General features: G+C 40.9%; 4 protein-coding genes and 1 pseudogene across 9 annotated transcripts in view; 2 read left to right on the top strand and 3 right to left on the bottom strand.

Annotated features, from left to right (window-relative positions):
* LOC110162053 (interleukin-10 receptor subunit beta-like) overlaps positions 1–14,420 on the bottom strand; it is a 22,531-nt gene extending 8,111 nt beyond the window's left edge. For 2 of the 3 annotated variants that reach the window (XM_020926920.2, XM_055159647.1), the window contains exons 1-5: positions 14,068–14,420; positions 9,528–9,651; positions 8,212–8,402; positions 7,968–8,122; positions 6,075–6,228 (exon numbers count right to left, since the gene is read on the bottom strand). In XM_020926920.2, the coding sequence (XP_020782579.1) occupies positions 6,075–6,228; positions 7,968–8,122; positions 8,212–8,402; positions 9,528–9,651; positions 14,068–14,116 (673 nt within the window). In that variant the 5' untranslated portion in view covers positions 14,117–14,420. The remainder of the gene's footprint in view (positions 1–6,074; positions 6,229–7,967; positions 8,123–8,211; positions 8,403–9,527; positions 9,652–14,067) is intronic. The other variant, XM_055159601.1, reaches the window with a different exon arrangement.
* An 11,194-nt stretch (positions 14,421–25,614) lies between these two features.
* Positions 25,615–25,732, top strand: LOC129409013 (5S ribosomal RNA; annotated as a pseudogene).
* Positions 25,733–28,025: 2,293 nt separating this feature from the next.
* Positions 28,026–55,642, bottom strand: LOC110162068 (interferon alpha/beta receptor 2-like). Of its 2 annotated transcripts, none has more exons than XM_020926936.2 (6): positions 55,510–55,642; positions 44,690–44,816; positions 38,380–38,555; positions 37,834–37,982; positions 34,956–35,109; positions 28,026–28,651 (listed from the first exon to the last, which is right to left on the bottom strand). In XM_020926936.2, the coding sequence occupies exons 1-6, from the start codon at positions 55,541–55,543 to the stop codon at positions 28,554–28,556; spliced, it is 738 nt and encodes a 245-aa protein (XP_020782595.1). In that variant the 5' UTR covers positions 55,544–55,642; the 3' UTR covers positions 28,026–28,553. The 2 variants fall into 2 exon arrangements, with proteins under 2 accessions (XP_020782595.1, XP_055008899.1); XM_055152924.1 differs by lacking the exon at positions 55,510–55,642 and adding an exon at positions 49,135–49,265.
* Positions 49,411–52,601, top strand: LOC129408678 (uncharacterized). Its single transcript, XM_055152907.1, has 2 exons — positions 49,411–49,498; positions 49,884–52,601. Exon 2 carries the CDS (start codon positions 51,102–51,104, stop codon positions 52,596–52,598), a length of 1,497 nt encoding a protein of 498 aa, XP_055008882.1. The 5' UTR covers positions 49,411–49,498; positions 49,884–51,101; the 3' UTR covers positions 52,599–52,601.
* Positions 55,643–57,465: 1,823 nt separating the features above from the next.
* On the bottom strand, positions 57,466–69,829 carry crfb2 (cytokine receptor family member b2). 3 transcript variants are annotated; one of them, XM_020926916.2, is made up of 8 exons: positions 69,495–69,829; positions 67,905–68,014; positions 66,917–67,055; positions 64,885–65,060; positions 61,809–61,954; positions 61,567–61,723; positions 61,359–61,471; positions 57,466–59,128 (listed from the first exon to the last, which is right to left on the bottom strand). In XM_020926916.2, the coding sequence occupies exons 2-8, from the start codon at positions 67,948–67,950 to the stop codon at positions 58,661–58,663; spliced, it is 1,245 nt and encodes a 414-aa protein (XP_020782575.1). In that variant the 5' UTR covers positions 67,951–68,014; positions 69,495–69,829; the 3' UTR covers positions 57,466–58,660. The 3 variants fall into 3 exon arrangements, with proteins under 3 accessions (XP_020782575.1, XP_020782574.1, XP_020782573.1); XM_020926915.2 differs by having other exon boundaries at positions 67,905–68,011; XM_020926914.2 differs by having other exon boundaries at positions 67,905–67,987.
* Positions 69,830–72,089: the final 2,260 nt, after the last annotated feature.

Below are 72,089 nucleotides of genomic sequence, written 5' to 3'. Positions count from 1 at the left end.
GCATGATCTCATCAATGTTGGACCTGCGTCACAAGCACCTGTGCTTTGTTTCACCAACACAGACAGTGGTTGCTAATGCAAAGCTGGTTAACCTGGGAGAGGCAGTGTAGACCAGAGAGGTGGCTATCCCATAGGTTGGGAAGACGAGGCTGCGTCTGACAGCGAAAACAGTGGACTTGCGGCTCCACAGTCCCACGACATGGCTATGGCACACCTCCTTGGAGATTACTATACCACACATTGTAAAAATGGCATTGATGCAGAATTTCAGAACTTTCTGAGAGAAACTCCCCCACCTCTGGATTGTACCTGAAAGCTGTACCAAATGGTGAAGTTTCTTGAGTGGCATCACATGTGCATATTAAACATTGAATTTATATATTTGTTTGACTATTACACATTGAGTTGTTTAACCACTGAAATCTTATGTATGTTTAAAGGTACCACTATGTGAAACATGTATGCTTTTAAGGTAATCTTTTGCAGATATAGGTTGTGTTCTTTTAAGGAATTTCATTGCAGAACAGCAGCAGTGGTTCGGCCTGGTACGAATCCAAACAAACTGGTGATTTACATTTGGCTGCTGTCAACCCCCCTGAACCTAAAGGAATGCAGAGAAACTCCAAGGAAGATTCAAGGCATTACCTGTCCAACATATTATTTGCATATTCATATGAATGTCTATAAAAATCTGGGTTAAGGTATTCAGAGGCAGTCAGATTGCATGATTTAAGACCTCTGTAGCTCAGAGCTCTGTATTAGAATTGTATTGAATAGGGAATAAATTCTTTTAGATTGTAATCGATCGATTCCAGTGGTTATTTTTGAGAACACGCTTAATGGTTTTTTTGAAGATACCTAACATACCCCAACAGACTGGTGGAAAGAGAACAGAATAAGGTTCCCAAGGCTAGCTATGTTAGCGCAAAGGTACCTGTGCATCCCAGCAACATCAGTCCCATTAGAGTGGGTGTTTTCAGTGGCTGGACTGACAGTGACTAGAATGCGGTCACATCTGACACCAGAGCATGTTAACATGCTTTTTCTTTTTTTTCACATCTGCAGAACCGTACCGAGCCACATCCCGATGAACTCATCACACGGCACTGTTTGTTTACATTAATATGGTTGGAGCTGTTTTTCCGACATGTGAAGTCATTTTTCTGATCATTCCGACACCACATGAACACATCCTGAGAATCGCCACAACAAAACTAACTCCAGACTTTGATGCACTGGCTAAAAAGGGACACCAACAACACTGTTCCCACTGAAATCAAAAGCAAGTTTCTCTGCTGTTATGTAAAAAAAAATGCATTTACATGTTACATGTCATTTCTGTTAAAGGTTGTATAGAGGATTTTCCAAGGAACGAGAAATCCAGCGACTGTTTGTCCTTTTTCAAATGTTGCGCATGCGTGAAACCACCCCCCCTCCCCTACAGCTCCCTACGTAGAAACGCCTCCTCCCGCCTCCTCTTTACGCCAGAAACAGGTTTGTTTACAGCCGGTGCGCTGCACATAACTTGTAAACAACTAACTACAGTGTTGGTTAGGCAAGGTGGAGAAGTGAGGAGCGGGGGGAGCGGGTGTGCGGACATTTCGTGCGCGGACGAGAAGAGCGGAGCAGGGAGAAGAGCCGAGCAGGGAGAGAGGAGAGGAGAGGAGAGAGGGAGAGAGGAGAGGAGAGGGGAGTGGTGCGCGGAGATTCCGTGCCCGGAGAAGTGAGGAGCAGGGGGAAGAGCGGAACGGGCAGCGGGGACAGGAGCAGGAAAGGGGTGCAGAGAAGGTTGCGTGGAGATTCCGTGCGAATTAACTAGCTACAACACGCAGCAGCAAGCGGACTCTTTCTTTGCCTTGAAAATTACGTTTTCAGACATAGGATATCGCTTTCGTGTCCTGAAAAATGTTTGACTAGCTCTTGGAAATAAAGTACGTTTTCATAATAAGCAGAAGTGACCTGTCCAGGAGTAATTTGGCGACCAATGCGTCAGTCTTTAGACCCTTCGTCTGCTTCAGTCGCGCCATCGCTGGAATGAATCTTCAAGAATCACCTTAGTTTGGCTTCGCTGCTTTTCCCCTTGTCTTCTTCTTTCAGCGACCTCAAAAACTGACTTTCTTTTGCGGCTAACTGCTCCTGGATTCTTGTCTGCCATTGCAACAAACTTTGTGCTAACTGCGAGGAAGATATAGGTCAAAAAAAGCCGCTAAGAACTGTTGCGTTGGTGGAGTAAACAGCGTCTGTGCGGCTTGCGTGACAGGCGTACGTAAACCACGTACCGGCGGCGCGCAGGCAGGTCAGTTACGCTAGAAACGTAGGGAGATTGATTGACAGCCTGTCAGCTAACAGATAACGAGGCAGTGTCGTTATCTATTGGCAAATGTTTAGCTGGCCCCACCACGTCCAGAGTTGATTAATTTTTATTCTCTTTTTTTTGGTCATCATAATTACAAGGCTACTGCACCTTTATAATGCTATCATTGACAACTTGAAACAAAAAAAAATCCTCCATACAACCTTTAAGGTGTACACTAGGGTGACCATATTTCCATTTGTGAAAACCTGGACACCTTACCGGGTGTGGGAGGTGGGGCCTTGAGATTGCGCTACAGTTGTTCCTCGCTATATCGCGGTTCACCTTTCACGGTCTCATCGTTTCGTAGATTTTTTTTGTGTCAATTTTGCATGTTTTTTTGTTTGTTTGTTTTTTACACGCGGGTGAGTCAGGACTAAACCAGGTCTAAACCAGGACTAATCTTGGACTTAAGAGAGAGAATGCCGAGCAGTTTGTCTGCAAAGCATGATCGGGCAATTGCCGCGTTTACCTCCGTGAGGTGCGATGCTCTCCATCAGTCCTTTCTCCTGCGGTCACCTCCGAGCCCCTCCCGACAGTGAGTCCTGTTTCAGCTCTGTTTTAGTCCTGGTTCAGTCCTGTTTTAGTCCTAGTTTAGTCCTAGTTTAGTCCTAGTTCAATCCTCCTCTTCAGGACTGGAATCAGGAAGCAGAAGGCACTGATTACCTGTCGCCAAAGACCAGAGCACACGAGAATGCACTGTGAAGCTTAGCGTGTTGCGAGAGTGAAGCAGTGCTGGGCTCGCAGTCAGACAGAGGCACTAAAAGGATCAATAATGATTTAGGAAGTTAGGTAATAAAGCTAAAGGATCGGAATTTTACCTGGTCATGGAGGACAGAGTGGCTTACACAGGGATCCAGAAATGCGTGGGTCCCTTATAACTTATAAAAGTTTATAAAGAGGTGGCTGCAGAACCGCTTCTCCTTGTGCACGCACTTAAAGATGCGGCCCTATACTCACTCTTTACCCTGGCATCTCCACCGCGTTCTCACTGCAGGGAGGTCAGGCGTATGCGGCCCCCTCTCATGCCAAAAGAGCAGCGTGCGCAAAGCTCTGCATACTCTAATGGCACAAGAGGCGGTCTCATAGTTTTAGTTCAATCCTGGTTTAGTCTTGGTTCAGTCCTGGTTCAGTCCTGGTTCAGTCCTGGTTCAGTCCTGGTTCAGTCCTGGTTCAGTCCTGGTTCAGTCCTGGTTCATCAGTGTCAGAATCGCGGCATCAATGTGTCGGAATGGAGGCATGTCGGGGTGGAGGTTTGTCGGAGTGACGGTATGTCGGAATAGGGGTTTCCGCCCCTTTGCAAAGTAAGCAATCTCGACCAATGAGATGATGGGTGAGATGCGAGTGTGTTGTCAGCTCATCAGTCACAGAACAGGAGACGCTGAGAATGCGTTTACCATTCCATTGATTACACACAATTTTTTATTCTCACGGTAATACGGGACAAAGTGCGTCCCTTTTCAGCTCAATACAGGACATGTACTTTTGTTTCTGAATACGATTCAGTTTTTCAAGGGACAGTTGTCAACCCTAGCCTGGCTCCACTGCACGCGTCAGTGTTTACACACATAACTAGAGCCCGACCGATATGGATTTTGCTGTGGCCGATATGAAACCGATATAATGGGAGTTGGCGCTGCCAATAGCCGATATAATCGCCAATATAATTAGTGATGTAAAAATTCACTGTAAATGTTGAATTGTTTAAAAACTTAGGTTTGGCTCTGGTGGATTTTAAATTGGGTTTATTTAGGCAACATTTATTGTTATTCTGCCTCTTTACATCATATTTACAGACAGTAGGTTGGCTTAATGGCATTTTTGCATCACATTCTAGACACTAGTGATGGGTATTCCAGTTCTTTTTAGAGAACCGGCTCTTTTGGCTCGGCTCACTAAAAGCTGCTGGTTCTTTTGGCTCTTCAGATTGTTTTGTTGCAAGCAGGACTAAAGCACATCTAAAGCAGGACTGAATCAGGACTGAACCAGGTCTAAACCAGGACTGAAAAAGGACTAAACCGGGACTTATTTATTTTATGCTAAACTACAGTCAAATATGCTTGTTTTTTTTTTATCCTACGTACACGCAAATTTCTCAAAGTTTCGTTTTTAGTCGCTGCCGCTGTCAAACCACGAATCTGCACGCGGCGTGAAGAGAAAAAAAGTGAGAGAAAAAGAAAACACGGCCGTAAATACGTGTGTGCCGCGGTAATTAATTATAGGCGCAAATGTCATAATTCACACGTCTATTCACAGCTCATTTACATATCAGTGCAGGTCCAGTAGCAAATATACGGCCAATATAGTCACTTTAGAACAGACCAATAGAAAACAGTCTGTTTATGTGCGGGAGCTACAGCAGCTAACCCATAACAAATGACAAAAACTAGCTTCAGAGTCGACATATTTCCAACACTCACCGCTCATACAGGCTCCTCCTCACATCACAAATCTGCACTAATAAATGTCCTTTTAATCTAGACTCAAACCGATTGTCAGTAAAAAGAATATAATCTCAGTGTTTGTTTACACCTGCAGACACAGATCCAAACACATGTGAGTGACGCGACTCTGTGGTGTGTTCAGGGACAGTACAGACACACACAGACAAATGACTCCGTAGATAAATACATATTAGGACATTTATCTGTCTGTAAATTGGATTAAATGAACAGAATGTAGAGAGTCTAAACTTTATAACGAGGTATAACATGCCATCGTGAAATATCGGCCCCTATCAGCAAGCGTATCGGCCGATAGCCAATATGCCTAAAGTTGCCCATATCAGCCGATAATATCGGCCAACCGATATATCGGTCGGGCTCTACACATAACCTCGTGAAACCACAGCCGCGTGTCAACGCAATGGAGGCTCCACCGGCAGCTGCAGCAGGACATACATACGCAGCACTGGCTCTGTGTTTGTCAATGGGAAAGACGATCAAACGTGACTGGACGCATTTAGCCACTTGTATCAGGTCCACAGTGAAACTAACAGCTGTACATGTACAGGCTGTTTTTATGCTCGCATAGGGCGAAATACACATGCAGTGGATCCAGGCCAATAATCTCTGAAAAGTTAAACATGAACCGCCTCCAATGCGACACGCACAGAACAGACTCACTGTCAGCCGCAACATCCTCTGTCGCAGAAAAAACATATTCCACTGAAAAAACATATATTCCATTGAGTCGGGTCCTTTATTCAGACAAAAGCTGAACCATGTCAGCAGCACAAGAAGCGAGCTGTTTTTATTAGCGCATACAGTTCATGCAATTAGCCATGCGGTTTTAACTTTCGTTTCTGTAAACGTAAAGAAATGTGCGCCTAAAGCCAAAATGCTGCCAAATCGCAGAAGTACTAGTATTTTTGGGGGGGACAAACTCACTTGCAGTCGGACTTGTCAGCTTGTCTTAGTCTCTTATGAGCGTCACGTGACAGCGGAACGAAACTAATCGAATGTCATCTCTCCAAGAAACATTATAGACACTACTAGTTTTAAATCGTTAAATTGAAAATACAACCATACATTAATTTGTGCTGAGCAAAAAAAATGTAGATATCAATAAAATATAATATTATATTAGGTACTTATGCGCTGCAGATTTTTTAAAATGACGGTAATGAAACTGATACATTTGCTATTTTTTGATACCGAGGTATACTGTAATACTGTATTACCGCACAACCCTAATGTGCATATAATAAGTACACACTTACCATCAGCAGTGCTCTCACACACCGGCTCACTGGTCTCACCAGTATTGTGGTTTCTCGACAGATCTACATAGATTTGGACTTGGATACAATACTCAGTCCATGGTTCCAACTCACTGAGAACGACTCGGCTCTGCTGCACCTGCATGTGTTTGGCCTGTACACAAAGGAAAGACTCACAAGTCCTGCTTTGTCCTGGCATTGAATACATCCTGTAAATAGTCAAAAGTCAAGTTCATGTCCTTAGTGTTCAGGTCTGAGTCAAAGTTCAAGTCACTTGGGCTGAGTCTGAGTAGGTCTCCCAGTCTAGTCCATTTAAGAGGAGTTCACTTATTACTTTACCAACTGTGCTCACTCAGTGCGCAATCATTACTTTTTCAGAATAATTTCTATTGAAATTGTCAATGAGTTACCGTAATTTCCAAACTATAAGCCGCTATTTTTTTCTCACACTTTGAACCAGGTCTTACACAACAATGTGGCTAATATATAGATGGATTATTTGTTTAGCAACACAGCAGATGCTCATGCAACCTGAGTGCAGAAAGTGCCACTGTCTGTACAGTTAACATAAAGTTGCAACATTAGCTAGCGATGTTGTCAGCATTAAAACAGTTTGCCATGTGATAAAATAAGTTATGATGCTAAATTCACATTAGTGAGTGGAACACGTCTTACCCGTATGCGTTAAATGCAGATGAGTGCGTAAATAATAATAAGAAACATCTCAAACTTCAGTAGCTGGACATTCACTTACACCTGATCGATACACTTATCCCCGCCCTCCAGGAGAGCCTGAAATCTGCTGAAATCTATGAGACAGTAACATGATGTTTGATTGTATTTTGAATAGGGCTGGGCAAAAATAAACATTTTTAATGGCGATTAATAGCATGAGTTCGAGCGATTAATTGCATGTTATATGCAAAACCAATTAATGAATTAAAAAGTAGAGTATAGCGGGCTCTGGCCGCGGCTCTGGCCGCTCTTTTATTTCCAATAAAAGAGCGGCCAGAGCCGCGGCCGGAGCCCGCGGCCGGAGCCCGCGCCGGACCGCGCCGGCCCGGCCGGAACCCGCGGCCGGAGCCAGAGCCGCGACGGGAGTCGGAGCCTGCGGCCGGAGCCGCGACGGGAGTCGGAGCCTGCAGCCGAACCCGCGGCCGGGCCCGCGGATCGCGGAGGTTCGGGCACGTTGCATTTCACGTGGTCAGAAAAAAGTTTAAAAAGTGTAAAGAAAAGACGTCAAACTTAAAGAAACGCTGTGAAACCAAGCCAGTGAGAAACAGACGTTTACAATAAAATAAATAAATAAATAATAAAAACTGCGTTAACGCCGTTAAAATAATTGTCGGCGTTAATGACTTAATTAGTTAACGCAAAGTTAACGCGTTAACATGCCCGGCCCTAGTTTTGAACAGTTATTTTGCGCTTCATGCACACACTCTCCTCATGGAAAACACAAAATGCAGATGATGCAGCTTTTAAGTTAAAGGCGAGTGATCAGGCTGCGGCAGAAGCTCAGTATCAATGAGCCGATGGTGAGACTTTGGCAACGGCAGTGTGACGAACTGACTCAATGCAAAAAGTGGCTTGCACCTGCGACTTATAGACAAGTGCAGCCTATATATGTACAATTGTTTTTTTCTTTTAAAATAGTCAATACTCAATAGTCCGGAAATTACGGTAGTTTCTTGCAGACAGAGTCTTGAGCAAACAAAAGTTTATAAATAGAAATACCTACATTAATTATAAAACAATCTATTCCATAGCTTTCCATAGCTTTCTTTACCAAAAATCTTACTCCAGATCTTAATCAGGCACTGATTTATGTTTTTTATGTGGGAGCTGAGAACATTCTGCCTGTCGTGTACAAACACACAGAGTTCACTGGCGTACCTGGTATGAGCGTCCTCTGGGCCAGTAGCTAATGTTGTACTTTGGTAGGCCAAAGACATGTTCCATGGTGGAAACTCTGAACTGTGGGTCTCTCACGCTCACCTCCAAATCTGCTCCATGAGAGACGACAGCCACCGTTGGGGGGCCGATCACAGCTGAGAGTCAAACACATCCATGTCAACTAGACGCACAAAGTCTTACTATACATACACATACTGTATACACATATATACATATGACTGACTGTCTTTGTCCATGGTGAGATTCTGGCTGTGAACCCAGTCTGACACCTCATTTCCAGACAGTGCTCGAACTGATGCATTGTATCGGCCAAACTCCAGGATATTGAGTCCAAGGCCTGGTGCTGAAAGCTCACAGAAAAGGGCTGAAGTGTTGACACAGGCAGGTCTGAACTGGACACTGTCAAAACTGCCCCTGGAAGAGACAGAGCCATAGTCATGATTTTAATTTTTTAAATTTATGGACATATTATGCTTTGTCTTTTGATTAAGACATTTGGTATTACAATACGACATATCAGTAGTTAGTTTAGAAAGGTTTGGAAATATATGGTTTGTTGCTGTTGTACATGTTTGCTGATGTACCATTTGATCTGTGTCTTGGCCAGACTCCAGTGAAAAGAGAATTAGAAATAATACTGGGACTTCACTTGTTAAAAGGTTAAATAAAAAAAATTAAAATTGTTCAAAAACAGTTAGAAACAATAGAAACTGGTCCACTGATGTTCTGCCCTCTGTCCCACATCTTCTTCTCCCCATGAAATTTTATACAAAAGAAGTATTTATGGAAGGTTTTGACTGAGATTTTTATATTTCTAACTGGCCAGGGTCTTATAATATATTGGCAAAAATCACTGGGTATTAGACAGTCCTCATATATGTATTTCAAAGTAGTTTAATTCATTGTGTTTTAAGGTTGCATGGCAATATATTCTTTTATATATTATATAATATAACATATATATTTAATTTATTATTCTGTTTTAATAAAAATACCACAGAACTGGAGCAAGGTATCCCATTGTTAAAATGTTTACATTTAATTCCTAGATTTTGGGGGGGTTATCATTGACATCACATGCGCACATCGCTCCCCATTCGCTCCACGTAGCGAAAGCAATAGGCCCTACGCCCTGTCGGGGCTCGGGCCTAATTATGGACATGGGCATTTTTCATGGTTGGCCAGCAGGGGGCACAAAGAAGATTTAAAGGCACACTATGTAATTTTTCTATTTGCCGGCATGGCGTGTGCAGGCATGGCGTTTGCAGGGTGCGCCGTTTGCAGGGTGCGCTGTTTGCAGGGTGCGCCGTTTGCGGCATTATAAATGCATATATAGAAACATATTGCACTTTTAGGCATTGGCCATGAAAAATAATCAATTTCGAATGATCTCTACTACTACTATCAATTATTGAGGTTTTGGACATAGTACTGCTGCTAACTAACTAACCTGCAAGCGACATGACAGTGTGTGTGTGAGTACAAACACCATACTACAAAAATGCTTGTTCCTGATGTGGAGCACAGGGTCACACTCACTGGAGCTTTGTGGAGTACAAAATCTGACTGGAGATATTGTCTGGGGGTTCCCACCTCAGATACAAGTCCATATTGTGAGACGTCAGTCGGACATTCCTGGGAGGGAGGAGCCCTGAAGCCAGTGCTAGAATCACAAGAGAAAAAGGAACACATGTTAAAATCTAGACTGATACTATGAGATCAAATGAATGAGTTTAATTTTGAGTAGTTTTGACTATGTGTGACTACTATCTTGATTGCAGATAAGATGTTATTTAGTCTTCACGCCACATGCAGACTCGTGGTAGTTTGACAGCGGGCACGAAACGAAACATTTTTCTTGGGCTCGAGAGAGGGAGAGAGACCAAGTCCTGACACTCAGTCCTGATTCAGTTCTGGTTTAGTCCTGTTTTACACATGGTTTAGATCTGTTTTAGTCCTGGTTTAGTCCTTTTTCAGTTTTTTTTCAGTTCTGGTTTAGTCCTGCTTTAGACCTGCTTTAGACCTGGTTCAGTTCTGGTTTAGACCTGCTTGCAACAAAACAACCTGAAGAGCCGCTTTGGAGCCGAAAGAGCCAGCAGCTTTTAGTGAGCCAAGCCAAAAGAGCCAGTTCTCTAAAAAGAACTGGAATACCCATCACTAGTAGCTAGAATGTGATGCAAAAATGCCATTAGTCGGACCTACTGTCTGTAAATATGACGTAAAGAGGCAGAATAACAATAAATGTTGCCTAAATAAACCCAATTTAAAATCCACTAGAGCCAAACCTAAGTTTTTTAAACAATTCAAGATTTACAGTGAATTTTTACATCACTAAATATATCAGCAGCTCCAACTCCTATTTTATCGGTATCATATCGGCCACGAAAAAAAAATAAAATAAAATAAATTATAATAATAATCCCTATCGGTCGGGCCCTATTACTGGACAGCTTGTTACCATGGAGACTGACAACTTTAATGTCATACCGTTAGAGATGTGCAAAAATATTAAAATATCGATATATCATATTGTTTAATGTGATGATACTGTATCGATATTGGGGGCTACTGTATCGATATACTATTACTGCTATTTATTATACTAAAGTTTTACTAAATTATTTTGTTAGAGCGCTACAATTTTGTTGCTTGTTCAGAGGAAGGAAACTTGTTTATGCGACACATTTGACATTTTCATTGTTTTTATGATTAAAATGTTTGTGTTTCATATTCACTTCGCACAAGAAGTGGTTTAACAAAGACTTTTAGAATCCCAGCTATGATTTAGCCTTTATTTTCTATTGAAATGTATTGAATCGATTTGAAATATATTGTATCAAAACATATCGAATCAAAAGTGCACTGTATCGAGATATGAATTGTATTGGCAACTTCTTAACGATACCCAGCCCTACATACGGTCCTGGCAAAAATGGATCCAACAACAGGAATGTACAGTGCACCTTAAGGACCACTTTACTTTTAAGAGGACATGATAAAAGAATACATTTTCTTTGAGATTTATTGACAGATTTATTTACACAGTGAAATGGTTTGTTCATTTTTTTATTCAGACAGTCTAATCAGACTATGGCGTTTTTCTGTTGTCATACCACCAAGCAGACACACTCAAACAGAAATCAGAAGTTCTTCCTATAAGGCTATTTGTAATGTCCAAAGCCATTTCTTATCAGGTCACCATCATCAGTTCAGTGAAAAAAAAAAAAAAAAAAAACAGAAGGTAAAAACAATCCTAAATGTGTAATTTGTGCCTGGTAAATGGCTCACCACCTGCTTGTTTCCATAGCTGGAATGTTACACAGTATGGAACCACACAACCATCCAACCATGCTACCATGCCTAGTCACAGGTCAGATCTATGGAAAGGCAACCCCACTCTTTTTTGGCAATAAACCCATCTGTTATTACATTAATGGAAAACAAATGTGTGTAATGGCATAGAGTTGAACATCTTAAGAAAAGCAGTTACATTTCCAAAACATACTGTGACATTTGCAAAACAGCTCACATACAATCCTAAACAGAGTTATGGTTTTCCTAAACAAAATTAAAGCAAAATGCAGTTTTACATTCGAAGCTGATCAACTGTTTCCCAAAAGCAAATACTACTATAAAACTCAAACTCTGATCATATATTTTCAGTGCCCTTTCAGTGTAGATCTGAAGCATCACTTATTGGCGCAGTTCAGTCTAACACTAGAGTTCACACTTTATATGAACCAGGGACTGGAAGTGCTTTTTTTTTCTGTCTTTAACTGAGTCGATATAGTTAAATATTTTTGAAAAACCAATAAATGAAATTACTAAATTACATATATAGGTGTACATATTACTGGATTTACTGTTTTTTTTAAGCAAACACTTGCTGCATACTTGCTGAATAAAACTGAGAAATCAAGCAAATACATCAAAACCATTTTTACAATATGTAATGAGTTTTACACAAACATTACAGCCTATGTATCTATTCATTTAGTCTGTACTCACTATCAGTTTGATTCATGTAAAATGCTCAAATAACTGTATTTTGCTGTTATGTTTGGAGTTTGTATATTGAAAGTCACAGAGTTTAGGCCCAAGTACTGAAAACAAACAAAGAATTCAGTGATCATGTATGTTTCTGAATGACAGCTATGTCAAGTGTTCTGAGAAACAGGCTGCAAACTGTGTGAACAGATGAGAAATATTCTAAATGATTTGACCAACTAAACCCTTGTTCAGATAGCTACATATGTGAATCAAATTATCGGTGTAAATTTAAAAAATTATCCCAAAATGACTGAAAAAAATACCCTAAAAAGTAACTTGTAGGCAGTGTTGGGGAGTAACAGATTACATGTACCAGAGTTACATAATCAGAGTACAAATTATGAGTAACTGTATTCAGTTACAGTTACTGTTGTTTCAGTGAGTGGTAATTAGATTACAGTTACTTGAAATGAATGGATTACATGGCGGGATTTTCCTGTTTTTACATTTGGGGCTATATCCCCCCCCCCGTAACTGCACTCATTGCCGGACTCTAAACCAGGTCTAAACCAGGTCTAAACCAGGTCTAAAACCAGGTCTAAAACCAGGTCTAAATCTGGACTAAAACCAGGTCTAAATCAGGACTAAAACCAGGTCTAAATCAGGACTAAAACCAGGTCTAAATCAGGACTAAAACCAGGTCTAAATCAGGACTAAAACCAGGTCTAAATCAGGTCTAAAACCAGGTCTAAATCAGGTCTAAAACCAGGTCTAAAACCAGGTCTAAAACCAGGTCTAAAACCAGGTCTAAAACCAGGTCTAAATCTAAAACCAGGTCTAAAACCAGGTCTAAAACCAGGTCTAAAACCAGGTCTAAAACAGGACTAAAACCAGGTCTAAAACCAGGACTAAAACCAGGTCTAAATCAGGACTAAAACCAGGTCTAAAACCAGGACTAAAACCAGGTCTAAAACCAGGACTAAAACCAGGATTAAAACCAGGTCTAAAACCAGGTCTAAAACCAGGTCTAAAACCAGGTCTAAATCAGGACTAAAACCAGGTCTAAAACCAGGACTAAAACCATGACTAAAACCAGGTCTTAAACCAGGTCTTAAACCAGGTCTTAAACCAGGTCTTAAACCAGGTCTAAACCAGGACTAAACCAGGACTAAAACCAGGACTAAAACCAGGACTAAAACCAGGTCTAAAACCAGATCTAAAACCAGATCTAAATCAGGACTAAAACCAGGTCTAAATCAGGACTAAAACCAGGTCTAAAACCAGGTCTAAAACCAGGACTAAAACCAGGACTAAAACCAGGTCTAAAACCAGGTCTAAAACCAGGTCTAAAACCAGGTCTAAATCAGGACTAAAAACAGGTCTAAAACAGGTCTAAAACCAGGTCTAAATCAGGTCTAAATCAGGTCTAAAACCAGATCTAAATCAGGTCTAAAACCAGGTCTAAAACCAGGTCTAAAACCAGGTCTAAATCAGGTCTAAATCAGGTCTAAAACCAGATCTAAACCAGGTCTAAAACCAGGTCTAAAACCAGGTCTAAATCAGGACTAAAACCAGGTCTAAAACAGGTCTAAATACAGGTCTAAACCAGGTCTAAAACAGGATTTAACAGGACTAAAACATTTTCTATCAATAATATTTTTAATTTGATTTAGTAAAGTCTGGGCTTTTTATTTTCTTTTAGCAAACAAAACATCTTATGTAAAGATTTCCTCGTCTTTGCTTATCTACAGAAAATCAAGTAATCCAAAGTATTAAGATTACATTACTCACTTCAAGTAACTTAATCTGTAGGGGAATACATTTTAAAAGTAACCTTCCCAACACTGCTTGTAGGTCAGTAAGATTTGAGAGAAAAAGTGGCACTTAAAATTGCAATTTAAAAAAGAGCTACAATCATAACAGGTAGTAGCCATCAAGAACTGAGCACCGGAGCAAAAGTAAAACGTCTGGGCTAGTAAACACTAATGCAATGATAATAATTGCCTTCAGAAAAGAAGAATATATAGTTCAGGTTTCAAGTTGTACATTATCCACGTGGCCCATGAGACCGAATGCGTTCAGAACTCACCTGTTACGCATATGCTTACTATGAAGCAGCAGCAGCACAGTAGAGACATGTTCTAGAGCGCCCGGACGTGTCAGATCACAAGCCGAGAATAAGCGCTTCTTCCTGGTTGCACTGAGGGGAATTCCGCGCAACACTTCTTCTTCAAGAGGAAGAGCGAACCCAGTGAGCGAGGAGCGAACGCGGCAGAGTTTGGGCATAGAAACATCTGGATCAAACAGCCTGATAGCCACAAAAAGCGTCACTGGATCCACGTCGAGGAAGGACACCGAGCGAACGTTAGGTTTTGAAGACTTCTGGCTCTCCTGCCATCTCACCAGCTATCGCACTTGTCCGATGCAGCAGCGCGCGTAACTCCGCCCTTGTTCCTTTTGTGTCGCCCTGTTCCATGTGACCACGTAACTAGGTGGGAAACCAAAGGTTACCTACAGAATTTAGCAGCTAGTCTTTTTTCCAAATGCAGCTATGGGTGTTTTAAATATTTCGCCTGAGAGTTTTCCCAGCACATTCAATAACGCAACTGCACTGATATAAGTCTATCATTGAAGGTATTGTACTGAATTATTTTTTTAATTAACCTTCAAGTCACTTTTTACATTTAGTTTAAAGTAAACATCAGACACAGTGAAAGTGAAAATGTTTATTTTGTCTGATGGGATTACTTTCAGTTGTTGTAATTGACGCAGATTATTTACTTTGACCAAATAGACATTTTACTCAGACCCAACACATTAAAACCAAGCAGCAGAATAGGTAACAAGTGCTTTTTATTGCTCAGCAGATTACTTCATTGTCAATATAACTTTGTCAGTTACTTGTAAATACAGTATGGGCAACATATCCACAAAAATTGACAAAATATCTTAGACTTGTAGGTAGTTATAAAAGAGGGTAATTGATTGGAATATTCCATAGTATGGCATTAAATGTATCCACCTTGTCATACTTTGAAATACATGTATTCTTTTTGTGAGTGATCTAGCCTAGATCTGGCCTTTGCTTGATCTAGGCTAGCTCAAGCAAAGGCCATGCTTGTTTTTATGGAAATGGACAGGTCTAATACCATATTGTAGCACATTCCAGATAATGGCAGGCGTGTGTCCCTGGCTTCTCTGTCTGCCTCTCCATTCCTCACCGCTACAGGTCTGTGTGTGCTTTGCTGTTGATGCTCGGGGAGCCCGGGGCCCGCGCACGCGCATGTGTGTAATGGGTTTAATGTTTGACTATTCACATTATGATGAAATATTTCCTGAAGTTCCTTTGATTGTTTAATAAACCATCTTTTCTCAGGAGAGATGTCTTTGTTTCTTTATAAACTGACTTAATTACTTTCCCTGTATAAATGTAATCCCTGGTAGGGTGACCATATTTGCGTTTGTCAAAACCAGGACACCTTACGGGGGTCGGGCCTCATCATAGACATTGAGCTACTCACCTGGCAAAGCTTTTTAATGTTTTTTGGTGTCCTGGTGAGCTTTGAGGTCCGTGGCACCGCCCCTGGACACCGAAACATATGTGCCTGTTATGCATACTGTGCGCATGGCCTCCCACTTGTCTCGACCCGGACGAAAAGCGGGGAATTTCTTCTACAAATGTGCATTTACGCTTCAGCATGTTGCAGACTGACCGACTGTTTGCGTCTGCTCGGTCCTTCTGAATGCACAGAGACCTACAAGAGCCGCTTAATTTAATGGCCCTGTGAAAGATAATGAATACCCAGACATTTCCATCGCTTTATATATAAAAAAAAAAAAACCCGGACGGCCAGGACAGTACGTGAAAAACGGACATGTCTGGAGAAAAACGGACCTTTGGTCACCCTAATCCCTGGTCAATATAAAAAATCCTTAATAATAAAAATAATATTTAATAATGCACATCTCATCACTGCACTGTTTTTTTTTTTTTTTACTTCAAGGTCATTTAGTCTATTTTAGATGTATCCCACAAATATAGTTGTTTTGTTTTGCAAAAGTTAAACATAAATTTTCATTTTTAACCATAAGATTTGGAAGCATATTATTAGAATTGTTATGTTGCTCCCTTTATGTCACTATGCAAACACTTTTACATAACAGACAGAGCTACGCAGACACATGTTGACAGATTGATTGACTGATCGTAACACATTTAGGTTCATACATAACAAGAATAACTTGGTCACAAAATCCACCAGTTTGATCACCTGTGCGTAATCTGTGTGGAGCATTAGCATTAGCAGCAGCAGCGTGTCTCAGTTGCTGGGTGAGCGGAGCCGCTCCGTGAGATTCACCTGTCCCATTTCGGAAACAGTCTTGCAGTTCTAGGGCTGCAGCCTTCGCGGCCGATGAAGGACCCAGCCTTCGCAGCCTTCGGAGGCTGCAGCCCTCAAATTGGGACACGGCTATAGTGTAGGAATTGTGTTAAAAAATGAGCTAGGAGGAGAATGCGGCTAAAGGCCCAGCTCTGCTCACAGCCACGCGGCGCGGCGGGTGATCCTTAACTAAACAGCGTGTTTAGGTTAAGTAAGGTTACTAAGGTTCATGTTACGCTATTTCAAAGGCATTAGCAGGTTCACTGCTAGTTCTACTGTTAAATGTTCCTAAAGCTTTGTTTTTCATTTGGCATTTTGCAAGTTAATATCTATAAAGTTAACTTTATACCTTTTATTGAAAACCCAGGCTTTATATTAATTACTAAGTCGTTTTGTTCATGGGTATGATAGGTTACTTGGACACCACCGCATTATCCTGCACTAAGCACACAAAAGAAAACACTAACACCTTTTTACAAATACATTTATTATTGTTATTATTTTTACATTTTTGTTCATTTCATTCTACTTATTTGTTTTATGTCTATATCCTTGTTATCTCTAATGTTAGGGGGCTACAAAATAGTGTTAAACGTAAGGCACTGTTTTTGTTTGATAAAGATACTAAAGTAAATTGCCTTTTTTGCAAGAAACTCATTCTGTCTCAAACGATGAAAAGTTCTGGGAAAATCAATGGGGTGATTCAGTATATTTTGCACATGGAACCTCACACTCAGCAGGAGTTATGATTTTGTTTAATAGATTTTTGGGCACTGTAATTAACCACAAAAAAGACACAGAAGGTCACTGGTTAATGGTAGCAGCAGAGATATGCAATAAAAGAGTTTGTGTATATGGCTATAACAACAACTGTGCAAATAGAAATTTATATTCCTCACTTTGCAACTCTGTTAAAGAGTGGAAAATAACCTACGACTCAGATAATGTGATTATGGGAGGCCACTTTAATATAGCACCCGACTCTTGGCTTGACCAAACGCCTCATAGATAAGCTCAGCCCATTTATGATGACTCAATAAATAACTTATTTACAGAACTAGAACTGATTGACTTACTGGAGACTAAAACATCCTGGTAAGACTCAGTACACATGGTTTAACGCAGCAGGAAATGGTCAATGTTCAAGATTAGACTACTGGCTAGTTTCAAGCAGTCTCTGTTTCTGACGTCTAACGTTTCTGCTTGTGATATTTTAGCATCCCCATTTACATAGTCTGGTAAACCTAACCTTGGTGTTGTCTAAACCTCAACAATTATCTGTCAATACTTGGAAATTCAATAATCTTCTTAAAAACAGAATTTAATGATCAAATTAAAACATCTTTAAAAGAAACAGCAAACATGAATTCAACAAATATATCAGAATGGGAATGGTTCAAATTGAATGCCAAACTAATAGCTATTGACACAGGGAAAAAAATGAATGCAGCTAGGAAGCAAAAGCTGAAAGAAATAATTGATCAAATTAACCTGTTAACACAAGAAACCCCATCTAATGAAAATTAAATGAAACTAGTCTTTACAAACTCAGTTAGATGAAATCTATGCATTGACAGCACATGGGGCTTATGTGAGATTCAGAGCTGCATGGATCGAACAAGGAGAGAAGAGTTCATCTGATTTTTTTTGGTCTCGAAAAGCATAGACAATCCAGGAAAAAGATTAATAAACTTGAAGTAAACGGCACCGAAATTGAAAATGAAGATACATTTTCAAAAGAAATATGCACATTCTATGAAAACTTATACAAAACAGATTTTAAACAAAATGATTGTGATGCTATGTTTGAAGAAATCAAAAATAATATTATAGTGCTGAGCGACAATGATAGAAGCAGCCTTGAGGAGGAAATAACACTAACAGAAATGGATTCTGCAGTGAAACAAATGAAAAATGGAAAATCTCCAGGTATAGATGGTTTGACTGTTGAATTTTTCAAAATTTTGGGGATGACATAAAACAGTTATTACATGAAACCTTTTTAGATTGCATTCAGTAGGGACAACTATCTCCTACTATGAAAACAGGTTTAATTACTTTAATACCCAAACCTGATAAAAATACACTAATATTAGGTAATTGGAGGCCAATCACATTGTCATGTACAGACTATAAAATATTGGCTTTAATTTTTGCTAAATGACTTAAACAAATTATCAACAAACTAATTGGAGAATATCAATCTGCTTTCATCAAAGGCAGATTTATCCATAACCATATTAGGCCTACTGCTGACATGTTAAACTATCAGTTCCATATCCAATCAGAAAGCTTTATCCTATTCCTTGATTTCTTCAAAGCATTCAATACTGTGCAGCACATATTTATATTTGCAACTCTCAAAAAAATTGGCTTTGGAGAACACTTTTGCAAAATCATTGAAATGTTCTACTCCAATATAAATAGCTATATTTCCCTCAACCTGGGTACAACACCTCAAATCAAGATAACCCGTGGAATACGGAAAGGATATGCTATCTCTCCTCAGCTGTTTATAATTTGTTAATCAAATGTTATCTTATCTAATTCTAAACCATCCTCAAATTAAAGGAATTACCTTATTTGAATATGAATACAAAATAAGACAATTTGCAGATGATACTGCAATCTGCTTAAAAAACAAATCTGTATTAAACAAAACTTTTGAGGTAATTTAATTGTTTTCTAAGGCATCTGGTTTAACCCTGAATCCACTGTTGGGCAAGTTACTTTAAAACTGTAATGTGTTATTTATTACTTATTACTGTCATTTCAAAGTAATTCGTTACATTACAATATTACTGCATTTAAAATGTAAGGCATTACATTACTATTGCATTACTTTAAGTTACTCTCACCAAAATAACTGCGACAAAGCTGAACTTTTGAGCTGTATATGGACTGAACCAGGACTAAACAAGGTCTAAACCAGGACTAAACCAGAGCTGAACCAGGACTAAACCAGGACTATAACAGGACTAACCTCAGACTGATTCCAGGACTGAAGAGGAGGACTAAACCAGAACTGAACTTGGACTAAAACAGGACTCCCTGTCAGGATGGGCTCGAAGGTGACCGCAGGAGAAAGGACCGGCTTTGCTCCGCACCTCATGGAAGTAAGAGCGGCTGTCGCCCGATCGCGCTTTATGGACCCTGCTGCTCGGGCTCGCGGTCCTAATTTCAGCAACTATTTGCGGGTACAAGACCCGGTGCAAGATTCTGCTACATCGCATAACTTCTACCTTTCTTCAACGTGTCCAGATGTCCAACTTTTTGTGTGATGGTTTGCATCGTCCTCTGTCTTTTGGGTGTGAGCGCAGGAGCCTTTGTCAGTGCAGAACGTTTCGTCGACGTTGTGGATTTTGTCGGAGAGAAAACTTGCAGACATACAGCACTTCAGAATCACACTGCTACAGATTGAACATTTATTTAAATTTGGCAGCTGAACACATTCTGTACTGTACTGTACAGTAGACAGGAGTCCCTCAGCCGATCAGGACGCAGCGGGAGGAACGCAATACGTGTTCATACACTAAAAACAAAAGGAAAGCAAAATTGCACAAAACAAAACAAAAAACAAACAAACAAACAAAAAACAAACAAACAGCGAAACAGCGAGACCGCGAAAAGTGAACCGCGTTAGAGCGAGGGACGACTGTAAACCAGGTCTAAACCAGAAGTGACTCAGGTCTAAACCAGGTCTAAACAGCGGGTTGGTCCTTTCGCCCGCGGTTAACTGAAGGTCTATCCGGCCGCGTCTCTGGCGTTTCACCGCTGCTGATTTCATGGTGATTTTAGCGAATTTCTATGAAGAAAAACCCACCACTTCAATCCAGGTTAAAAAAGCATTGTAACGCGCGTTACTCACATTTGTACCGAGTAAAATATTACAATTTTTTCCCCTGTAATGTCTTACATTACTGCGTTACAGCAAAAATCAACGCATTACTGTAATACATTACTTTTATAATGCGTTACTCCCAACACTGCCTGAATCTGAGAAAATGTGAATTATGCCCACTTTTTGAATGTACTGAGATCAGTCTTGAGTCTATTCCAGTAAAAACTGAAATTAAATACCTAGGTCTAACCTTAACAAAGGACCAAAACAGAATGGAACAATGCAACCTAGAATCCAAAATATACAGAAGGATTTCTAAAATTATTTATCCGTGTCAGTCTCTCTCTCTCCCCTCAAATGGTCAAGAATCAATAGTATATTATTCAATTTTGTTTGGAAAAACAAAACACATTATCTAATGAAAGACTACAACGAAGGTGGGTTAAAAGCATTAGAATTTGAAAGCTTTCTTGGTACCCTTAAACTAAAATGGTTAAAAGCATTTCTTTCTCAGCCTGACTCAATGTGGTTCCAGATACCTAAAAGCTTGTTCTCTAAAGTGGGAGGGATAGACTTTTTAATGAAATGTGATTTTGAAATCTCTACATTACCAGTGAAACTCTCAAACCTCCACAAACAGGTTTTATCATACTGGAAGATGATATTTACTCACAATTTTACTCCACACAGCTCCACCTTGTGGAATAATAGGACCATCACAATAAATAGAAAGAGTGTTTTTTATAAAAGAATGGTTTGTTAAAAATGTTTTCTTTGTAGCAGATCTAATGGACAATTTGGCAATTTTATGCAGTATGAAACATTTAGCACAAAATATAATATTGTCTGCTCCCCAGAATGCTCCTGAAATTATGTAAAGCTGTTCCTTTACCTCTCAAAAATATGATACAAAGAATTACGATGTACTCTAATGTTCTGATTCAACTACCAGAGTTAAAAATTAATGAAATATCTGTTAATAATAAGAAATGTACTAATAGGGTGATTGGAAAGGAAATAAAAGGCAAATTGTTTTCAGATTTTGCAACTCCATCTAAGATTAAAATAGTTGATCATTGAATTAAAGTGGAAAACAAACATTATAAATTCTTGAAATGGCCGATCCAGCCCAAAATAAAAGAGATGCAGTTCAAAATTTTAAACAACATATATCCTTTTGCTGAAACATTGAGGAAAAGATTCAACTTTGAAGTGGAGCCATGTGTATTTTGCACACATTACCCTGAAACTACAGAGATCTCTTTTTCAGTTGCTCAGTGACCCAAAGGTTTTGGCTGGATATTTTTTAGTGGATGCAATTTGACCATTCTAACTTACCATTTAGTTATGTCCAAACTCTAATTTATATAGACAATTCTTCTAATATTATGTCCCAAGCTTTGAATATAACCATACTTATGGGTAAATATCATCTACACAAATGTAAATGGAAAAATTGTAAACCTTCTGTGCCTTGTTTTAAAAATGATTTGATGAATCATTTATAATCTTTAAAAATTATAAGTCAAACTAATGAGTGCCTGTCTCTCCTGTATAATATAATGGACTGATGACGACACAACCCCAGCCCCCTTTTGGACAAGGAATTTTAACCTCTTATGAACAAGAACTTTAACCATTTTATGGACAATGAACTATTTCCCCAGTTGGAGAATGATCATATCTTTATGTCTTCATTATATGTTTACTTAATTACATATGAACTTAGATAAACCGTGCAATACGAAATGTATTCTATGTGCCTATTTAGTATTATTATTATATTTATTCCATTCCATTCCATTTTCTTCCGCTTATCCGGGGCCGGGTCGCGGAGGCAGCAGTCTAAGCAGGGACTCCCAGACCTCCCTTTCCACGCACACTTCCTCCAGCTCTTCTGGGGGAACCCCAAGGCGTTCCCAGGCCAGCCGAGAAACATAGTCCCTCCAGCGTGTCCTGGGTCTTCCCCGGGGCCTCCTCCCGGTGGGACATGCCCAGAACACCTCCCGAGGGAGGCGCCCAGGAGGCATCCGAAAAAGATGCCCGAGCCACCTCAACTGGCTCCTCTCAACGTGAAGGAGCAGCGGCTCTACTCCGAGCTCCTCCCGTGTGACTGAGCTCCTCACCCTATCTCTAAGGGAGCGCCCAGCCACCCTGCGGAGGAAACTCATTTCGGCTGCTTGTATCCGCGATCTTGTCCTTTCGGTCATTACCCAGAGCTCATGACCATAGGTGAGAGTAGGAACGAAGACTGACCGGTAAATCGAGAGCTTTGCCTTTCGGCTCAGCTCCCTCTTCACCACAACGGTCCGATACAGCGACCGCATCACTGCTGAAGCTGCACTGATCCGCCTGTCAATATCACGCTCCATCCTCCCCTCACTCGTGAACAAGACCCCGAGATACTTGAACTCCTCCACTTGGGGCAGGGCCTCTCCACCCACCCGGAGAGGGCAAGCCACCTTTTTCCGGTCGAGAACCATGGCCTCGGATTTGGAGGAGCTGATCTTCATCCCAGCCGCTTCACACTTGGCTGCAAACCGCCCCAGTGCACATTGCAGGTCCTGGTTCGATGAAGCCAACAGGACAACATCATCTGCAAACAGCAGAGATGAGATCCTGTGGTCCCCAAACCGGACCCCCTCCGGCCCCTGACTGCACCTAGAAATTCTGTCCATAAAACACAATGAACAGAACCGGTGACAAAGGGCAGCCCTGGCGGAGTCCAACATGCACCGGGAACAGGTCTGACTTACTGCCGGCAATGCGAACACAGCTCCTGCTCCGGTCATACAGGGACTGGACAGCCCTTAGCAAAGGGCCCCGAACCCCATACTCCCAGAGCACCCCCCACAGGACACCACGAGGGACACGGTCGAATGCCTTCTCCAAGTCCACAAAGCACATGTGGCCTGGTTGGGCAAACTCCCATGAACCCTCGAGCACCCTATGGAGAGTGTAGAGCTGGTCCAGTGTTCCACGGCCAGGACGAAAACCACACTGCTCCTCCTGAATCCGAGGTTCGACTATCGGGCTGATTCTTCTCTCCAGTACCCTGGAATAGACCTTACCGGGAAGGCTGAGGAGTGTGATTCCCCTGTAATTGGAACACACCCTCCGGTCCCCCTTCTTATACAGAGGGACCACCAGCCCGGTTTGCCAGTGCAGAGGTACTGTCCCCGACCACCACGCAATGTTGAAGAGGCGTGTCAGCCAAGACAGCCCCACAACATCCAGAGACTTAAGATACTTAGGACGGATCTCATCCACCCCCGGAGCCTTGCCACCAAGGAGCTTTCCAACCACCTCAGTGACTTCAGCCAGGGTGATGGACGAGTCCGCCTCTGGGTCCCCAGTCTCTGCTTCCTCCTCGGAAGACGTGACGGTGGGATTGAGGAGATCCTCAAAGTATTCTTTCCACCGTCCGACTACATCCCCAGTCGAGGTCAAATTATTATATTTATTTTTTATTATTCTCTACTTCACTCTGTCAATGGCATTAGAGGTTATCAGTTTTTTGTTATTGCCCAACTTGTGTCTTGTGTATATCTGTGTATCTGTTACTTATTAATAAAAAAATAAATAAAAATAAAAAAAAAAACACGTGAAGCACATAAAATATATTTACATACACACTCAAAATATAAGAACCTGATACCTGTTTATGACAAGAACAGCCAATGTGTTGTCACACCAACTGATCCACAAGGAAAATTACTTGAACACGTCACATTATATTCCAAAAACAAAGAGTGAAAAATATAAAAATTATAAAAATAAATTCTAAATTAGTAGCAATAAAAATAGCAAGAGACTGGTGTCAAATAGGACATAATAAATGTTTGCCTGACAGTGCCGTCCCTCCAGTTCCTTGTATATTACATCCTAATGGCATTGTCAGGCAAAATAAATGTATATGTACAAGAAAAGTATAAAAAACAGAAACATACCGATATCAATACCAGTCAATTTTTATTTTTTATAGATTCTCTAGATTAGAACCCTGCATTTGGTTCCATATCTGACCAAAATATTTGAGTCTAAATTTTATGCAAATTAATTCATATTTAGAGGAGCTGAAGACACTTGACAATTGCCCTGTAGGACCTAAACTGTAACAGAACCAAAGTAATAAGGCCTATTCAAATAATTTGTCATTTTATTCTGCAAACACAAACTGAAACTTGCATAAAAATGAAAGTCCATAAATATTGCTTAGAAAGTCCATAAAAAAGTGACATAAAGTCCAGCTCCACTGTGGCTTTGTTGGCTTTGTCACTAAAGATGCTCATGTGTCTTTGACTACAGTAGATCCTGTTTCTGATCTTCATTCTTTGTTCTGCAGTTCAAATCTTGAATAAGCTTCACCTCCTTTCAGCAACATCATGGACACTTTCCTGGAATGCACAGTTTTAGCAGCTTCTGTAAGTCTGCATCATCAGCCCAGTCTGCTGCAGGAAACTGTTCAAAATGTTTTTGGAAGATCAAGAGCTTTGAAAAAACGCTTTGTGCTGGTGGAGACAAAATCACTAATTTGCTGTGTTATGACACCATCAGGTCATGGCCCAGTTCGGTTGTGCAGGTGTGAGTGTGGCCATAGAACTCTCGGCAATCATGTTTGAGCACGGGACAGTTCTAAAGTCCTAGTGTGAGTGCACCCTTAAAAAAAAGAAAGTAACACAAGAGTTACTTTTCCATGCTAATTAGTTATTTTCATAGTGGAGTAACTCAGAGTAACTTTTTGGGAGGAGTAACTAGTAATTATAACTAATAACTTTTTCAAAGTAACATTGCTGAAAATGCAAAATGAGTCAATTTCCAGGAAACCTCATGCAGCTTGACATCTCCCTCCCTCCCTAAATGATCTTTTGGATGCTAAAACCTAATGCAGGTTCTAATCGAGGTTATCTGAAACTTTATTTTTTACCATGTTTTGATGGACCACCCTAATAAATACAGTGTATGACAGTTATATACACAAGGTCATAAGGAAAATAGTGCAAAAATGATATGATAATTGACAGGACATAGGGTTATCTGTTACATAAGGCAGGGTTGTTGCTGTATCTCACTGTTTGAGTGGACCGAACCTTAAAGAAGTCAGTAAATGGTGGAGAAAATCACAAACGAGAAATAGAAAATGACAGGTGGAGAAAATTCTAAATCTCTTCAGCAGCTGGACCCACAATTCCTATTGTTTTGAACCGACAGCTGACAGGAGAAATAGTGCCTTCTCTGACATTTCCCCTCCCATTCTTCATGCCATATATTAGTATGATGCTGTTTACAGACACTATAGCATTCCTGCTTTGCCAATGACTGAACCAGATTTATACACTCTTTCTGAAGTGAGTTTTAGCCAGGACATCAGATTCTTCATTCCCCAAAATCCCAGCATGTTCCAGGATCCAGACAAACATGTGGCCATACCGGCTTGTAAAAAGCCTGATCCCGTCAGATCTCAGAAGCTAAGCAGGCTGGACCTGGGTAGTACTTGGATGGGAGACCACTAGGAATTCCAGGTGCCACAGTGAGGCGCCAGGGACAAAAAAACTGTCATTGTGTCCTTAGGCAAGACACTTCACCCACTTTGCCTAGTATGAAAGTGGTGTGAGCATGAGTGATGGTGGTGTCACTTCTGTCAGTCTGCCCCAGGGCAGCTATGGCTACAGTAGTAGTTTACCACCACTGAGTGTGGAGTGATTGAATGGTAAAGTGCTTTGGGTATCTTGAAAGGCGCTATATAAATGCAATCAATCAAACAAAACACTTGACCCCATATTATCAGTTTGATTAAGACAGCACAGAATCACAAAGATTAAATCAGGATGGGTCTTAGATGTCCTATGTTGATAAGCAGACAATGCAGCAGCAGAATCAGAACACAATAGATAATATACAGGAGAAGTTCTCAAATCCACCGCAACATCCACAATATAGCTGAAAGATCATTTGACACTTTGCTTAACCAACGGCTCAGTGACAGACATTCCAAAACCACCTTAGACCCGTCAGTAAAAATATGAACAGCTTTACTCTGATAGCTCAAAAATGTCTTAAAGCAGACACAAGTGGCTCAGGTAGGTTCCACAAAGGCAGGAGGAGGTCACACCAGACCCACCATCACATTTTTCTGCAGCCCCAAATTTGCACTTCCACATTTGCACTGTGAGCAAAAAATAGGCTTTCTCCAGGCTCTTTTCAAACTCTCAGTGATTGAATAGAGACCTAGATGCTAAATTGCTATGTTATCTTGCCACCCTAGCCCATTAATAACTTGTCCTGTCTAAGCCTCAGAGGACATTCACCCATTTCAACCTGTAAAGCTGGGATGGAGGTTGACCTAAAGGCATTACAGAAGTGCTTTTGACTGAACACCATCCAGTCTTTAACACAGATTGAGAAGTGGACCCAAAAACTACAGACCTGTAGTGAAGAACAGGTTTGACTTTGGCTCTATAGATCCGGTTGGAAAGTGAACATCCCTGCACACCAGTCACTCCCTGACAGGCTCCTCATAACGTTTATCACCTTTGTGTGTGTGTGTGTGTGCGTGCGGTGTGCGTGTGTGGATGTGTGTGTGGTGTGTGTGTGTGGTGTGTGCATGTGTGTGTGTGTGCGTGGTGTGTGCATGTGTGTGTGTGTGCGTGGTGTGTGTGTGTGTGTGTGCGTGGTGTGCGCGCGCGTGTGTATGTGTGTGTGTGTGTGCGTGCGTGGTGCGCGTGCGTGTGTGTGGTGTGTGGGTGTGCGTGGTGTGTGTGTGTGTGTGTGCGTGGTGTGCGCGTGCGTGTGCGTGTGTGTGGTGTGTGGGTGTGCGTGTGTGTGTGCGTGGTGTGCGCGTGCGTGTGTGTGTGCGTGTGGTGCGCGTGCGTGTGTCTGTGCGTGGTGTGTGCGTGCGTGGTGTGTGTGTGTGTGTGCTGGGGTAAGGAATGGGGAGTTTTGTTGTTTTATGTTTGCTTTAGTTTTTTTGTTTGTTTTTTATGTAAAATGTTAAATTCTATTGTCTTTTATTAAAAATAAATAAATAAATAAAAAATGGCGCCATCTTGGGTTCAGCTGCAGATTTGATTCTAGTTCTATGGGCACGCTGTGAGGACTCTTGAAACAGGGCTCACAGATGAGCTTGTGGGGTTACAACATAGAACTATAATAAAATCATTTAAATTAGCCACAAGCCTGACAGTTTAACTTTATTCAGAACCTATATCAATTATTTGGAGGATTACAGATGGAATTAAAAGTGTGATATGCATGTGTCATGCAACAAAACAGCAAGAGCTTGAATCAGGTCCTGCCAGCTACTACCCGTTCCCCAGTGTCCAGCACTCTCACACTTGGATGCTTGGATGTATCCCACTGATTCAAAGCATAAAATGACTCTCAAACCTAACGAAAAGTTTCACTTTCATTTCATAGCACCCCAGTATACTTTAAGAGAAAATCAAAATAGTTTTTGCTGCAGATGTAACTTCATCTTGAAGCACATCTCCAGCTTCAAGTATTAAAGAAGCATATTCTGTATCCAAAACAATAGTCGTGTCATTAGATTCAGAAGCATTATCCTACTTTGCTTTCATCACAATTGCATCACATCCCAACAATATCTTAGAAAGCATTAAGTTTAAAATTGAAGTGGAGGACAAGACAGTATTCTGTGGTGGATTATTTTAGCTGTCACACATTTTGACCTGGTTTGTGGTTAATATCTTTGTAAGTACTATATGAAACAAAAATGTCTTTGTCATAACATTTGTAAATAACAATAAAAAAATGATAATAATGATTAATGTAAAGTTATGAAAAAGGAAGAGTGACAAAGAAGGGCTATAGTTTTGGCTTATGATTATTTTATTAAACAAAGCTGTATAGAAATGCAAAATAACAGGTTCTGGCTAAAAACATTTTTTCTTAAAAAAACAAAAAACAAAGACATATTTCCCCAGACAATGCTGTAAGATTCTGTGCAATGCTACACCCACAAGTCCATGTCATTCATGCTCCCACATGACAAATCTCTATAAATATACAATAACATGATACAAAACTGTACACACCTGCAGATGCAGGGGGATGTGTACTGATTTTATGTGATAGTCCTCGGAAAGGGGAGTGACTTAATGCTATGCCAGGGAGCATCAAAAACTAAAATGAAACTTGCAAAATCCTTGCAAAATATACAAATGTAGCATTGTAAAACAATAAAATATGATCTAAATACATTATGTTAAATATATTAGCACATAAGTAAAATACCTCCTCCTTAATGTAGTACTTTCCACATTACACTTGTAAAATGAAGAGTCCGAGGAGATGAAGCCTGTTGAGAGTTCAGGTGAGCGGCGGTGCCAAAGTGCCCTAGAGTCTGGAGAAAAACCGATGAGCAGCCAATCCCAGAGAAGAGACGAGCAGCACAGACAACAGTACAGCCACAATGCTCACTGGAGCTACAGGAGCTGCAAAACCAATGTGAGGAGGAGGGCTGTAAGCACAGGGATACACACTTTCCAAATAATGCAACAATTCTAATACTTAAAACAATCCGTGTATCATTCGTTTTTCAATATAAAACCAAAAATAAGAAAACGAAAAAACAACAGTTTTCTTCGTTATTTGTCTCCAAAACCAAAATGAAAAAACGGATAACGATTCGTTCTTTCAGTTTTCGATTTTGGTTTAAATGAAGAATGGAAAAAACGGATAACGGCCGTTTCCCGTTTACGTAACTTCCGTGACTGCGATACCGAACTTTTGCACCGGGTACAGACTGAACTAGGACTGAACCAGGTCTAAACCAGGACTAAACCAGAACTGAACCAGGTCCAAACCAGGACTAAACCAGGTCTAAACCAGGACTAAACCAGAACTGAACCAGGTCTAAACCAGGACTAAACCAGAACTGAACCAGGTCTAAACCAGGACTAAACCAGGTCTAAACCAGGTCTAAACCAGGACTAAACCAGGACTAAACCAGAACTGAACCAGGACTGAACCAGGTCTAAACCAGGAATAAACCAAGACTAAACCAGGACTGAACCAGAATTGAACCAGGTCTAAACCAGGACTGAACCAGGACTGAACCAGGTCTAAACCAGGAATAAACCAAGACTAAACCAGCGTAATGAAGTTGGCTCAACGTTTGACGTTCGTTTGATATTCGGGGTTTAACTTTCCCACAGTAAGACCCAAACATGCATTTTGCCTAAATAACTTGAACTAGGTTAAACAAAGTGCAACCTGATAATGTCTTATATAACAAAACAACAGCATAAATAGTACCTATCGATTATAGGCAAAAAAATCTACTCAAGCTGCTCCAACCTTCGTTCTGTGGTTACCGTCTATGTTAGGGACCGTCAACAAATCGTCACCACATTGTTGGAGGGAGTCACTTTGACATTAGTGGAGCCGGTGTACACAATAACTACTTGAACAAAAAATTCACCAAAAATCAACAAAAACACTTTTTCTAAATCTGTGGGGTGTAGTAGATCCCAAATAAATGTGTCTATTTACTACAGGTCACAATTGGCCCCTAGGTCACATTACTGTGAAGAGGGACACAAAAAATACTTGAAAAAATTCACCAAAAATGAAGCAAAACACTTTTTCCAAATCTGTGGGGCGTAGTAGTTCTCAAATAAATGTGTCTACTTACTACAGGTCAGAAATGGACCCTATGTTGCACTACTGTGAAGAGAGACACAATAATTACATGAAAAAATTCACCAAAAATCAACCAAAACACTTTTTCCAAATCTGTGGGGCGTAGTAGATCCCAGATAAATGTGTTTATTTACTACAGGTCACAATTGGCCCCTAGGTCACATTACTGTGAAGAGGGACACAAAAAATACTTGAAAAAATTCACCAAAAATCAACCAAAACACTTTTTCCAAATCTGTGGGGCGTAGTAGATCCCAAATAAATGTGTCTATTTACTACAGGTCACAATTGGCCCCTAGGTCACATTACTGTGAAGCGGGACACAATAATTACACACATTATTACAGTAATGCAACATAGGGTCCAATTGTGACCTGTAGTAAATAAACACATGTATTTGGGAACTACTACGCCCCACAGATTTGGAAAAAGTGTTTTGGTTGATTTTTGGTGAATTTTTTCATGTAATTATTGTGTCTCTCTTCACAGTAATGTGACCTAGGGTCCAGTTGTGACCTGTAATAAGTAGACACATTTATTTGGGATCTACTACGCCCCACAGATTTGGAAAAAGTGTTTTGGTTGATTTTTGGTGAATTTTTTCAAGTATTTTTTGTGTCTCTCTTCACAGTTATGTGACCTAGGGTCCAATTGTGACCTGTAGTAAATAAACACATTTATTTGGGAACTACTACGCCCCACAGATTTGGAAAAAGTGTTTTGGTTGAGTTTTGGTGATTTTTTTCAAGTATTTTTTGTGTCTCTCTTCACAGTAATGTGACCTAGGGGCCAATTGTGACCTGTAGTAAATAAACACATTTATTTGGGATCTACTACGCCCCACAGATTTAGAAAAAGTGTTTTGGTTGATTTTTGGTGAATTTTTTCATGTATTTAATGTGTAACCTTGCTCCAATAATGTAAAGTGACTCCCTCCAATACTGTGGTGACTATTTGTTGACGGTCCCTAACGAATATCAAGCGAACGTCAAACGTTGAGCCAACTTCAATACGCTGACTAAACCAGGACTGAACCAGAATTGAACCAGGTCTAAACCAGGATTGAACCAGGACTGAACCAGGTCTAAACCAGAACTGAACCAGGACTAAACCAGGACTAAACCAAGACTAAACCAGGACCAAACCAGGACTAATCCTGGACTAGAACTTGGAATCTAGGACCGCCCCTGAGAGAACCCCGAGTGCGATCGGGCGTCAGCTGCGTTTAGTTCGGTGGAGCGCGGACTTCTGCGTCGGTCCTTTCGCTCAGGATCACGGTCTACGCGGGCGCACCTCCGGCGTTTCACCGCTGCTGATATCGCGGTGATTTTAGCAAATTTGTATGAAGAAAAACGAAAAACCCACCATTTCAATCCAGGTTAAAAAAGCATTGTGACGCGCGTTACTGACATATGTACCAAGTAACATAATACGCGCGCGGAGCAGCACGTCCTGTGCGTGTAGATTTCAGAAAATAGGATCCATTCTGTTTTTTGACGCTCTACACGAGCGTAGGTGCGTATCCCCGTCAAAATACACAGAGAGCATGTATCTATTGTTGTATTTGCGCATTTACCATCAGCACATTGTGCTCCCTGGGCAGTTGTGTATCATGTGAAAGAGCCCAGATCCACATAGACTGTTAATTAGTGCTTTGAAATTTACTTTTGAAATCCTTGCGTTTGCCGTGGTCAGCCTGTACAAAAGGTAAATACAAGCAGCTAAACGCGCCCAGTCAAGTTTGATTGACTTCCCATTGAGAGACACAAGAGCCCGTACGTTCCGCTAAAGCTGCCGGTGGAGTCGCCTTCACGTTGACACGCGGCTGTGGTTTCGCGGGGTGAAGTGCGAGCAGATCGTCACTCGTCAGGTGAAAACAAATTCCGACGTTTAACTGAACCCCAACAGTGACGTACGTCGTTCATCACACATAATTTGAACAAATTCACGTTCAAGTTCTTGATTTACAAAAGTGTTGCGTTCAGTTCAAAGTTCACTGAAAAATGAACGTGTTCAATGAACGCGTTCTTTTGAACTCGTTCATGCACAACACTGGTTAGCACATAGCTGATTAGCCCTGAGAAAGCGTGCAAACTTTTAATATTCATTTCTTTCTCTTGTGGGAGTTATTGTGACACATGGTTCCAACAGGTGTGACCTCCGTAGACACAAATCTCAAAAGTAAGACCTTCACATTAAAGGGAATTTTACCAATAAGACATATTTGAAAAGTAAATTTTTTTGGCTGCTGCTTTGGCTACAGTGATTATCTCTACTGGGAGTATGAGGCCATTCCTTAACCCTACAGAAGATGCACAGACTGCCCAACTTCTCCTGGTGTCACCACTCATGCCCTGTGCTTTTCACAGATGAGAGCAGGTTCACCCTGAGCTCCTGCGATAGATGTGAAAGAGTCTGGAGAAGACAAGGAGAACACTCTGCTGCCTGCACCATGGTTCAGCATGAGCGGTTTGGTGGTGGGTCAGTGATAGTCTGGGGAGGCAGATCCATGGAGGGACACACAGACTGGCTTGCAAACGGCAGTCTGACTGCCATTAGATATAGGGATGGAATCCTTGAACCCATAGTCAGACTCTACACTGGTGCAGTAGATGCAGGGTTCCTCTTGATGTACAACAATGCCCGGCCTCATGTGGCAAGAGTCTGCAGACAGAACCTGGAGGATGAAGGGATTGATACAACCAAACGGCCCTCAAGATCACCTGACTTAAATCCGATAGAACATCTCTGGGAGATTATGTCTGGGTCCTTCAGACGTCATCAGGTTGCTCCTCAGACTCTACAGGAGCTCAGTGATGCCCTTACACAGATCTGGGAGGACATCCCCCAAGACATTATCCGTCATCTCTTTAGGAGCAAGCCACGATGTTGTCAAACATGCAGACAAGCATGTGGGGGGATACATAAAATATTGAGCATTTTGAATTGCAGAAATTAAATTATAGCAAAATGGATTAGCCTGCCTCATCATTATTTTACTTTGGTGTTCATAGTAGGGTGACCATATTTCCGTTTGTGAAAATCTGGTCACCTTACCGGGGGGTGGTGCCTCAACATTGAGCTACACTCACCTCACAAACTGTGCACATGGCTCCCACTTGTCCCGCCCGGGACAAAAAACGGGGAATTTCTTGTCCAAGTCATCGTTAAATGCGCATTTACGCTTCGGCACGTTGGCAGACTGACCGACTGTTTGTGTCTGCTCACTCCTTCTGAGTCACAGAGCTACGAGAGCCGCTCAATTTAATGGCCCAATGAAAGGTAATGAAAACACAGACATTTCAATCACTTTATGAAAGAAAACCTGGACGCCCAGGACAGGACACAAAAAACTGACATGTCTGGGGAAAAACGGACGTTTGGTCACCCTAGTTCAGGGTGTCTATAAAATTAAGCCTTCTGTGGCTGAAAATGTTATTTCCATGTAAAGACCTTTTGTGCCTAAGACATTGCTCTGTCTATATTTGTATAGATATCCAGCATTTTAAATTTTTATTTTTTATTGAGATCTGATGCTTTCTCAAAAGCTGTTTTCAGGCCGGTCAGGATGGTGCCGGTTCCCGCACCAGTTCCACTGAGAACCAAAGTGTTCACCTGTGAACGACCCGCGTTCATACCATTTCCGTGAACCCATGACGCATCATCGACAGAGGGTGTGGATTTACCACCAAATAAAAAAAGGCCATACGAAAACGGATGTCACAGAGAGGAAAATAACAATCATGGATCGCATCATCAACAACAGCAAATGTTTGTACTTACACAAGTCATTATTTATGTGCGCCAAGCTCTGCTACAACATCCATGTGCTGTGGAGAAGGCGGCAGCAACGCACAATCCAAAGATGTAATCTTATCAGGCAAACACGGATACATGCAAGACGATAAGTAATAGTATTTGTAGAGTCATACAGGATAGTTTCAATTGCTCTTTTTTGTTTATTTTATCACGTGTGACCCAGATGAACGTGCTGACGTCTTCTGTGTCGCCACGGTTCTCTTAGAAAAAACAAGTTTTATTTGGTTCCTGTTGGGAATCAAATTTTTGGTCCCCAAATGCTCTGATTTCCAGTGTGAACATGAGTCAGTTCAAGATTAGGTGCGGGAACTGGCACCGGCATGGTTCTCTGTCGGCCTGAAAATGCCTAAAGTACTTTTTTATCTTACCTTTAGGATTTTACTTTTTACTCTAAACTGTTTTTATGTTATGCCATTTTATTTTGCCATTCTTATGTTTTCAAAATAAAAATTATGTAAAAGAAGATAAGTCCCGGGGACGCAACCAACCAAACTACACCAACAGCCTATCACCAATCAGTCACACACCACATTCATACATCTGCAAGGTGGGTGAAGTGTTGGGTACAGAATGGCAGTCTGCATGTCGGAGTGGTCAACCTTTTACTTTTAGGTTCATCAATAAAACTATGTGACAAGAGGACTATGTAACTGCTTTTCTGTGTAGACAATATTGCACCAAAAACTGCACTCAAGTTAGAGAGCCATTATATCAAACTAATGTAAAGTATAAGCACTAGGTAAAAGGAAAACATATTCTTGGAAACTACTTCTTATTTAATTAAGAGTAATTGTAAGAGTGGACATTATATAAGTTTTACAATTTGAAATGAATGCAATGGAACGGACAAAACATGAAACAGTGCTTATCTGAAACAAATCATATCTGAATGAAAAGTATAATTGAATACTGTAATAAGAATTATATGTATAATATATTAATAACATAAAGCTTTTGTCACTTGTAGACAGTTACAGGGAGCACAATCAAAACTGACTTAAGAGTACTGTTAAACTACTCACAAGGACTAAAGGTTTACTCCAAGAAGCTGTTTTTCAGTTCCCTGTGATGTTTTTTTTTAATCCTTTTTCCTCTTAAGCAACAATATTTGTTTTAATATGGACAGACCCTGGTTGGCTAAAAACCTGTCAGTCACCTGTCAGTGGATTTGATGAAGGATAGATGGAATGAACTATTGTGCAAATAAAATCCTCGGCTTTTGGAATAAGCTCGAGTGATGCACACGGAGCTGCGCCTGCACTGTGGGGGTCTGACCTGTGAGGGGCGGGCTGCTCTCCGCACACAGCCGTTTGCTGGGAGTGGAGTTTTCGTTGAACATAGTGTGCAGGGTCACAGTGACACAGTACTCCACACCACGCTGTAGATGCTCCACACGGATCTCCTCCCTGTAGGGCATGCGCAGGTCAAACTGAAAAGCACAAACACATTTTTTTCAAGCACACTTTTTTCAGTCATTTAGCTTATTTTTTCATACTTCAAGTTTTACGTTTTAAGATTTAAGTCTAATCATTTGATTCAAACATGTATTTGAACAGCAGCACCAGTAGACATACCATTTAAAAGATTTTTCATCAGTTCACACAGTTCTCAGGCTCCCAGGAAACATATGTGATCACTGTTCACCTTGTTTGTTGTTGGGTTTTTTTAGTACTTTTAGGAAAAAAGAGGGGGGAAAAAGAGGAAAAAACATCACAGGGAACTGAAAAACAGCTTCTTGGAATAAACCTTTAGTCCTTGTGAGTAGTTTAACAGTACTCTTAATTCAGTTTTGATTGTGCTCCCTGTAACTGTCTACAAGTGACAAAAGCTTTATGTTATGAATATATTATACACATAATTATGTTATTACAGTTTTCGATTATACTTTTCATTCAGATATGATTTAGTTTTCTAATGCTCTGCTCATGTCCCTTGAAAATACCAAGCACTCTTTCATGTTTTGTCCTTTCCATTGCATTAATTTCAAATGATAAATCTCTTAATTAATTCATCTTAATTAATTAAGAAGTAGTTTACAAGAATACGTTTTCCTTTTACTTAGTACTTATATTTTATATCATTTGAAATAATGGCTCACTAACTTCAGTACAGTTTTTGGTTACTTTGTTACAGCATGTATTTCAAATATTTCTCTATAGAAAATTGACATTTGAAAAACAGCTCACACAAAATCCAAAACAGAATTCACGTTTTCCTAAACACTTTTTGTTTTGTTTTGTTAAAATTAGAGCCCATTTTGAAAATAAGTCTTTGAGGTGCACCTGGTTAGGGAAATACATGTGTGGTGGACAGCACAGGTCGATCTTACATTTTCAACTACTGGCACCAACTTCCTGTGCCTGCAGAAGTCGGGCTTAAATAGGCCAAGCCACAAAGTCTCAGTCCAGACACGCTGGTGTCAGGGAAGAAGACTGTACAGTTTTTTCAATCACTTTGGCACTTTTATCTATTTAAAACTGACATTCACAAAACAGCTCACTCAAAATCCTAAACAGATTTTTTGTTTAGTGTTATGTCAAGGTATGAAATAACACTCTAGGTCTGAAAAAAAGAACCTAATAACATAGATTTTTTGTTATCTTAAACTTAATTTATTTTGTGCAAAATCCACAGTTTTTTCATTCAAAACCACTGTTGGGCAAGTTACTTTAAAACTGTAATGTGTTATTTATTACTTATTACTGTCATTTCAAAGTAATTTGTTACATTACAATATTACTGTATTTAAAATGTAAGGCATTACATTACTATTGCATTACTTTAAGTTACTCTCACCAAAATAACTGCGAAAAAGCTGAACTTTTGAGCTGTATATGGACTGAACCAGGACTAAACAAGGTCTAAACCAGGACTAAACCAGAGCTGAACCAGGACTAAACCAGGACTATAACAGGACTAACCTCAGACTGATTCCAGGACTGAAGAGGAGGACTAAACCAGAACTGAACTAGGACTAAAACAGGACTCACTGTCAGGACGGGCTCGAAGCAGACAGCAGGACAAAGGAGCGGCTCTGCTCCGCACCTCATGGAGGTAAAAGCGGCTGTCACCCGATCGCGCTTTATGGACCCTGCTGCTCAGGCTCGCGGTCCTAATTTCAGCAACTATTTGCGGGTACAAGACCCGGTGCAAGATTCTGCTACAGCGCGTAACTTCTACCTTCCTTCAACGTGTCCAGAAGTCCAACTTTTTGTGCAATGGTTTGCATTGTCCTCTGTCTTTTGGGTGTGAGCGCAGGAGCCTTTGTCAGTGCAGAACGTTTCGTCGACGTTGTGGATTTTGTCGGAGAGAAAACTTGCAGACATACAGCACTTCAGAATCACACTGCTACAGATTGAACATTTATTTAAATTTGGCAGAACTGACAGATATTTCCCCCATTTTATTGAGATTTTTAAAGGTAGGACAAGTCTTTTGTTTACTGTTTTAACATTTTGTTTTCCATGTTATTTATTAGCTGCAGTTAACTCTTAAACTCCATTGCACCTTAAATAAACATGTTTTTTTTAATAGTTGCTGTCCCTGGGGGGTGTTCCTTCAAACTCGCTTAACAAGTCCAGGCTTATCCTATAAGGCCGGCTGAGTGCCTGGCTCACTCACAGCAAGAAGGGTCCAGGTTCGATCCCTGGGTTGCCTGGGCCTTTCTGTATGGAGTTTGCATGTTTCTCCCCGTGTCTGGATGAGTTTCCTCTGGGTGCTCTGGTTTCCCCCATCAACCCAAAACATGCTACAGGTCTCCAAGAACAAGGTCAGTTAAATACAATCAATTCAATCAATGGACTACAAGTGGAAATTAGCACTGATGCTGCAACCTGATGTACAATGCATCTCTCGTGTTACTGTAGGTAAATAAGGTAAATAAATAAAGATGTGATGTTTTTTAATGATCTGACTAAACAAGAGAGGAGCCACAGTGCACATGGACAAGAGTTTGAAAGCATTAAATCATATTGTGTTTAAGCTCCATTGTTGTTGTTGCTCCTTTTAGTACCTTCTGTCCTCTTAAATAGAGTTGGTTTAAAAGCAGAACTAGTCTGCCTAAGAGCAAGTCTTTCACTAAAAATAAAGAAAATAAAAAAGTAACAAACAGCCTGTTTAGTAAAGCTTCTGTGCATTATTCTGAATGCCTTACCCGAGCTCCATCCCTGCTCCTCTGCACCTGCACACGGAGCTCTGCCAACAGGCTCAGGGGCTGCTCCGTTTTCAGACGTGGAGGGGAGACCCGGAGCAGCAGGCAGTTCCCACAGCCTGACAGCATCAGCAATGGAGGGCCCAAAATGGCTGCAACAGAATTCAGCTGGCATGAATGTCCCATGGCCATGGGTATGTATGTGATTCACATATGGTTTTATCCATAAATAGGAGTTGATATGACAGGAGTAGAAAAAGGATTTTGGGGGGGAAGTGATGGACAGGATTGCAATGGAGCACATCAGAGGGAGAGTTTGTGCCTAATGTTTGACAGAATGAGATGAAGCAGAGGAGCTGAGTGCAAAGAAAGAAAGACTGCTGAGACAGTTGTAGCCATAGCTTCGCTCTCTGCTATTAGCCCCTATGACCACCACATTCAGTCAGACAGAAGTAAATAAGAGCAGTCACTTAGAGCAGAGGATACAGAGGAGAGGGTCAGATGGAGCGGAGGAGAGAGATGTTCATTCTCAGTGTGATGAAAGCTTACTATCTGACAGCGGCTGGAAGTGGGCACTCTCAGTCCAGTCAGATGTCTGGTCAGAGGTGAAGGCCCGGACTTTGGCCTGGTACATGTCTAAGGGGTCTTTAAAAACCTTGCTCAGATCACAGAGCTCAGCAGGCTTCATCCTGGTACACCGGGCCACATCTCTCCATTTGCCCGTTCTGCTGGAAGAAGAGCATTAAGCCGTACACACACAAAGCTTCAAATCGTTCTTCTCGTGGCATTTGCTTGAAGCCAGACCATAGGGTTAGGGTTAAATAACAATTTAATGCATCAAATAAGCTTATAATATGCATCAGATAAGGTGTTAACAGGTTAATAGGCGTAAACATGAACACTTTGGCTTGCCATAGCCTCCTACGTCAGTGCGGCCAGACAGTACACAGTACACTGCCATGTTTGCTGCCAAGTGGAGAGCAGAGGGGGCACAGCTAGGTGGAGAAGTCAGCGGTTGGGGAGGCAGGTGAAGCAGTGCCTCTCCTGTCCTTCTGGGAATAAAGAACTGCTCAGTGCCAATAAAAATAAATACATACTTTATATATTTTATATATCGTGTAATTTACTTTCAACCAAGTCTTTCCACTGTGTTGTGAGGTTTAGCTCAGTATCTTAAGTTGTTCTCTTTTGTGCAGAAGCTCTGGGTTCAAGACCCCGATCTGTTTTTTATATATGCATTTCTTTCTTCTCTTTAATCTCAATGAGAGATCCATAGACCTGTGTTATTTATTTATTTATTTATTTTCTTTAATAAAGGAAAAATGCAAAAATAAGAAAACCAGTTAATCAAATGTGGATTTAAACGCACAAGTCCTTTATTAGCCCATGTTTTTCTCATGGAAAACGGAGTTAATTTCAGTTAAGATCTGCCTTTCTTGGAGCCTCAAAGACAGAGAAGCGGATACTGTACAGAGCCAAAGCCGAACATGGATGAACAGGCCTGGGCATGAGATTGTGTTGGGTCGTGGATGCTCCCTGGTCTGAGGTCTTGACTTCCCTTATTTAACAGAAGCAAATCAAGACGGTGGGTTTAAGCATCACTGCTTATGGCTCAGGGGGACCACAGATGACCCTGCCAGGCTTCCACAAGGCTTCTGTGCACTTGCAGGGCTTTGATGAAGTTTGGCCGCCCGGAGCGCCCCACGAGCCGGGCTGCTGCTGTTGCCTATTCCAAAATGGGCAGTTTTTATGCTTGCGTAGGTTGTAGTGTGGCCAGTCCTTTGGTCGCGTGCCAGTGCACCTCAACATAGGGTAAACATGGGAATTGCTTGCACAGTTGGCACATACTGCGTCCAGTGTGAATGTACCTTTAAGGTGCTCTTCCAGTCCTGTTTGCTGTTGCTTCTAAGGCTGCTGTCTTACCCTGACACTAAATCTTTCAAAGAATCCCAAATGTAGGGCCAAGGGCAAATGGACATTTTCTGAGCGCTCGAGCTTCAACTCAACAACACAGGATTTTTGAAACTGTTCAGTTCATGATTGAAGAAGCAGCTTGGATGAGCTGTGAAATATTTTCGATCAAAAAACAGAACTGAATTTTCTGCTATGAATTCTACAAACACAAGTAAATAAAGGCCTGTTTTACACAGTATATCTTTAAGGTAAAAGGTGCATAGGAAAAAAAATACATTTGCGGGGGGGGGGGGTTCACTGGGAAAAAATAGTTGAAATGGGTTGCTCAAATTACAGAAACAAATTTTACAAGATTAAATACGATTGATTTTTCTTTTTTTTAGAATATGACAGCATGATCACATACAAAACATTCTGTATGATACTGCCAAATATAAAGGGCCAGAGACTCTAGCTTGGAGTTAACCATGTGCCAAGGATTTTGTTTATATATGTTTATCCATCAGGGACTTACAAATACATCTAGTAAGGTAAAAAAAAAAAAAAAAAGTTGCTTAGTTCTGTTTTAAATCTAGATGTTATAACATGCTTCCAAAATAACTCTTCTAACTATTCTTGCAGTATGTTGTTAGATTCTGTTTTCAGACTAAGAATTGGTTTTCATATCTGACGGTTTGGACTGCTCCCTGGGCTCTTCCTCAGAATGATCACGTGATGTTGCTGTAACGTGTCAGATCAGCTGTTTTATACAGGTTGTGGCACTGTCAGGTTTTGGCACTGTTTTCACCGCACAGAAAACTCAGGCAATTACTTGTCCACCCAAAAGATAAAATAGAACCAGAGCATAAATGTATTATCATATATGAAATACCCTGCATGTCCTGCAACCTGCAATAAAACACATCGAGGAAATAGGGAAGGCGTTCAGTCCACGAAAAAAGGAACATAGCACAGAATGTGAGCGAACGCGAAACATGAGCAACCAAATGTAAAACAGAACAGGAACAACTCAAACCAGGCGTTTTTGACCAGTGTAAAAGAGAGAACCACATTATGGACTGGGGCAGAGCAAACATCACAGAGACAGAGGAAAACAAACACCGTCACTAGATTAAAGAGGCAATCGAAATATGGAAACGTACACACGGGACAATAAACCGGGACGACGGTTTGTGCCTTTGTGATGAGTGCAGCATCCACACACGTGTGCCCCGTGTCCACAACTGTAACAGTCACTTTTTAAACTGTGTCACACACTCAGGTGTGTGTTTAAACTGTGTGTCACACACACAGGTGTGTGTTTAAACTGTGTCACACACTCAGGTGTGTGTTTAAACTGTGTCACACACTCAGGTGTGTGTTTAAACTGTGTGTCACACACACAGGTGTGTGTTTAAACTGTGTGTCACACACTCAGGTGTGTGTTTAAACTGTCACACACTCAGGTGTGTGTTTAAACTGTGTGTCACACACACAGGCGTGTGTTTAAACTGTGTCTCACACACACAGGCGTGTGTTTAAACTGTGTCTCTCACACACAGGCGTGTGTTTAAACTGTGTCTCACACACACAGGCGTGTGTTTAAACTGTGTCTCACACACACAGGCGTGTGTTTAAACTGTGTCTCACACACACAGGCGTGTGTTTAAACTGTGTCTCACACACACAGGCGTGTGTTTAAACTGTGTCTCACACACACAGGCGTGTGTTTAAACTGTGTCACACACACACAGGCGTGTGTTTAAACTGTGTCTCACACACACAGGCGTGTGTTTAAACTGTGTCTCACACACACAGGCGTGTGTTTAAACTGTGTCTCACACACAGGCGTGTGTTTAAACTGTGTCTCACACACACAGGCGTGTGTTTAAACTGTGTCACACACACAGGCGTGTGTTTAAACTGTGTCACACACACAGGCGTGTGTTTAAACTGTGTCTTACACACAGGCGTGTGTTTAAACTGTGTCTTACACACAGGCGTGTGTTTAAACTGTGTCTCACACACACAGGTGTGTGTTTAAACTGTGTCTTACACACAGGCGTGTGTTTAAACTGTGTCTCACACACACAGGTGTGTGTTTAAACTGTGTCTCTCACACACAGGCGTGTGTTTAAACTGTGTCTTACACACAGGCGTGTGTTTAAACTGTGTCTTACACACAGGCGTGTGTTTAAACTGTGTCTCACACACACAGGTGTGTGTTTAAACTGTGTTTCTCACACACAGGCGTGTGTTTAAACTGTGTCTCTCACACACAGGCGTGTGTTTAAACTGTGTCTTACACACAGGCGTGTGTTTAAACTGTGTTTCTCACACACAGGTGTGTGTTTAAACTGTGTTTCTCACACACAGGTGTTCTAACACAGCTGTGAAATGCACATGCTGAAACTTTTGTCTTTTAGACGTTCTTTGAGACAGAGCTCAAATAATCTTGACAGTCTGGTCCTGACCAGGTTTGTTTCGGGGGGCTTGTTACTAGAGCCCGACCGATATGGATTTTGCTGTGGCCGATATGAAAACCGATATAATGGGAGTTGGCGCTGCCGATAGCCGATATAATCGCCGATATAAGTAGGTTGGCTTAATGGCATTTTTGCATCACATTCTAGACACTAGTGATGGGTATTCCAGTTCTTTTTAGAGAACCGGCTCTTTTGGCTCGGCTCACTAAAAGCTGCTGGTTCTTTTGGCTCCCAAGTGGCTCTTCAGATTGTTTTGTTGCAAGCAGGACTAAAGCACGTCTAAAGCAGGACTGAATCAGGACTGAACCAGGTCTAAACCAGGACTGAAAAAGGACTAAACCGGGACTTATTTATTTTATGCTAAACTACAGTCAAATATGCTCGTTTTTTTTAATTTATTTTTAATCCTACGTACACGCAAATTTCTCAAAGTTTCGTTTTTAGCCGCTGCCGCTGTCAAACCACGAATCTGCACGCGGCGTGAAGAGAAAAAAAGTGAGACAAAGAGAAAACACGGCTCCCAATAAGGATCAGGCTCCCGTCGTTCCCTTCAAAGAGCCGGTTCTAAGAGTCATTTCGTTCGCGCCGTACCCATAACTAGTAAAGAAAGTAGCGCTATTAGCCTTTAGCCGTAAATACGTGCGCGCCGCGGTAATTAATTATATGCGCAAATGTCATAATTCACACGTCTATTCACAGCTCATTTACATATCAGTGCAGGTCCAGTAGCAAATATACGGCCAATATAGTCACTTTGGAACAGACCAATAGAAAACAGTCTGTTTATGTGCGGGAGCTACAGCAGCTAACCCATAACGACAAAAACTAGCTTCAGAGTCGACATATTTCCAACACTCACCGCTCATACAGGCTCCTCCTCACATCACAAATCTGCACTAATAAATGTCCTTTTAATCCAGACTCAAACCGATTGTCCGTAAAAAGAATATAATCTCAGTGTTTGGATCTGTGTCTGCAGGTGTAAACAAACACACGTGAGTGACGCGACTCTGTGGTGTGTTCAGGGACAGTACGGACACACACACACACAAATGAGTCCGTAGATAAATACTGATGTGGAGCCACATATTAGGACATTTATCTGTCTGTAAATTGGATTAAATGAACAGAATGTAGAGAGTCTAAGTTTTATAACGAGGTATAACATGCCCACGTGAAATATCGACCCCTATCAGCAAGCATCGGCCGATAGCCGATATGCCTAAAGTTGCCCATATCAGCCGATAATATCGGCCAACCGATATATCGGTCGGGCTCTACTTGTTACTCAGCGTCACCTCTTGTCAGTCACTTTGGTGGAAGTGAAGCTTTGACAAGCCTGAATTGGTCAAATAAGTCAGGCTTTTACTTTAGTTCACGTCATGGAACACCCCCAGGTCTGTTTGTGATGATGATACAATATTATAGAGAGCAAGGATAATATAAGCCCTTTAAGCAAAGAGACTTTTTAATGATAGTAATGATAGTGATTTTAATGATAGAATATCACCATATTACTTTATTGTTACATCTTTACTTTCTGGCCTAGAATTGTAAGTAAGTAGGTAATAATAAGTCTTCAGTAAGAATAAGACAATACCGAACTGTGGAAAACTAAAGTGTGTTTTTGTGTTTTACTTTTACATTTGCATGCTCCCAAGTTACTATTATATTTATGTCATAAAATTATGTAGAACCATGTTTAAAATGATTGGTTCATTTTGTTAACATATAGATTTATATTTTATTTATTAAACTACATATTACTCAGAAAATATATACTGTCCTGGTTACAGACAATTAGTTATGTATGAGTTGAAGGAATTCTTTTCCCTTGCAAATCTGTGTTTTTTTTCAATAGCTTCTAAGGCAGATGACCTACCAACTCCAAACCAAGTTATTATAGTAGTCCTACTCCTCAGGTATCATGTGCATAGGAGCACATTGCACAGATTTTCAAGATTAAAAATTCCTAAAAATTCCACAAAGGGTTAAATTGGAAAACCAAAATGTGTGCGTAATACCTGAGGAGTAGGACTACTATAATAACTTGGTTTGGAGTTGGTAGGTCATCTGCCTTAGAAGCTATTGGAAAAAAAAACACAAATTTTTAAGATAAAAAATTCCTGATGGAATTTTTAAAAAATAGCTTAGCTTAGCTTGGACTGTGGGTATCATAATAACCATTTCTCCCACATCCTGTTCATGTAACCCCTCTGCCTAGGGTTACTGTAGTAGTAGCATTCCAACAGAGCCTTGTTCTCGCATCTCGCCCATTTCCGCCGTACCTAATTGTTATTGATTTGTCAAATGTATGTTTTATTTCACTGTTCAGCACTTTGGTAAGCTTTGGCTGTTTTAAATGTGCTATACAAATCAATTTGATTTGATACATTGGGGACATTCCAGTTTCTAAATGATAAAATATAGTGTACAAACTTTGCTGCTAGAGGGACTATAAGGCATGTGGGTGGGTTCACCTGAATTTCAGCGCCTGAACGCCAAAGAGAGCGTTGGCTGGGGTCCCTGGGCCTGGGAGGAAGTGGAGGATGTGCTCCAAGTTGAAGGACCAGATGGAGACATTGACTGGATGAGGAATACAGAGCACTGGAAAACAAGAGCAAATAAAAAGACATCAGCCTCTGTTAAACAGAGCATGTACAGCCACTTGAATACAGACAGGGAACAACATGTGCTACATTGTACTACTCTAAAGTGACATCACGCTGGGGGGTTCTACATGTATCTGGTGGAATGTTGATGACAAGATGAACACATTCAAACACTTTCACAAATGCTAGACAGTCTGAAAATCCAAGAAAAAATACATAACGGAATTAAACAAGTAATTCACAGGAGTGTTCATGATCCTGTTTAAGAGTATGATTTTCAACTAAAAGCTGAGAGTGACTCACTGAAAAAAGGTAGTCTAATGCTAGTTTGTGACTTAGGGTGGTCCTTATTTATGAAGTTTTAAAATAATATGGTCTGACCTTCCCAAACTGCTCCAGTTGAGGAGAAATTGTAGTCTTTAAAGTTTTATGAAAAAAATACATTCATATTTATAAGTAGCTCAAACGCCCTGAAGTTTCTGTAAATGATGCAGTTTCAGCGCTTCAGCATGAACATCATCTGCTCCTGTAGACCACACAGCCTGGGAGGGAGGCTCCTGCGTCAGGGAGGCCCCTGCGTCAGGGAGGCCCCTGCGTCAGGGAGGCCCCTGCGTCAGGGAGGCTTCTGTTAGTTGACAAGAGCTCAGTAGGTCGAGCTTTTGTCCACTAATCCAAAGGTTGGCGGTTGGAATCCCATTCTTCGCATAAAACATCATTGGTTGAGCAGTCAGATCCACTGACCCACAGGTTGGAGGTGTGATTCTTGCTCCCACATATGAATGCAGTTGTTGTGTCCTTGGGCAAGATACTTAACCCACCTCACCCCTAGTATCTGTGTGTGAATGGGTGAATGAATTCTTACATAGCAAACAGAGCAAAAATCAAAGGTTTACTGTCTAAAGCAAACTTGGAGAGTGTAGTGGCAGTTTACCGCCACAGTTTGCCACCACAGCTGTGAGGGCTGTGTTTCTTTAGCTTGACTCATGTGTCTAAGATGAAAATGGAAAGATTCAATGTCCAAACTTGCAGAATATTGTTTATGAGATTTAATTAAAGATGCAAATACCATAACTGAAGATTACACAATATATCCGCTTCACACGGTCAAAAAAACTGTATGGCTTCAACCCCCTACAGCTTCCACACAAAGAATAATCAGGCCACATAGGCCACCTGGCTATGAGCCACCAGGCTCCACCCCCAAGGCTCCACCCCAAACACCTTGAACCAATGTAGGACAAAAATGGCCATAACAGAGAGACTTATCCGTGCGTTTGTCTCCAGTAGGTTAGACTACTGTAATGGTCTGCTTACTGGCCTCGAACGCTGCAGCTCGGGTCCTGACACGAACTAGGAAGTACGAGCACATGTGTCCTGTGGCTCAGGTCTCTGCACTGGGTCCTGTGGCTCAGAAAATAAACTTTAAAGCAGCTCTGCTTGTACAAGTCTCTCCATGGCCGAGCACCAAAGTAAATCAAAGTACATGTTAGTGCCACATGAATCATCTCTGAGGAGCTCAGGGACTGGCCTCCTGCTAGTGCCCAGAGTCACGACTAAACACAGGGAGCAACTGCATGTGACTGAAAAGTTTTCATTTTTCATTTTGCACTCTTCTCTCATTATTTCTCATCTAATGTCTCTCTCTCATTTTATTTTTATGATGATTATTTATGTTTTGAATTGTTTGTATTGTGATTTTAATGTATTAATGTATTTCTTATTCGGTAAAGCACTTTGAATTACTTTGTGTACGAATTGTGCTATACAAATAAACTTCCCTTGCCTTGTTGTAAAGTTCTATCTCAACTCATTATCATTTTATATGATCTTAAAAATGAAAAAAAAAACAAAAAAAACTTTTTTTTGTTAATTTCCGTGATCTACCATTTTTAACCCCTTTTTAAACCTAGTAAGAGACCCTTACATTTTTTTGAGAATCAAGATATGTAATAGGACTGTAAAAAAAAAAGTCACCAAATGTTGAAAATTTGAAATAGGTTATGTGTGAGGGTCCTGTTAAAAACAAGAAAACGCAACATGGTCCAATTTTCACATGTAATTTATGGCATGTGGGTAGTGATTTTAAAAATTGAATAATTTTAGTTTGAAAGACCAGAAAAAGACCTTTCATATGGTACCAAACATATGTATTTTATGAAGCTCCTTCAATTTTTTATTGAATCTTGAACATTCACATTTGACACAAGTATACAGTGACCATGTACTATGTTTTATTTCAGCAGCTAAGGTCACTAAATATTTAAAAACTGAATCAAATGGTTTGATAATAATTTTGATGTGACAAGATATCTGGCAAGGTGATAAGTTACCTGACATCCAAGAAAACAGCTGTAGTTTATTCTCATATTAAAGAAACAAACATGTTCCACAATATGATATTGTCGTCTGTTCATTGTGGACGGCACATTGATGTTCAAGACTATGCAAACGTTACAGTAGATTTTGGTGCGCAAGGAACTCAAACATCCAGAAGCAGCCAAGAAGTGAGGACACAGTTCCCTATCATGTTGGGATCGCCTGAGCAGGTAAAGAAAGTCTTATGGAGCCTGAAATGGAAAGTGTTAAGGTTGTCCATTTAAGATTCAAGTTACAAGGTGCAGTCAACATGGTCAACTGAACCATCTAAACCCAGTCCACCAAGGATGAAAAAGCCTCCAGGTTGAGGAGAATTCTGGTGGTCAGACTTGTGGGGACTGTCTATGGTGCCAGAAAATCCAAAAGCTTCAGGACCAACTGCGGGTTTATGAAGATGTGCCTACCAATACTGATGACGAATAAGACATGTTCTGTGTTCTGGGTTTTTAGATATCTTGTAACACATCCTGTTGATTCATTCTTGTTCATTCTTCATGTTTGGGAGCTTTAGCTGCTGAAATAAAACATAGTACATGGTCACTGTATACTTGTGTCATTGTGTCAAATGTGAGTGTTCAAGATACAATAAAAAATTTAAGGAGCTTCATAAAATACATATGTTTGGTATCTTTTTCTGGTCTTTCAAGAAAAAATTATTCCAAATGTTTTCATCACTACCCACATGCCATAAATTACATTTGAAAATTGGACCATGTTGCATTTTCTTGTTTTTAACAGGACCCTCACACATAACCTATTTCAAATGTTCAACATTTGGTGATTTTTTTTTTAACAGTCCTAGTACATATCTTGATTCTCAAAAAAATTTAAGGGTCTCCTACACCTACAAGTAGGTTTTAAAAGGGGCTAAAAATGGTAGACCACGGAAATTAATTATTATAATTTTTTTTTCATTTTTAAGATCATATAAAATGACAGTGAGTTGAGATACCAAACTTTCGATAGTTGTTATTTGAACAGAGTCCAGGAGTAGAAGCCTACAAAATTTTAGCCCTGTATGTGTGATACTTACAGAGATATCGACCTGTGAAAACAGCCGAGAAAAAATGACATGATTTTGGGCCTGTAAATTGACACATACCCCACTCATAAAATGAGCTGTAACTTGAAAAGTAATGATCAAAAATCACTAAAACTTCACAGGGTTGGTATATGATAGTAAGGGGCTATTTGGTAATTTTTTCTAAATTAAAAAAAAAAACATGATGCATGAGATTTTCTGGAAATTTGATGAAATGGTGTGGAATGACCCTTGTCTCTGTGTGTCAATTAACGAACCTGTGAGCCTTATTTTAGTTTAGTAAATCAGTTTTAGTTTCTGGGCCCAGTGGCGTTGTTGGGTTCATGTTCATTTGTATTATATTAGGTTGAACCCTCCTGTCTATCCACTCTACCACACAGATAAGTTACCTAGAGCATCTTTAAGTAGGTCAATGAAAACATACTAGGTAAAATCTCCATGGAGTGGCAGAGGAGCCCCACCAAGGCTAGGCTTTTTTTGTATGTCATAGGCTGCGTTCAGATTGCAGCCTGAAGTGACCCAAATCCGATTTTTTGGCTTCAATGTGACCTGTATCTGATCTTTTAATGACAGTCTGAACGGCACAGATCCGATTTTTTCAAATGACCCAGGCCACTCAGACTGCAGGGCTTAATGCTCAATTCCGATTTTTTTGTGAAATCCGATGTTTTTGCGAGGTCGTTCACATTTCCAATTCAATGTGACTTGCATGTAATCAGCTGTGTGAACGTAAAACGGCCCGAAAGTGTCCCACATGTGCACTGGAGACACGATGACGTCAACCGCAGTGAGCGTGCTCTGTGTTTACGGAAGTTGTCCAAATATGGACGCAGCATTGAGCACCTGGAGATTTTAAACTTCCTCTCGTACCGGAGCCAGAACATGAACAACTTACTTGTTTTAAGGAGGAGATTGAGAAGGAAAAGGACGAGGTTTTTGGCCGTGGTGTTTTGTGGGGCAGTGGCAGCAACGTCCGTTGAAAGGAACGTGTGGATGTGGAGACGGAGCCAAGAGTGGTGAGTGGTGATGTGCTTCACTTCAGTGACGCGGAGTTCATTAACAATTTTCGCCTACTTCAGCGCAGAATAGTGACTTGTTTATGGCTTGTTGATAACGTGTAGGTCAGATGGATGCGCTTTGGCCGTTCACTAACGTCACTAATGATGTCACTTCCCGTTTGTTTTTTCCCTTGAGTTTCACCGCAGCACTGGTTGTTTTTTCCCTGTGTGGTGTTTTCTGTGTGCGTTCATGCTTATCAAGTGAGTAGTTGTGTGATGTTATTATATCATTGCTGTGCCAAGTGTTTCCTGTGTTTTAGTGTTATATATGTATCGTACATCTGTCTAGTTCGCCGTTCCGTAAGGTTTGCAAGGTCTGTCGGGTGTCCGGCGTATCTTCTCTATTATAGCCGAGTGTAACCCGACACCAATTAAGCCGTAATAAGCACGCGGCGGCTGCAGCAGTGCAGTTGCTCTATTAATCCTATAGAGGGCGCCAAAGACCGCTGGACCATGTCAGTATTCCCTGTGTTTGTTTGTTATAGATAGTCCATATATTATTTGTTATTAATGTAAGTTATTTATGTATACGTTTTATATATCATAATTCTAATATTGTTTTCTGTATCCTTTGTTCTTGTTTCAGCCACACACACATACACATACACACACACATACACATTCATCCAAATCCAGCCACGTGCCCATAACCTTGCCTTGCCAATCTGAACCTGTAACTACAAATCTGCAATAAAGATCATTGGTGTACCAGCCCTCTCCCTGCCCACTCTTTGACCGGAGCCCCTCTCGCAAATTCCTATCAGATCAACATGGTTCTTCGAGCCGGATGGGATAGAGATTTGCAGAGAACATGGAGTCACAACAACTGCCTACAGACCCACCAGTGCATCCTAGACCCCAGCGGGAGAGACGGCTACTCTCACACCTGGATGACTTTGCAGTTGGATATCATCCCACAGTTACAGATCCATCTACCCAGGCTTCACCAGTACCTACAGCTGAGGATGGAGCAGCAGCCCCAGAGCTCACTGTGCTTAGACCACCTTCGCCACAACTGCCTGTGAGAATACAGTCACGCCGATGCTCAGTAGCTTCTCACCACAGTACAGCCAGATCCCAAGCCAGTGCTCGTTCACTATCCCAGAGATCTCTTACCGAGACGCTGTCACAGCTGCAGAACACCATGTTGGAGGAGAGGATGAAGCGCAGGGAGTTAGCAGAAGCACAGAGGCAAGTCATGGAGCAGACACTGGTGGATGAGCAGTGCCTTATACTAGACCAGCAAGCACGAGAGGCCTTGCATGAGAAAGAAGAGCTTCTCAGAGAGCAAGAGCGGCAGAGACATCGACTAGAGAAAGCGGAGATTGCGTATAAGACCAAAGAGGCTATCACCACACAGCAAATACTGCAACGCAGACTGAAGGAGAAAGAGATGGAAGTAGAGAAAGCTGCTCTTATCACTTCCTTCCTGAAAGAAGAGGAGACAAAGAGTCCACGCCACTCCAGGCCCCTCAGTGTAAGTGAGTACAACTTGAGGCTCCCATCCACAGCTCAGCCATTACCACCACGCTCACAGGGACCCCCTGATATGCTCCACTCTACTCCCGTCACCCAAGCTCCTCCAGTCAATATATATACAGTCAAGCCTCCTGTCTCTACTAGTCCCTCACCAATCCTAGCTGCTGCTTCATAAGACCAAGTCTCTGCCATCACCATCCCTCCCGTTGTTCCAGTTGCCAACCCTGGTCCACTACCACGTCATAGCCACACGGTGGGTGCCCTCATACATCATGCTGCACCACCATCCCAAGTGCCGTATACTGTTCCATTCAACCAAGCACAGATGAGCTGCAGCCACGACCAAGTTAAGCATGTGCCTCCTCCTCCATCCCAGCCAATGCCACAGGCTGTGAACCCCATCCGAGCTGGAGACCCAGAAGCCTTTGACAACTTTGCCCTGTCAGTACAGGCTTTAGTGGGCATGCTTCGGTCTCTAGAGGGAGAAAATGGTTATGAGCTGAGATGTGGATCTCATGTCGACAGGCTGCTCAGCAAGCTACCTGCTAACTACAGAGATGGTTTCATGGAGTACAGCATTAGCCACAGCATCCTCGCAACAGGCACTGATAAAACTTACACTCTGCCTGATTTTTCCACCTGGCTTCAGTTGAAGTCACATGCTAAGCGAATCTCCTCCCGAGCGGCTCTCATGTTCCAGGATCCGCCAAAGCCGGTGAAGAGCCAGAAGAAAGCTCAGAGTCATCCCTTCAACGTGTATTACGGCACAGAGGTTCAAGTCGGGGTGACTCCTCCAGCTCCACCCCACAGTAATTCTCCCAAAGCCAGACCTACTGTCAAGCCTTACTGCCCATACTGTGACATCAGAGAGCATTACCTCAGCCTGTGCCCCAAGTTCAAGTCACTCTCCACTGCAGAAGTTGCTGCTTGGATTAAAGATCGAGGCTGTTGGAGATGTGGCAGGAACCACACACCTGAGACATGCACTCTGAAGAAGCTATGTAACACCTGCAAGCAGTTACACCTCACCATTCTCCATGATGTGAGTCAACCTGAACCCAAGAAGGTGCTCATGGTAGGAACAGCTCCAGATATCGTCTATGTTGACCGCCCTAGTCGTCCACAAAGAGTCATGGTCAAGCTGGTGAAGGTACGCCTCTACAACGCAGAGCATTCCCTTGAAGGTTTTGCCATCCTTGACAATGGATCTGAGAGAACCCTCATCCTTCCCTCTGCAGTCAGACACCTCTACTTAACCACAGAGCCAGAGAGCCTTCCTCTATGCACCGTTCGCCAGGAGGTGATCCACCTTCAGGGAGCTGCTGTCTCCTTTGACATCTCCCCAGCTCATTCTCCCAAGTCAAGGTACACCATCCATCATGCCTTCACTGCTGATGAGCTGAGCCTGTCTGAACACACTTACCCTGTCAAGTCACTCCAACGCAAGTATTCCCACCTGCAGAAACTTCCACTGCCATTAGTTGACAAGGTTCAACCCATACTCCTCATTGGTTCTGATCTCCCACATCTTCTCGTTCCCAAGCAACCAGTTCGAGCAGGTCCTCCTGGGGGTCTCTTAGCCGTGTACACTGCTCTAGGGTGGGTGCCCCAGGGCCCAGCCAACCTGAGCCCTCAGCCTGCTGACATCACACACTGCTACTTCACTATGTCTCCCACCTCTGAACTGCAGCGACATGTTGAACGTCTGTGGCAAGTAGACATTCTGCCCTTTGCCAACACCAATACTGCCACCCGCTCTAAAGAAGACCAGCAGGCCCTAGAACTGTTAGAGCAAAGAACTGTTAAAGTGGAAGTAGATTGAGTGATAAGATATGCCACACCACTGCTCAGACGCAAAGCAAGCCCCAGTCTTTGGGTACCGAAGAACACTCTGCTCCCACAGCTGCAGAGCACAGAGCGGCGCTTGGCTAAAGATCCTGCCCTGGCAGATACTTAGTGTCAGGAAATACAGAAACTAGAACAGTCCGGCTATGCCATCCCCCTGCCTGCTGACACAGTAGACAGCTCTACTGAGTCCTGGTATCTGCCCCACCATGTTGTCCATCACAATGGCAAGGCTAGGAATGTCTACAACTGTTCCGACCAGCACAACGGACAGAGCCTGAACAGCCAGCTCCTACCCGGTCCGACCTTAAGCCCTTCCTTACTTGGTGTACTTCTCCGCTTCAGAGAACACAGTGTGGCTATAAGCGGTGACATTAAAGGGATGTTTCACCAGGTACGCCTGCTACCAGAAGACAAGCCCCTTCTCCGTTTCCTATGGAGAGACATGCAGAGGGAGGAAGAGCCTACAGTGTACGAGTGGCAAGTTCTACCGTTCGGCACAACGTGCAGTCCCTGCTGTGCCACGTATGCCCTCCAAAGGCATGTGAAGGACAACAGTAAAGATCATGAGGACATCCTACATCTGATGGAGACGGCCTTCTATCTTGACAACTGTTTGACCAGCCTTGCCAGTGCTGATAAAGCTAAGACCATCATCGACGGCATGCGCATGCTGCTTTCAACTGGTGGCTTCGACATAAGGCAGTGGGCCAGCAACATTCCCTCAGTTGTGGAACATTTCCCAGTGGAAGCTAAAGCAGCCAGCACTGAACTGTGGCTCTCTCAACACAGACAAGACCCAGAAGAGCCAGCCTTGGGCCTCCACTGGAACTGCCTCACAGATCACCTTGGTTACCGCCACCGTCCAGTTGAGTATCCACAGCCAACTCTGAGGAATGTCTACAGGGTTATGGCAACACAGTATGACCCACTCGGTTATCTTACCCCATTCACCACCCGGGCTAAGATTATCATTCAAGACCTGTGGAAAGTGGGAGTTGGCTGGGATGACCCTATCATCATATCTCATCACAGTTTTTTTTTTACTTTAAGATAATTTAGTCTATTTAAGATGTATCCCTTAAATATAGCCGTTTTGTTTTGCAAAAGTTAAACATACATTTTCGTTTTTGGCCTTAAGATTTGGATGCGAATTATTAAAATAATTTGGTCACAAAATCCGACAGTTTGATGACCTGTACGTATTCTTTTTACTGATCCGTGTGCGTAATCTACGCGGAGCGTGTTAGCTAGCAGCGTCCCTCGGTTGCTGGGCGACGGGGGAGCGGCTCTGAGGGCTACACCTGTCCCATTTCTGCAACGGCCTGGCAGTCCGCGGAGGCCAGTTCAAGGGCTGCAGCCTTCGCGGCCGACCAAGGACCCAGCCTTCGGAGGCTGCAGCCCTTTGAATTGGGACACAGCCCATGTTTGGACAACTTCCGTAAACACAGAGCACGCTCGCTGCGGTTGACGCATGGGGTTGACGTCATCGTGTCCTCCAGTGCACATGCGGGACTCTTTCGGGCCGTTTACCGTTCACACTGGAGTCACAGACAAGTCGCATTTAATTGGAAATGTGAACGACCTCGCAAAAACATCAGATTTCACAAAAAAATCGGAATTGAGCATTAAGCCCTACAGTCTGAACGTAGCCATAATGTTGGGTCAACTAAACTGATACTTTGCAGTGATATCACACTGTTAGCAAAATGTTCAGCTGTTACCATGGTGACACAATGTACACATTCACAGGAAAAAAAGTTTTAAGGTACAGCAATCTGAAAACTCTTAAAAAAAAAAAAAAACACAAAATGGATTTAAACACTTTCAGGAGCCTGTGATCAGTCTGAGTGTTCATGGTCCTGTTTAGGTGTTTGATTTTCGACAAAAAGGAGAGTGACTAACTCAAAAACTGCTGGCTGATTTGTGAGTGTAATGTTAAGAGGAACCTGCTGTAGTTCCACCTAAACCAGCTGTTTCTGGTCAGACTGTGTTAAAATAAAGCTCAGATTACTACTTTTAGCAACAGAGTAGTGCTGGTATTTAGCTTTACTCCCCCAGGGGCTGTTGACGGCATCAGCTGCAAAGTATCAATAGAGAAGTTAAAGACCACACAAACCACACAAACCAGAAAATGTGCAGCTGCATGTCAAAGGAAGTGATTCCTTTGACATGCAGCTGCACATTTTCTTTTCATCATTTTAACTACTGTTTTACTTATACTTGTAATAGCTTGCATTCATGACATTCTAGAGTTTGGTGATATCTTTTTAGACTGAAGAGAGAGACCTTGTCTCACTTATTACATTTTTGTCAGAAAAATGGGTCCTCAAACTTCACAGCTTCACACACTGTCACATAAGGTACAGAAGCAAAACAAGAACATCTCCACTGTACCTTTATGTGAGAATCGGTCACACACGTTCGTTGTTGAACTTTTTGAAGATTTAGTTTGTATAGTGGTATCACTAGTAAACTAGGGAAGCAAATAACAATTGTTTCAGTAATCAATGAATATTTTTTTGATTAGCTGACAGTAAAAGAATATATTTTTTGCATTATTGCATTTTTATAAAATGTTTTGGTTTGTTTTGCTTGTACAGTCTCTTTAGTCCAGATAGCAATTATTATTAAAATTGTCAATTATTTTGATGTTAATTATTCAAGAGTATTATGATAAATCCTTGGAGCTCCAAAAGTCTGCAGCAAAGCAAAGCAAATTATTGAATTCAACCTCACTTTTAAAATATAGGCTATAGATTGGATTGTTCTGATGTCAAGAGAAATTACTTTTTACATATTTATTCACCTGAAGAAGTATTATCTGTAGTGACCAGACTTGCACACAGCTGTTATATGATAATAATGTAAAGAGTTGTGTGGTTTACCATGGTCCATGAGCAGCAGGAGAGTCCAAAGCATGGTCCTAGGGCCTCGTTTACAGTGAAAAGTCCCACACTATCTGAAAACACTCAAATTCAGAGAGTTTCTGTTTCTGCTGAAGTCCCTCCTTCATCTCCTCTGCAGCAGATCATTCTTCCTCCAGCTGCCTCAGTTCAACATTCAATAGTTTGCGTTTACATCATAGAATGTGGTGATATCATAGTTTCAGATGGAGGGAAGAGGCCTTAATATAGATTCATATAAAGAAATAATATAGAGATTTATAGAGAGCAGTGGCACAAACTTGCCATATTTAAAGTTGAATTAAAAACTAAATCAACTTTTCTGTTCCAAAACTGTGTGTATATTTAAATACCATTGTCTATTGTTCCTATTGTCTATTTGCAGCTTTCTGGTCAGAAATGTGTGTTTCATGGCTTCAGTGGCCACTGTCATTTCATGGGGGGGGGGAATCGATAGACATCTGTTGATTTAGGCTGCTGGGAGGTCATTTTGACGGAGCAGCCCATTTCGACAGAACACCCAATCCACCTAAAGCTCCTTCTCCTCACTGCTCTTCCTCCTCCTCGGTCCTTATAGTCGACCTCATGACGTAGCTCTGAGAGGTCAGCAATAAGGAGAAGGAAGGGTAAAGAAGGTATCTTTGCCCACTTTCAGATGCAGCCAGTGAGACCTTGCACAGGCCCTTCTGAAAGTAGACCCTCCATAGCAGCACCCTTCTCTGTAGTAGCTGCAAATGTTCCTGTGCTTGTGCTCCCACTCTGGCAGGGCTGAAGAGGAAGCCAGCAGCGCTCACAATAGGAAATATGTCCGTGGAGTGGTACTTAACTCTTGCTCAAAGTGTGGACGGTCCAAAACTAAGATTTTGGCCACAGTTGTTATGGCAGTGCCACTTTTAGTCATTGGACCTCTGGGGCAAAACTTTAGAGCTGTGGTTGGCTGAGCAGTCTCTGCTAAAGCAGCCAGGAAACTCTCCCGTGTAATTGTGAGGGAACACTCTCTTATTGTAAATACTGTGTAATAGATATGTTATTTTGTACTTGTAAATACACCTATACTGCTCTCAAAGTAACTGACCCTACCTATCTATGTAAATAATAAACATGTGCATCTATTGTAAATGTACTACTAATAATAATAACCCATCTTATCAATCATTGTTAATACTGTATTCTAACCTGGTTAAAAGGTAAACAATAAATAAATAATTATTGAAGGCAGAGTAAAGTTGATAATAGCTTTTATGTAGACAGATCTAATTCATCTGCAGCACTTTGTCAATTTAAATACCACAGATGGAAAATATTTAATGATAAATATAAATACAGTCAGGGATTCAAGTGCACTCTAACAGCACAAGTGAATGAATAATTATGACAAATATAAACTAACTAGAAATATGTTACATGTTGAAATATTTAGTATCTGCAGCTCTTTGCTGACACTGTTAACAGATCAATAAAAACTGTATACGTGTAGTGTAATATATATTTATTGACAATTGTAAAGATGTTACGCTGTTTATGAATAAATTAAACTAAACAGAAAGCAAAACGAACACTGTCGAGTAGTATTTATTATGTCATAATCTCTACTGCCGAGGGGGCTGTTCTGCGCTCTGCTCTCACCGCGGCGGAGGAACGGCGCACATCTGCGCCAGAGCCGAGGGTTGCTAGATCGAGACAGACATTATTAAACATGTTTTAGACAAAATACGCAACACTGTAGCCTGAGCAGCGGCATGTCGTCCTCGTGCACAAGACTCCCCGTGCACGAGCCTCCCGTCACGTGCGCGCGCGAGCATAAATCTAGGGTCCCATTTTTCAGTGGACAAACCTCTGCCAACTGAGCTACTGTCGCCCCGACACTACCGTTTTATTTCAGTCGTATTTATTGGCTAAAACGTGGCTTTGGCCAAAAAATATATATAATATGCATCGTCTTTTTTGTCAGTTATTTTAATGTAGGAGAAATAACAAATACCTTCACATTACATTGTAATGTAGTAATCCACGTCAGACTGGACAGGGTTAACAAGATTAGACAGGATTAACATGATGAACACTTTATTGGTGTTTTGCAATGTCATTGTATGTTTATATTTCTGTGTTGAAATTAGGCCTGTCACAATGACGCATTTTGAAATGCAATATACATTTATAGATGATAATTCTGAAATTTATACCCCTGACACAATATTCCTCAAAGAGCTCTAAAAAAACAAAACAGAACAAAACAAAACAAAAAAACGGTAGAATAGAAAAATAAAAAAAAGTTATGAGAAAAAGTCACCATGATAAATATTGACCCCATAAGGGCCTAACGTGACCAGGCCTAACTGAAATTGTGCAGGCATTTTGAAATGTGACCAGCAGCTCTGTGAGCCCAACACATTTCTTTATTTTATGTACAGACTGATATCAGCGTGGTCCCATGCCCTGGCACGTCTCAGAACAAACATGATCATCAGATTAGTTTATTTCAGTAGCTCACGTGAAACGAAGGAGCTCAAGTGACATTTCAATCACCTCACATTAACAGAGTTCAGTGCTTTGCTCATTAATTCAGCATAAATCCACCATGTTTTTCAGTCCCTTGTGATATTTTTTCCTAGATTTTTTCCTGTAAGTAGGCATTTGTAAGGTATTGAAGAAGTATGCATTTTGGATTCCAAGATAACCCTATGTCCTGACAATCATCATATCAATGTTGCACTGTCTTCCTATGACCTTTTGTATAAAGCAGTGATTTTTATATTTCATTACTTATCTTTCTAGTTTATTTTTACTTGGACATTTACATTTATATAATTATGTCTTATTTGGCATCTGTCTCTTGCTACCTTTTCTTGCTGATTAGTTAGAATTTATTTTACCATTTAGAGTTTTGCTCTTTGTTATTATATTATTGTTATATGTGGGCTACTGTGTCCAAATGATTTCCCTTGTGGATCAATAAAGTCTGTCTAAGTCCATGCTGAAAATATCCAGATGTTTGTTGAAAGTGGGAGTTCAAATGGGTCAGATGTGAGCAGCACATAGTATGTGAAATGTTTTGTTTTTGTCGTGTCTTTTGAAAAAGAGAGTCGATCATTTCTGACTGTAACAAACAGAATCTGATAAATAGAAATTAGAATCATCGAGTCATGTAACCAGATTCACAGCACTCTTCCCCAAACCCCTCCTCTGGCTCATGCTGCTCCTCTGCTACATCCCACACAGGCAATTCCATTTCAGACAGAACCACTACGCTGTCAAGCTCCACGTCAATGTCTCTGTTGAATGTTAAAGTGAGAAGGTTCACCTCCTCTGCTTCATTCGTCCTTCCCTCCTCTGATCTCTCCATCCTCTCCTCCTTGCTATGAGGGACAGTGGAGATTCGTGCAGACAGTGCAGAGCAGAGGGAGCCTTTACTTGTGTACGGTTCTGTACTGGCATCTACCCGTGTATCTCCAGAGTGGCTCTCATCTTCACTGCTGTCCGAGTCCGAGCTGTAGCACTCTGTCTGTCCATAGGAGGGTGCTGGTTGTTTACTGATGCGCAGAGGGGAGACAGGGGGAAGAAAGAATACGATCAGGCTTTCCTCCAAGTGACGCACTGAGGTCTGCACAACATAGAAATGAAACAAGTGAAAAATAATTATTAACATTTAGTCAAGTTTACCGGAAGATCCTTATTTAAAACATTTTACATTTAATTTATTTTAATATAAATGTTTTGGTATTCGACTGAGGTAAGCATGTCCTGCTTACCTCAGTCCCCATATCAGACCCCATATCGAGGTAAGTATATATGCCTGATCCCCACATGCCGCCACAGGTATCAGTAAGCCCTGCCCACATGCCTACACTTGACCTCAGGTAAGTATATGCCCCACCCACTCACCTACATCTCGCCCCAGGAAAGCATATGCCCTGTCCTCCTTTACAAAGTGCAAATCATAACTATGAGAGTAATAGTCCAATGAGGTTAATTTGGTCTTCTGATAATTTATGTTATTAGGTTATTTTTTTCAGACCAAGAGTTTGTTTTCATACCTGTAGAAGATGGCGCCAAAACCTGTATAAATCAGCTGGCCAGATACGTCACAGCAACAACACGTGACTCTGAGGAAGACCGCTAGTGAGCAGTCGAAACTGTCAGGTATGAAAACAAACGCTTGGTCTGAAAAAAACCCTAATAACATATATGAGAGTGACACTTTTTAGTATATGGAAAATGGGCACTGTGCCTGTTTATAGTTTGTTAATTTAATAAATTATCAAAATTAAATTATTAAAATCAAACATATTTTTCTTTTGTATTTTGGGTTATACCTCATATGGATTAACTGATTAAAGTTTTTGTTTTTTACTGCTGTCTGAAACAGATGTGTAATAGTGGCACCAACAGCACATAAGTTTTGGAAACACCGCAAATATTGATAAGGCCCTATTAGTGGCTGTGTACATCCAAAGTCTGCAATCAGATAGTGCCAACTCCAAAAAGTAGAGGAGATACTGAAATGGGCTGAGCCAAAAAGGTCACACAGACAACAAGTGTGAATTTGCATTGAGTAGAGGTCCAAGGGCCATGCATTAGAGTATGCAGAAAAAGTAGTAAGCATGGTAATAATAACCTTCCAAATAAATTATATCATAATCTTTAAATTTGACATTTTAATGGAAACTGCTGTCAAAAACACAGTGAACATGTGATTAATTTCCACTTAAATTCGGTTTTACTCTTGCATATGGTTTAAACTCCTTAATTTACAATGGGCTCACAGTGCAGGGAAAGTACTACAACGGTTTCTTGGGACTTTCAGTTTGAGAAGCAGTGACAAAAACAATATAAACTATAAACGTTTGAAAAGAGGTTTGTGGGAAATCTGTGTTGTTTTTCTTGAGTGTTTTGGAACTTTCTTCAGTTTGTACATTTCCGTCTGAGTGCCTTCCTGTGAATTACTAAGAAAGTGTCAAATGCATTAGAAAGCTGAAAACCACACGCAGCGTCTCTGAGCCTTAAGTGCAATAAAACGGAAAAAACACGAAAACAGACAACTGATTTTCTTATAACACTAAACCAAAACCACTCACAATCACACAGTCATTTATTAAGCAATGCAAAACAATTTGTCATTCTCCCTTCATTCATATGAAGGGAGAATAAAGGTTCTCTATTATGCAAAATTGAATCTTGTGAGCTTTAAGCCATGTTATAATGCCATTACCTCCTCAAAAACATACCAGTTGTGTTTTGTAGGCATTGGGTGCAGCGTAGCTGTGGGGACTGCACCGCAGCATAGGTGCATGTGAGGGCCTATCATTGCCGCTTACACCTATATTTTGTACTTGGTTTGGTGGAATAGTACCTGTGGTAAATATTTATCATAGCTTTACATCAGTTAAGGGGCATTTGTGGGACAAAAAATTGAGAAAGTACAAAAATACAGGAAGTATTTTTAGTTATTTTTTTTAAGTTTTAAAACACAATACTTCTCAACACCACCAACACCAAAAATTCCATCCAAAATGCAGCGACAAATTTACATATCAGGAAGGTATTTTTCAAGTAGTTTAAACATTCATTTAACAAAATAAAGGTGTTGCATATATATATGCCTGTGTCCAACCAGGAAGTAAAATAATAATTCACTAAAACTAGAAAAAAGTAGGCATGACTTTGAGACAAATCTTAACCCTCACACTCTCCTTGGGGTCACACTGACCCAAAGAAACATTTTTTTTCCTTCCCGCTCTCTTGGGGCGGGTTAATCAGAGCGTGAGGGTCAAGTATAATTAATAATATGAACTATGTTTTAGTGAAATAATTTAAGTGGCGGAGGTACTTACCAGCACTGAGGGCAGAGCTTTTTGTCTGAGGCAGATGAAACCTGTGTAAATGAGAGCAAGGACCACCAGCAGCAGGAGCACCAGAAGACCAGTCAATGCAGCCAGTGAGTGCTCTGACAGGGGAGAAGCAGCACATGAACTGATTAAGCTGTGATAGTGCTTTTGGAGCTTTGGACCAGTGCAACACTGTTCAAACTGTTTGTGTTACCTGAGGGAAATGGGCTGCGGATGTACACACACTCTGGGGAACTGAAATCAGACGTGCGGGGAACTGTTTGATCAGCGAAGCGGATGGACACGCAGTACTGGGAGCCAGCTGTGATCCCAGGCTCCACGTGGCGCTGGAGAGATCTAAAGCGCTTCAACTGAATAACACAGGGAATGTTTAGGCAGGAACACTCCCATTTCCACTGCAGTAAAGAATGTGTACAGCAGGTAGTGCCATTGTACCATGGGCCTTCGACTATCAATCTGAACCTTCAGCTCATACATGAAGGAGTCGTAGATGAAGTAGGGATCAGAGATTGGAGCCTCCATGTCTATGCAGAGAGAAGACTCACAGCGCGTCAACCGCAGGATGGGAGGATGCAGTTTAGCTGTGCAAAGAGATATACTTTAGACAAGTGTATGCCCATCCCACATGCCCCTTTGGATGAACAGCAATTCATGATTAATTTTGTATGGCCTTTAGGATGGCAAGCAATAACAGATAGAATTAAAGCCACAAGCGGCGTCGAACGGCCCTCGCCTACCGAGCCCGCGAACGCCACGCCCACAAATGTTGCTCCCCGCCATACCATACCCTAAACGCCGGGTCCGCAACCTCTGTGCCTGCAAACATACAATGACATACAGTAGTATGCCTTTAAATGTTCTTTGCGCCCCCTGCTGGCCAACCTTGAAAAATGCCCATATATGTAATAAATGTTTTTGCTTGTAGTCATTAATAGAATTGAATTCCCAAATTTGGTACAAATCCGACAATGTTGACGTTTCATGTCTATGGTAGGGGGCGCTATAGTGTTCACTTTTCATATGGTTTATAGTGTATTATATTCAAGCTGAGATCACACATTAGTGATTCAAATTTCAGCACGATCGGACTAAGTCTGTGCGAACAGGAGCAAATAATGTCACTTTGAAATTAGGCGAAATTTTTGCCGAAATTTGCGGCTTTGCCGCACGTAAACCGTGACAGTTATCAAAAAAAATCAGCTAACTTTAGATGTTCCACTTCTCTAGATGATGTACGGTGATTTTCAGCCCTGTGGGTGAAGCGCCTTCAGAGGAGTTCGTTCAAACGCAATGACAGCGAAAACGCGGACTCAAACTTCAATCCAAGATGGCCGCCCTCTGGTTTGTCAGGGGGCGTGGCCACATTTTTTGTTTGTCTTCACATGACAAATGTGTGTACCGAATTTCGTGGCTCTACGACAAAGTTGACCTGGGACATCTCCCATAGACGCGAAATTTTTGACTTTTCCAGGTAGCGCTGTGTCGCCATTTTTTTATGCCCGTGCACGAAATGTATATTTTATCGAATTTTTCGCCACTTCTGAATATTGTGCCAAGTTTGGTGAGTTTTTGAACGTGTTTAGGGGGTGAAATTAGAGCTCAAAGAGCAGAAGAATAATAAAAATAAAATAAAAAATAAAATAAAATAATAATAATTCGAGCAAAAACAATATATCCGAAAACTTTAGAACAACATATTATACATTTTTTGAAAGCTCTCGACCTTCCCCACGTCACCGTGGGGTCATTGGTGAGTGACGGGCACTGATGCGCTCGTCATTCGCCATCTCGTCGAGGTCACCCATGGCCTTCCATTGACTTCCATTCATTTTAGGCCCTACGCCCTGTCGGGGCTCGGGCCTAATAAAATAATAATTCGAGCAAAAACAATATATCCGAAAACTTTAGAACAACATATTATACGTTTTTTGAAAGCTCTCGACCTTCCCCACGTTACTGTGGGGTCATTGGTGAGTGACGGACGCGTCTGGACCATCTCGTCGGGGTCGCCCCCGACCTCCCATTGATTTCCATTCATTTTAGCAGTAGTAAATATGGCTCAGGCCTTGGGCGTGGGTTACTGGGATACTGCTGTTCGTGCCGGGGGCGACCGTGGACATAGTTGCATGTCGTCTTGTCGCATTCGGACATGCGCACGTCCCTTCCCATTCGCTCCGCTGAGCGGAAGCAATAGGCCCTACGCCCTGTCGAGGCTCGGGCCTAATAAACCAAATACAGAGTACATTTGCACCAACAGCCTTCAAAATAATACTCAGAGCAAGATCACCTTATAAGCAAACTATGCAAGTTGCATAGGGCCCCGCCTTCTGAGTCTGAACAGTTTTATCATTCTGTGTGTCTGTCAAGCTACATGTAGACATAGTTATAACAAAACAGGCCTCGCTCAAACCAACTACAGAGCCGCATTGAAGTTTGTGCGGAAGGCAAAGGCCAAGCGCCTAAATGAACTATAACAAACATGGAGACACTGACAGATGTATTTCAGCCTATTTCAGCATCAATATGGACTATTTTGTTAGTGAAAAACATGTAGAAGGTATGTGCTTTGTGCATCTGTGGACAGGGAAAATGCCTGTGTTTTTCTCTCGACTAATTGTAACAAAAGTTTGATTTTTCAGCTTGTTCTGCTGTTGTGACACTTTGACCAATTTGTCAGAACGCTCCACTTTGTCCAAGCGCTTTCAGGAAGAGTCATTCCAGGTTGATAATGTGTAGAACTCAATTCAGAGTGCTCCAGATGTCAGGTGACTTACAATTGTTAATAAGAGAAGCTTTACCATGACTAGGGGAGTGAATGACCCCAGAATGAGAAACAAATGACCTTGCATTTTTATGTATAATTAATGAGGTTTGAGATTTTGAGGCTAGAAGTAAAATTAAAGTGTAAGTGGCAGTCTATAGGCCCTAATCGCATTATGTGAGCCTATAATATTTATAATGAGTAGGAGTGTTATGCTGAAGTATTAATTTGTAAACCATCCTAGAGCATGTTTAGGGGTGTATAACATTTTACATTACAGAATCCATAAATGTTATCACACTTTAGGCAACAGAAATAAATTAAAATGCACTCGCAAACAGGAAAAATGTCTGTTATATTCAAAATTTCAGTAAATAGATACACTTAGGCAGAAATCGACAGTTGTGCATCATTTGTGGCATGTGAAATAAACTCAAGTGGCAGGGCAGTGGCAAAGGCCCACATGTCAGATTTTGCTCAGGGCTCCCTTAAGGTTAGATCTTGCTTTGAATACTCATATCATACAATCACATTTAATACACCCAGGCAAGAACACACACGCTGGGTTTCCATACTTTTTGTCCTAGAGACAGATCCTAGAATAAAAATGCTATTGTGAGATTTGAAACCACCATCCTACTCGATTATGGGCAGATTTATCACATGAACATATATAAAGTGTTTTTAGAAAAATCTAATAATTTGATCATTGAATACAAACTGTGTCCCCTCTCTGGTGAGTGTGCTTACTGTCTCTGCTGGGAGAGAAGTTGAACAAGGGCGTAAAAGACCGGTCAGACCCGAGGTGGGCTGTGACCCTTATGTTGTAGGTCTCATCTGGTTCAGAGAAGGCTTTACTCAAGTCACAAATCAGAGGCTCCACCACTTGTTCACATCCACGCACCACTCTGCAACATGGATCTCCTCTTAAAAAAATAAATAAATAAATTTAGACATTTTATATATATATATATATATATATATATATATATATATATATAAAATAAAATATATACATATGTGTGTGTGTGTGTATATATATATATATATATATATATATATATATATATACATATATATATATATATATATATATATACATACATATACACACACATACACACATACATATATATACATATACACACACATACACACATACATATATATATATATACACATATATATATACACACACACACACACATATACAGTCAAGCCCAAAATTATTCATACCCCTGACAAATTTTTACTTAAAGTTACTTTTATTCAACCAGCAAGTTTTTTCTTGATTGGAAATGACAGTCTACCTAGAGATAAAAAGATGATGTACAAGAGGCATCATTGTGGAAAAAAATATTTCTGAGCTTTAATTTACATTTGAACGAAAAGTGGCATGTCCAAAATTATTCATACCCTTTGTAAACTCTCAGAGTCTAAGGAAAAATCCAAAGTTCTATACCATTCCAAACAGCACTGTTCTAAAACTTCCTAATTCCCCTGATTCATTGGGAAGAGCTGTTTTAAACAACTGAACAGGTGAAAAACAGCAGATCTTTGCAGTTGGTTTGTGAACAGTCATGGCTAAGACAAAGGAGCTCTCTGAGGATCTACGGCTGTGTATTGTGGCTGCTCACAAGTTAGGAAAGGGCTATAAGGTCATATCTAAATGTTTTCAAGTTCCAGTGGCTACAGTGTAAAGTATTATTAAAAAATACAAGACATTCCACACTGTGGAAAATCTCAGAGGACGTGGTCGGAAGCCAAAAGTGACACCTGTGCTGGGCAGGAGGACAGTGAGAAAGGTGAAAAAGAATCCACAGATCACCACCAAGGCCATCAAGGTGAATCTGGGCTCTGCTGGTGGAACATCTCAAGACAGACAATCCAACAGACACTATGTACTGCTGGGTTCCACAGATGCAGACCAAGGAGGATGCCACTTCTCCAGATAAGACACATAAAAGCCCGTTTAGCCTTTGCAAATGCTCATCTGGACAACGAAGAAGACTTTTGGTCTTTTGTTTTATGGTCAGACCAAACAAAAATTGAATTGTTCAGCCACAATGATGTATTGATGATTTGGTGTAAAAAAGGAGAAGCCTTCAACCCTAAGAACATCATCCCCACTGTCAAACATGATGGTGGGAACCTAATGCTTTGGAGATGTTTTTCAGCCAATGGTCCAGGGAGTCTAAACACAGTAAACAGCACCATGAACAAAGAGCATTAGAACAAGATTCTCAACAACAACATCAAGCAGCTGCAGAGGAACTTGGATTTGGACACCAGTGGACATGTCAACACTACAACGACCCAAAGCACATTGCAAAAGTGGTGAAGAAATGGTTATTGGACAACAGCATTAGCGTTTTGCAGTGGCCCAGCCAGAGTCCTGACTTGAATCCAACTGAGAATTTGTAGAGGGAGCTAAAGCACTGGAGCTCATCACTAAAGATGAATGGGCAAAAATACCAGTGGAGACATGCAAAAACTGGTCAGCAATTATAGGAAGCGTTTGATTGCTGTAATAGCCAAAAAAAAGGCTTTTCTATTAATTATCAAGGGTATGAATAATTTGGGACATGTAAATGTTGTTCAAATGTAAATAAAAGCTGAGAAATATTTTTTTCACAATGATGCCTCTTGTACATCGTCCTATTATCTTCTGGGAGACACCTGTGTCATTTCCAATCAAGAAAAATCTTGCTGGTTGAATAAAAGTAACTAAGTCAAAATTTGCAAGGAGTATGAATAATTTTGGGCTTGACTGTATATATACCTGTCTGGCCTGTCTGTGTGGAAGGATACACTGAAGGTGACCTCCGCTGCTGTTCCCACATCTCTGTCCCACTGCAGCGTGTGCCTCATGTTGGATGAATTCATAACCACCCTCACTGGAGCAGGAGGGACACTTTTACCTGCAGAGCAACAATGCATAAAAGTTACACAATGCTATTGCCTAAAAAAAGGAAGTATTGCAGCATATTTCAGATAAATAATATATAGAGACACCTCTCAAAAAATGTGCAAATTCTGTGTACCTAGTACACAGAATTTGCATTTCTGAGAGGCGTCTCTATAGGCTCTTATTACAGAGGCACATCTCAAAAAATTTGAACATTATGGAAAAGTAAAAAATAAAATTTAAAAGTCAAAGTCAAACCCATATACTAGTACTGTATAATATATATACTCATGACACAGAGTGAAGGTTTCGAGAAAGAAAGTTAGAGATATTAGAAATTTTGAATATTATTATTATTATTTTTCAGAAGCCTGACATTTCCGTTTAAAATATAATTTTTTTAATTAATATGTTCATTTCTATGCTTGGTTGGGCCTCTTTTGGCATGAATTACAGCATCAGTACACTGTGGCATGGAGGACATCACCCTGTGGCACTATTTGATATATCACGATATACCCCGATATTAAAACAATAGATGATGTAATGCATCTCAATAATTACTAATAACACAGTCAACTACACCTTCACAAGAACAACTTGTATGAAAGAGAATTTATTAAAATGTTTTAATAATGAGAACAGTGAATGTAACTAATACATTTTTGTGAAAAATATTATTTTAAAAAATCTATTTGGATGCATTTTGGATCGATTCAAGAATTGTGCAATGAAGTTCACAACATCACTGAATCGATTTTTTCTTACACCCCTAGTGAATACATTATGGAGTCCATGATCACACAATATAATGGTATTTTGTGGTTTCTCTGTTAACAGGTCGAACCCTCTTGTGACTTACGTGAGACGGCCTGTGGGAGCCAGCAGAGAAGCATTAGGAGAAACATGTCTGTGAAAACACCATCCTCAGCTCAGGTCCACACACTGTTCCAGAAAAGAACACACAACCTGCTTTGAAAGTAAAACATAAACAAGACTACTTGATACTTTGCAGAAACATCACCCTGGGGTGTTCTACATGTATCTGTGAGGTGGAATGTTCAGCAGTTACCATTAGGGGTGTGCAAAAATACTGAAATATTGATATATCGTATAGTTTAATATCATGATACAGTATCGATATCATGTATCGGCTGCAGTATCGATAATATAATCAAAAGTATTTTTTGGTATATTTTGTTAAATTATGTTACAGTGCTACAGTTTTGTTGCTTGTTTAGAGGAAGAAAACTTGTTTGTGCAAAACATTTGACATTTGAAGTTTGATTAAAATGTGTGTGTTTCATGCACAAGAAGTGGTTTAACAAAGACTTTTAGAATCACAGCCATGATTTAGTCTTTATTTTTTATTGAACTGTATTGAATCGATTTGAAATATAGCGTATCGAATTGAAAGTGCACTGTATCGTGGCCCATGTATTGAGGTATATATTGTATTCTTCTTAATGATACCCAGCCCTAGTTACCATGGTGACATAATGCAAACATTAGCAAAATCTGTAAAAAAAAAAAAAAAAAAAAGATACAAAATGGATTTAAACAACTAATGTTCAGGAGCCGCTGATCAATATGAACGTTCATGGTCCTGTTTAGGTGTTTGATTTTCAACAAAAACATAAGTGACTAACTGAAAAATTGATGGCAAATACTATGGTAATTGTATGATTAATTTTATGTGTGAGAGACTTGTTAAACAGCACAAATCAGCTCACCTGTTGTATTTTCAAATAAACCTTCTCTTTCTGGTCAGACAATCTGACCAGAAATCAGATGCAAAATTGTCTTTTCAGAGCTTTTAACCATGTTATAGACCCCTTAAAAGTTTTCTCGTGGGCAGGGCTAACACAGAGGCAAAAGAGGCGCTGTGGCATAAACTAGCACATTACAGCTACAGCAGATGAAGGCAGGCCGGCCTAGCCATGCGCTGTATGGGAGCAGCATGGAGACCTGACGGGGCTGCCGAGGATCCACTGACAAGTGTGTAAACTATAACTATGTGTAACCATAACTATCTTAACTAGCTTTCTGGTTAAGTCTCTCTTTTAATCCGAGTCGAGTCCCAAATTCTTGTTCATTTTATCAAGTCAAGTCCTAAAAATTGTGACTCAAGTGTGACTCGAGTCCAAGTCACGACTCACAAGTCCCCACCTCTGATAATAGTACTTCTACGTGAGTACAAGTCTTGTAAACATCAGACACACGTACAAGAGCATTTTGTTACGTTTTAGCTCTGTAAGTAACATTCAAGGTAAGCCACAAGGAGGAATTTGGTCCATTAGATTAGAGTCATTACTAATAATAATAATAATAATAAAAAAAATAAAATAAAAAAAAAAACGCCCACTCAGCGGAAACATGTCTAGTCGAACCGAGAGCTAACACCGATACCAGCGGATACCACACTACTACGAGCACCGAGCTGCATCTTTACCTGACGGATGGACACGTTGTGGATCTGAAACAGTTTCGACCCCAGTGCTGCAGCACCGAGACTCCGAGCACCACCGCACCAAGACTCCGAGCACCGCTCCACCACTACACGGCCCACACTCCCAACGCCTCACTGTGTCGCGTTCAAGGACTCCATTCAGGCACCTCCCTCCCACACACACACTGGAAAAATGTAATTGCCGAGGGAAAAAAAAGCACAGCCTATCTGGTCCCCATTATAGGAACAAGAACATACTTTGTGGCTTTTGAGGTATGTTTACAAAATAGCATGTGTGAACTGAAAGCCTGAAGTGGGATTCATACACGTCCACAGCCTGACAATGACAAGTTCCGAGTTTAGTGAAGGCAGCGCGTGTTGAAGCAGCAGCTAACGGGAAAGCACGTGATCTCGTGTTAACCGTGCTCTTCCATGAGACAAACAGAATATACAGAATATACAGTATATACAGATTATACAGAATATACAGATTATACAGAATATACAGAATATACAGATTATACAGAATATACAGAATATACAGATTATACAGAATATACAGAATATACAGATTATACAGAAATATACAGATTATACAGAATATACAGAATATACAGAATATACAGAATTATACAGAATATACAGAATATACAGATTATACAGAATACAGATATACAGATTATACAGAATATACAGAATATACAGATTATACAGAATATACAGACAGTGTTGGGGAGTAACAGATTACATGTACTGGAGTTACGTAATCAGAGTACAAATTATGAGTAACTGTATTCAGTAATAGTTACTGTTTCAGTGAGTGGTAATTGGATTACAGTTACTTTGTAAAATAATTTGAAATAAATGGATTACAGGGCAGTAATTTTCAGTTTTCACATTTTGGGATAAACCAGGACTAAACCAGGTCTAAACTAGAACTAAACCAGGACTAAAACCAGAACTAAACTAGGACTAAACTAGAACTAAACCAGACCTAAACTAGGACTAAAACCAGGACTAAAATCAGAACTAAACTGGGACTAAACCAGGACTGAAACCAAAACTAAACTAGGACTAAACCAGAAATAAACTAGGACTAAATTAGAACTAAACCAGGACTAAAACCAGAACTAAACTGGGAATAAACTAGGACTAAACCAGAACTAAAACCAAAACTAAACTAGGACTAAACCAGAACTAAACTAGGACTAAATTAGAACTAAACTAGGACTAAACCAGGACTAAAACCAGAACTAAACTAAAAAGCATGACAATATCAAGTAATCCAAAGTATTCAGATTACGTTACTCACTTTAAGTAACTTTAAGTAATTTAACTACATTTTGGTGTGTGTACATTTTAAAAGTAACCTTCCCAACACTGTAAACAGAATATACATATTATACAGAATATACAGAATATACAGATTATACCGAATATACAGAATATACAGATTATACAGAATATGCAGATTATACAGAATATACAGATAATACAGAATATACAGAATATACAGGCAGTTTGTAATACTTCTGTGTATCACTGATGTCACTCGACTCTGTATATAGAATTTCTATTTAGTTTTACACAGAAAATAACACATTGTGTAAAAAGGATGCCTGGTGTTTTAGGCAAAATAAATATTCTTTTCTTCACTTTGGTCTCCGGCCTGTAACTCGGGAGCTACCAGTATCCCTCAAACCCCTTCCAAGAAGCTCATCAAGGGATTTCTGAATCAAATGTATTTGTGAATAACAAAAATCTGATTTAATTAAATTACTTTTTTTTTTTTTTTTTTTTTTTAATTCTGATGACTATCTTAGACATCTGGCCCAGGCATTCTATAGAACAGGGGTCTCAAACTCAAATTACCTGGGGGCCACATTAGATAAAGTCTGAGTGAGGCTGGGCCGCATTGAGTATTCGATAAATAGCGGTTGCACGGGAATAAAAGAGAGAGAAAGAACAACATGCAACACACTTTCTTAATCTTTAATAACAGTTCAGAACATGAAAATGTATTCAGAACGTAAGTTTAAACTGATACGTCTACTCTTCTTCTTTTGCCTACTTCTTGCTGGTTGAAACCTGGCAACGATTCATATTGTACAGCTGAGAGATATTTGGCTTGCAGGAGGAAGCGTATGAGATCCTCAGGATAGATTGAAGATGCTCATCAGTGAGCCTTGACCTGTATTAGGTGCTTTCACACCGACAGTATTTGGTGCGCACCAAACGATCCATTCGAACCAGAAGTGGTTAGCTCAGGTCGTTTGCGTTGGTGTGAAAGACCCGGACTCTGACCCGGACCAACTCAAGTGGACCGAGACCTAAAAAAAGAGGTGGTCTCGGTTCGCTTGAATCCGCACCAAAGTTGGTCATTTGGTGCGTGTGTTCTTCTGGTGTGAACGCGAACCCGGGTCCAAACCATACACAGCAGGTCCAAAGGAACTATTCTAGATGCATCATGGGAGAAACGCGTCTCCTGCCTGTAATGACGCGCTGTACGACTCCAGCGCAATAACAGATGCGCAATAACAGATTGTTTTCCAGACGCAGCCGCGATTCATTTTCGAAATATTTTACCAACAATGGCCA

This window comes from Boleophthalmus pectinirostris, unplaced genomic scaffold (genome assembly GCF_026225935.1).
Source record: "Boleophthalmus pectinirostris isolate CB_2022bp ecotype Guang Dong unplaced genomic scaffold, ASM2622593v1 HiC_scaffold_1, whole genome shotgun sequence".
NCBI lineage: Eukaryota > Metazoa > Chordata > Actinopteri > Gobiiformes > Gobiidae > Boleophthalmus > Boleophthalmus pectinirostris.
This window is presented reverse-complemented; position numbering and strand designations above follow the sequence as displayed.

What these genes read in the sequence shown, in the direction of transcription:
- crfb2 (XM_020926916.2), bottom strand. Translation starts at nt 67,950, where the DNA reads ATGTTTCTCCTAATGCTTCTCTGCTGGCTCCCACAGGCCGTCTCAC. An exon ending in CACACAGACAGGCCAGACAG is followed by an intron (nt 65,061 to 66,916) that starts GTATATATACAG and finishes TATTTTTTTAAG; the next exon opens with AGGAGATCCATGTTGCAGAG. An exon ending in CCGCAGCCCATTTCCCTCAG is followed by an intron (nt 61,472 to 61,566) that starts GTAACACAAACA and finishes CTCCCCTGTCAG; the next exon opens with AGCACTCACTGGCTGCATTG.
- LOC129408678 (XM_055152907.1), top strand. Translation starts at nt 51,102, where the DNA reads ATGAGCTGCAGCCACGACCAAGTTAAGCATGTGCCTCCTCCTCCATCC.
- LOC110162068 (XM_020926936.2), bottom strand. Translation starts at nt 55,543, where the DNA reads ATGCTTTGGACTCTCCTGCTGCTCATGGACCATG. An exon ending in CTTCCAGCCGCTGTCAGATA is followed by an intron (nt 37,983 to 38,379) that starts GTAAGCTTTCAT and finishes ATTCTGTTGCAG; the next exon opens with CCATTTTGGGCCCTCCATTG. An exon ending in GGAGCAGGGATGGAGCTCGG is followed by an intron (nt 35,110 to 37,833) that starts GTAAGGCATTCA and finishes TGTGCTTTTCAG; the next exon opens with TTTGACCTGCGCATGCCCTA.